Source organism: Protopterus annectens, chromosome 13.part0 (assembly GCF_019279795.1).
Source record: "Protopterus annectens isolate FY-2018-M chromosome 13.part0, PAN1.0, whole genome shotgun sequence".
NCBI classification, from domain to species: Eukaryota; Metazoa; Chordata; order Ceratodontiformes; family Protopteridae; genus Protopterus; species Protopterus annectens.
In genome coordinates this window covers 1,224,570,532-1,224,642,620 of record NC_056747.1, presented here as the reverse complement: position 1 = coordinate 1,224,642,620, position 72,089 = coordinate 1,224,570,532, and positions in this window count along the sequence as shown.

Genomic DNA, 72,089 nt, shown 5'->3' with positions numbered 1-72,089 from the left:
TGGACAAACTTATCTCCTAGGCAGGTAAGGTAAAGGTAGGAGCAACGAAGCTACTTATATGGAAGTAATGATAGCTGACTACAAAAAGGGAGAGAGAGAAAGAGAGAGAGAGAGAGAGGGGGGACCCCCCCCACACTCTCTTCTGCGAAATTATCAGTTTCAAAAGAAGGAACAGGTACTAGGATTAAAGACCTTACCTCACTGAATGACTCAGCAGAGCAGCAGAAAATAGATCAACAGGAAAAGATAGGATATAGATTGAAAAAGAGATTTTGCACCTCTCACTAAGGATATAGGAGGAAGTGGATACTTTCTGCCTGATGGATCCTTATTGTTTAGAGATCTCTCAGATGAAAAAGGCAGCTATGGAAGAGAATGGGGAAGTTGGGACAAATGGAAGTAACACTTCCTCTGTGGGATGAATTGTATTAGATAAGTGTCAAAATTCAATGTTTTTCTTACTACTTTGTTAATATAACAACTACTGCCTCCAGGGAAAAGATGATAGACAAGATTAGAAGGGTCCTAAAGTGTCGGTGAGAGTCACTGTTCCCCGTTTGAACACTTTTTTTCTACAGACTTGAACAGTGATTCATTGTGATTGGCATGGCACTGCTTGCAAAAAAAAAAAAAAAAGGTAAAAACAGTACACTTGTTGGCTTATGCTGGGGCGGGAGGAGTGAGATGGGAGTTCATAGTTTGTTGTACGAGCAGATGTAAGTTTGGAGACTTTTCTGCTAATCAGTCTAGCCTAAGAATGTGGACTATTCATACATTAGTTATTTATCAGTAGTATTTTTTGTATTTGAATCTATCAACTGCTATTTCACAACTCATTAACTTCTAGGAGTAAAAAAAAAAAAAAAAGAAAAAACAATGGGCCGGATTCACGAAGGCTTGCACGGAGTCTAAGAGTAGTGTAAGACTCCATGCAGCCTTCGCGATCCAGGAACAGCCCAAAGTCCGTGTAAGAGTCAAGCTAAAACGGCTCTTACACGGAGTGGGTGTGGATAAGCTAATCAACTCACTTGCAGCCGAATAGCATGCAAATGAGGCTGATTAGCGATCCAGGAAGCCCAAAACAGCTCGTGTAAGAGCCGTTTTAGCTGCAGAAATATACTCAGTTGACAACTGAGTACGTTTCTGCAAACACGGCAATGGAGCCATGTCAGCTCCAAATAAAGGGTGCATATGTGATAGGCGGCATGCCAATGGCCAAATATGTGGCCATTGGCAAGGTGACCCCATGCAAATATATTAAAAATATAAATTTTTTTTTGGTGATTGCCGATGTTTAAACCCAGCGCAGCCCAGAAACGGCTGCGCATAGAACATAAAAACGAAGGTTTGAAACCCACAAATGTAGGTTTTATGCAATACATGGAATGTCAATGGAGGGACCAGCAGAGCAAAACCAACATGGCCACCGTGTAGTGGTTGCTAAGGGGGGAAGCTGAGTCTAAGAGATGTAACTAAGCATTAGTAGGCAATCTGATGCAAATGAGTGTAAGGATACTGAATTCCACTGTCACATAGCAAATGAGCACATTCTGAGTAGTGTAAGAGTTACATACGGGGAGGAACAGAGTAGGAGATAGGTGGCATCACAGGGGGGAATGGTAGAAAGAGATGCAGTTCATTGGAGGTTAGAGTTACATGACAGATGTCAGACAGATATCAAGGAAAGAGGTGTGCCACTAAGTAAACATGAGAAAGTCAAGAAATGGAAGGTGTACACTGTTGCCTACACCAAAGTTTCTTGCTGGACGTGTATGCGCACGTGTGCGCGCCACGAAGCGCGAGTAAGGCAGTGTGCACGCGTGTAAGGCAGTGTGCGAGCGTGTAAGGCAGACTCAGCATGTGGGAGCATGTTGGGAGATGTTTAACACCGTGTGCGCGGGCGTGCACGTGTTTAAAACCAAATAAGCAGATTCTGAACTGTGTAAGTATGTGTGCACGCGTGTAAGCCACTGTGAGCGTGTTTCTGCTGGTTTGCACACGGCTCCACCCTGAGGAAACAGAAAGGAAAAAGGAAGCAACAGATGTAGTAGGAAGTTAGCAGGGAATACTGCTGGAGCTAGCAGGTGAAAACAATTAGATGCAGGCAATTACACAGGCAGAATACTAGGCCAGCCCAGCACTTAAAACTCTGCAAACAGCAGTGCAGAATGTTTCTCTCAAGAGACACTGCAAGACAGGAGTTAAGTTATCAGAAGTGAAAACTGAAAAAGCTGAACTCAGAGCAGAAATGTTAGGGGCTGCCATAGCTGTCATAATGAGACATAGGCGACTTGCTGAGGGTGGTGACAATGCAGATGGTGCCAGACAACCCACAGTGAGGAGACGGAGAAGAGTGTACAGGCCCAGGGTCACCTACCACGGGTTACATGAGCTGGAGATAGTAGAGCGCTATAGAGTGGACAGAGACCTCCTGCAGCAAATAGTGGAGCTGTGCAGGCCACGCCTCACACACAGAACCAACAGAGGGGAACCCATCCCAGTGGAAACCAAGGTATGTGTTGGCCTAAGAATACTAGCAACAGGTACCTTCCAGAGACCAACTGGCGATATGATGGGGATATCACAGGCATCAGCTTCCAGGGTACTGCACCAGTTCCTGGATGCCATGTCAGCACATGTCGGTGATCATGTATACTTCCCCAATGCCTGTGAGGTATTGGCCAGCAACATGCGTCTCTTCCAGCAAATAGCGGAATACCCTGAGGTAGTGGGTGCAATAGACTGCACGCACGTATGCATCAAAGCACCAGCTGGTGAGTGGGGTAGGGCATACATCAACCCCAAGGGCTTCCCCTCCATCAACTGCCAGGTCGTGTGTGATGCCCAGGGCATAATAATGAATGTGTGTGCTGGCTGTCCTGGGAGCTACCACGATTCCCACATCTGGCATTTGACGCAGCTGTACCAGACATTTGCCAATGGGGACATCCCGCACGGACACCTAGTGGGGGATGCAGGGTATGCACTGGAGCCGTGGCTGATGACACCCATCAGAAACACACACACACCTGAACAGGAACGCCATAATGAGGCACATGCACAAACACGTAATGTAATAGAGCATGTGTTTGGGCTGCTCAAGTCACGGTTCCGGTGTCTGGACACATCTGGTGGAGCTTTGCAGTACACACCAACTACATGTACCCAAATTGTCATGGTATGTGCTATGCTACATAATATGATCTTGCGAAAACAGCTGCAGCAGGACCAGCATAGGGCTGGGCCAAACAGCCCCCCACCATTGCCAAGGCCACCACAGGCACAGCGTGACTCGGAGGAGGAACAACCTGAGCCTGCCCCAGTAGGCAGAAGGAGGTGTGCCCAGTATGCCCTGGCCTTGGCAAAGAGGCAACGATAGCACATACATTGGCTCAGTAGGAACCTTGGGAATGATACCCCTCTCTGACTCACTCATATAGTAACAGGGATGCCTAACGTGACACAACCTGCTCTCAAACATGTACAGGGAAGTATAATATGCGCATCCGACAGAGGCAGCCCTGCAGCACCACCTGAGGCATGAATGCTATGTGTTAAGTAATGTAACACCAAGTACCATATGCACACCTGAGGACCCTGACTAACATCCTACCCTCAACAAGCAGCATGCCACAACATGACAACGAGATGATCAAGTGCAACAATTGACTGAAGTATCGCAGTTACTCAAAGGGGACCCAATGTGTGCCAGTCTGGGATGACATGCTGAGCATGACATGATGCACCACCTGCTAGGACTGGCGTGCACCTATCAGTGCAGGCCGTATGGATACTGGCAAAGGCTGTTGTCACGCACAGTGTGCCCTGAATAGGTAAGGCTCAAAACACAAACCTATCTCCATAGGTACCAGAAGGGATAAGAATAAGATAAGGGATAAGTTGAAACAGCAAGATGCATGCAGTCTAAGCTCACCCAGTATGGAGAATGTTGAAAACTGTGCTGTAACAGAAAACTGAGGCAAGGCTCACAACAGCACCCTAACACTACCAGGTTACACCTCATACTGTGCTGTACAGCCTCAAAACTTGGAACAAGCTACAAAAGGAGGGTGACTAGCAAGAATAGTCAAGGATAACCACACCCCCATGTTGGTACCACCACAAAAAGCAGCATGGACTAGCCATGCTCAAGTAACAGTGGCTAAAACTGCCCCCCAGTTTATAGCCTGCTACAGACTACTGGCCCAACACCAGGAACTGCATCCGTCCTATGCTGGAATACATGAATATATCAAGTCCTCCAAACCACATTATATTGGGCGACTGCAAATACCCAGACATATAGACTGGGAGCATTATACCAGCTGCAACAGTGTAGGACAAAAGTTCATCGAATCCACAAACCAAAAGGCCCAGGAACAACGTACCACCCCCACAAGAGGGGTAAGCATACTGGATGTGATAATCAGCAACATGGGTACGGGATGTCAAGATGAGAAGTGTATTGCTCACTGGTAAAACCAGACCATATAGTAATCACACTGGATATACAAATCCTGACCACAGTCCCTGGCCGGAAGACCACAGTGGAAAACATGTGCTAAGCAATATTTGCACACCTCCAAACTGATGTGGAATCCATTAAAGGTCCCGTGCAGGTGCAAAATATGGGCCACACCTCAGAACCTGTAATACAGCCATTCCATGAACACTGCCAGGAATGCTTGGATTATGCAGTCCTAAATTAAAACAAGACACAGTGCCTAAATCTGGCATGGTGGACATCAGCCATAGCCAAAACATGCAAGAGAATGAGGAAGCTACTACATGATAGAGCAAACATGAACAATGAAGTAATTACTGATCAGTAGTATGGCAATAAAATCTGTCCACACATGCAATCCACTAAGGCCAGCCACAACAAGTGGAATCTGTGAATCCTGAGGGAATGTTACATCTGCCCCAAGTACACAGACAACCCCCAACTCCACCCAAGAAATACAAATATATGTGAGAGATGCAACCATCCATCCAAACTGGAGGCTGAGCTCCCTCAACTCAGTACTCCCAAAACAAGTCAGTAGGAGAAGGTAACCACACACACCACAAACACATACCCACATAGACCTATCACAACTGCAAACCAAACACATAAACACAGAAATACATTCCCGGAGGCAGAAATCACAAACACAGCACACCAACAGAGGCCTCTAAAGCAGACACCCAATGAAACAGCCTCCAAACATAGCACATGCAACACATAGCACACAAAGCTGATGTGCCAAACAGTCACAGGCCAGAAGGAGAAACAACATGCCTGATACAGTTGTAATAGGTGACTCCATAGTCAGACACACTGCTGTCCCGCACACCAGACTGAACAAGGGAAAGGGTACAGTAAGCTGCCTGTAGGCTGCCACAATATGCCACATAACAGAAATATGTAGGTCACTCCAAAGCAAGTAGAAATATGATGCAGTCATAGTCCATGCTGGTGTGAATGACCTGAGATGTACTGCCCTAGACTACATGTAAAGAGACACAGATGAGCTATCCGATTATGTAGTCCAGGCCGGTATGACACTCACCGTTCGCAGCATCCTACCCTTACCAAGAATAATGCCACAGTACAAACACGGAATGATCAGTCATAGCAAGTAGCACACTTACTGGTGTCATTCCAAGGGGATCCAATGTCTGTCTGCTCGGGATGTCATGCTTGACAAGCCACGCAGCTGTCCTTGGGATGGCCTGCACCTGTTACCCCTGGGCGTTTGAATATTGGATAAGGCCTTTGCCACCTCCATAGAACCTTTTGTAGGCAAGGCTTAAAAGACTGACCCACCACCCTAGAAAACATAAGTGGGAAGAAACATAAGGGAAATGCTGACCAATGCCAGATGTGTACACCCCAATATGCATGCTCCCGAGGCCATCCCCAGAATAGAGAACATCGATGTCTGTGCAGTGACAGAAACCTGCTGCAAGGCTCCTGACAGCACACCAGCACTACCAGGTTATACCACGTACCATGTGTCATGGCCCCAAAACCTGGAACAAAACATAAAAGGAGGGTGAGTATCCATAGGCAGCACAGACACCCATATGTCCAGGTAACTGACAATGCACAAGGCAGTGGAGTTCACCCATGTGCAACTAACTGTAGGCAAGATTGCTGTGCAGTCTGTAGCATGCTACAGACCGCACTCTCACACACAATAACCCCCCCCAACCGTCCTGAAGACACTGGACAGTATGAATGTCCCACCAAATACCAAACAAGGTACCACGAATTACCACATAGGTGGTAAACCATTATGTATGGAAAGAGTAACCAGGGACCTAGGGACACAAGTGGATAGTAACCTGTTATGTGACACCCACATTGCCAATGTGGCTAGGAAGACTGTCTACATTTGACACCGTATCAGGAAAGGAGTCACATCTACGGCAACAGAGGTCACTGTGCCCCTATACTTTTCTCTAATCACACCCATAATCTAGTACAATGCCTCATATGGGATCTACCTTACCTGACACCTGCAGCAGTTAGAAAGACCTCAAAGGTACCTCACCAAGAGGATAAAGTGTCTCAAATATATGTCATATGCTGCCTGGCTGTAGACACCCCAGCTGAATCCAGTCACATACTGCCCACACAGAGGCATTGCATGCCTGTTGTAGGAGGCCATGCCCAACACAGGAGTAATGGACATGCTCCACCCCAGAAAACACATATCCATTGGAGCTACGAGTGAGAGATGTCAACCTCAACAAATAATGAAATAGGATGTGCCGGTGGGACAGATACATAATCCAGAGGCTCCCCACACCCTGGACCAGAATCCCACTCCATGTTAGGCAGAGCCCCTCACTGACACTGTTCAACAGGAATCTTGTCAAGTGGATGGATGATTGTAGAGTTACAGTGGGGGTCTTCACTGTGTCATGTCCAGACAGAGGCACAGCAAAGCAAATCATAAATGGCCATAATATCCACATAGCAAGGGGTCTCAAAAGCCACACACACTCTGGCTAGGCTAACAAATGCCCAGGGTGGATAGCCTAGTATGAACCTATGAACCTATGTAGATACAAATTGTACAGGACACTAAGGATAATCCCAAGGCTTACACAACTGATGGTAGGAGCCATGTTGGGAATTCACAGATATGCCCTGAATCACACAAATACCACAAACACATACACATATTGCCAACATACATCCTGACAGGTGCAGTGCAAACCCCCCACCCCCACAAATGCAGAATATCTATCCCAGCAGACTGCTGGCCCCCTGACATTGCAGATGCTGAGGTAACAGACAACATCTCCAAAGCAAAACACACAGCAGCAATGGTATGAGATGGTGTCCTGGGCTTAGTGCAACATGGACTCTAAGATGAATGGAATGCCAAACCACACTACTGCTCAATGTCAGCCTTACCAAAGAATATGTACCCAAAGAGCAGTGTACAACAACAGTGGTCCTTCTCAACAAAGGTGTTGCCTGAATGGATACTGAACAGTACTACCCCAGAATCCTGAGAAGCTCAGTTTGCACAGCTATGGAAAGGATCAGCATGTACCACAGACATAAGGATGTTGGGGACCTACTGACACCGGACCCAACCCAGTGTGGCCTTCTCAAGTGCAGATCTTGCCCCTAACCATGTTTGACTCAATTGAAAGAGTCATTAAGGTCATTGATGAGGGCAATGTGCTCCACACAGTGTATCTGGACCTTGCAAAGGCTTCTATACAATACCCTACATGTTCAGTATATATAGGCTCACCAGCTTAAATATAAACCCACATGTCAGTAGAGGGGTTGCAAACCAGACCAAGGACAGAACAGACATGGTCAGACATGCTTCAGCCATGTCAGACTACAAACCAGATATAACTGGCATCCCACAAGGCTTTGTCCTGGTATCTCCCTCGTCTGGTATATATGTCCCATAGGTACAGGCAAACATGGAAGGACTGTGTCCTAACATTTTTGCAGAGGACTACAAACTGCTCACCACATATGATCCACCAGCTGACACATGCATCCCACAAAAGGGCCACATAGAAACAGACAACTGGTGCCATAGCCATGTCAGCAAGCTAAGTGCAGAAACGTGTATAGTCAACCCCGTGGATATACAGTAAGTGCCCACCAATTACCACATAGGTGTTAACCCATTATGTAGTTAACATGTAATGAGAGACCTGGGGACACAGGGCGATAGATATCCTGCATTGGACAAACATGTGCTGTAGTGTTTACAGAAACATACCATATACCCACCTAATCATGAAGGCTGTCAGATCTACGTAAGGGAGGTCATTGTGGCTCTGCAGTCATCCTGCATCAGTGGTACAATCGACTACAATAGCCCCTGTGGGATGTACCTCAGCAGACACCTCCATCAACTGTAAAGTCCCCAACAGTACCTCATCAGGAGTATCAAACAGCCTGCACAGATGCCATGTGTTGCCTGTGTTGCTGGCATCAATAAACATGCTGCACCTTGTACAATCTGAATGGCAGTGAGCTATGCACATGAGAGACCTGAACCCCAGCACTGACTTACATAGGATAAGCTGTACTGTGTGATCCATAACACAGAAGCCACTCCCACCCATGAGTGAACCCTCAGCACAGGCTACCCATAGAGTCACTTATCAATCTTCCTCAATAGGAATCCTGATGGGTGGACGGGAGATGGTAGGTTTATCCTGGGTATCACTGTCATGTCACAGGTAGACAGAGGCACAGTATACTAACCATGACATATGTCATGGCAAACTCCTCTTACAATGTATGTTGAAGGACAAACACACTCTCCAACTTGCATTAGACATGGACTAGGGCACATCGCTAGTGTTTGAATTGTACACCTATGTTGTGGAATACACTAACAATGTTGGACAAGCCTGGTGTAAGTAGTTCATATCTGAACAGAATGCAACATGGTCAGATGTACACAACTGGCCCCAACCAGGCTGATGTGCCCACTATCGAAATGTAAAGCAGTGATAGCAGTAAAGCCCGGGATACTGTCCACCACAGTCAAAGTACTACCAGTACACTATACAGTACTACAGTGTTAGGTCAGTGTGAAAGGATGTTGACAACTGTATGCAAAGTATCCCATGCAAACACTGCAGGCACAGTATAATCCTGTTGTGTTCACACACAAAGCAGTTGTACAGTAACTACACAACATGACACACAACCCACAACCATAAACGGGTGATAGTTGTTGAAGTTCACACACATCCACAAATGTGGTGGGCTGCAGAGTCCAACATATGGAATGCTCACACTGGGCATGCTCACACACTTTGACAACATGCCATGGGAAGGCTGAACTGGGCATGCTCACACACTTAGGCCAAATCTCGGTTTAGCAGTTGGACACACATATCTGGTATTGTTATGTGTTATGCCAGGAACCAACCACATTACAGCAGTCTGCCCAGTGCACACAGTTAAATGACTACAGAGACATACGTGATATAGTGGACCCTCCCATATGCAAACATCTTCCACAGATGCAGAAGTTGTTCATACAAACAGGGAATGCTATGGCAATAAAGATATGCAAACAGTCTATCAGCAACAACTAATGTGCATTTGACAATTAAACATAATGGTGTAGAGGTCAACACTAGGCTGTTTGCCCTAGGGAATGACAGCTTAGCCATAGTGTGCTTGGTGTCTGCCTCCCCACAGGATGCACATTCCCCTTTCTAAACACAGATGATGTCAGCACCCTATAAGTACAGCAGGAGAAAAGAAACTTCCCAGTAATCCGAATAGCGCGCTCTGCTAATGCGTCCGTCTCAAGTGTCATAACAGTTAGGTAGGGGTTTCAAATGCTCAGTGTGTGTGTGTGTGTGTGTGTGTGTGTGTGTGTATGTGTGTGTGTGTGTGTGTGTGTGTGTGTGTGTGTAAGTCTGTGTGAGGGAAATGTCCCTTTTGGCAAATAGGAAAAGACACTACAGGATGCACATTCCCTTTCTAAACACCGCTGATGTCAGCACCCTATAAGTACAGCAGGAGAAAAGAAACCTCCCAGTAATGTGAATAGCGTGCTCCGCTAATGCGTCTGTCTCAGGTGTCATAACATAGTTAGGTAGGGGTTTAAATGCTGCGAATGGCAAGTGTGTGTGTTTGTCTGAGGGGGGTTTGTGTGTGTGAGGGAAATGTCCCTTTTGGCAAATAGGATAAGACACTACAGGATGCACATTCCCTTTCTAAACACCAATGATGTCAGCACCCTATAAGTACAACAGGAGAAAAGAAACATCCCAGTAATGCGAATAGCGCGCTCTGCTAATGCGTCCGTCTCAAGTGTCATAACATAGTTAGGTAGGGGTTTGAATCCTGCGAATGGCAAGTGTGTGTGTTTGTCTGAGGGGTGTTAGTGTGTGTGAGGGAAATGTCCCTTTTGGCAAATAGGATAAGACACTACAGGATGCACATTCCCTTTCTAAACACCGATGATGTCAGCACCCTATAAGTACAGCAGGAGAAAAGAAACCTCCCAGTAATGCGAATAGCGCGGTCCGCTAATGTGTCCATCTCAAGTGCCATAACATAGGTAGGGGTTTGAATCCTGCGAATGGCAAGTGTGTGTGTGTTTGTCTGAGGGGGGTTTGTGTGTGTGAGGAAAATGTCCCTTTTGGCAACTAGGTGAACAGACTACAGGATGCCCATTCCCTTTTCTAAACACTGATGATGTCAGCACTCTATAAGTATAGCAGGGGGGAAGAAACCCTAGTAATGCAAATAGCGTGCTCCGCTACGCGCCTGTCTCAAGTGTCATAACAGTCAGATAGGGTTTGAATCCTGCAATTGGCAAGTGTGTGTTTTGGCTGAGGGGTTAGTGTGTGTGAGGACAATGTCCCCTTTGGCAACTAGGTGAACAGACTACAGGATGCACATTCCCTTCTAAACACTGTTCAGCAGACGGCCATGGCTCTGGCACAAGTTGTCTGTTGCTATGATGCCCTTTGGAAGATGCTTGTGTCAGCTGGAGAGTCGATTATGGTGGCCAGTTTGCAGTCATCTGCATATTTGGACAGCCACAGTCCATCCGTGTTGGCCTGTACCTCCAATAAATATATACCAAACAAGAGGGTCCCAGGATTGAGCCTTGTGGGACACAACCCGTAACTGTTATGGGGTCTGGCATGGCTCCAGCAATGCTAACCATGTGGGTTCTGTTCTTGAGCCACTGTGCAATCCATCTAGTGACATAGGGGCTTATATTTAAGCTGGTGAGCTTCCCTAGAATGCCCAAGTGGGGTATTGTTACGAAGGCGTTTGCAAGGTCCAGGTAGGCTGTGTGAACCACCTTCCCCCCGGCAATGGCCTTGGTGACTGTATCAAAGAAATCAACCGGGTTACACCCGGTAGTGCTGGTGTGCTCTCAGTAGCCCTGAACCAGGCATCTGTTACTGCACAGATATCGATGTTTTCCATGCCAAGGAGTGTTTTGGGTGCATGTATCTGGAGGTTTAGACATCTGGCGTTGGGTAGCATTGCTCTTAGTGTCTTATCCCTTGTGATACCTATGAAGGTGGGTTTGTCATTTGAGCCCTGCCTAACATAGGCACTATGGGGGTAGCAAGAGCCTTTGCCAATATCTGAAAGGCCAGGGGTGACAGGTGCAGGCTGTCCCTAGCAAAGCAGGTAGTTCAACAGAAGATGAATGTGTGAAGGTGTAGTGCCTGTGATTAGTTAGCAGTAGCATATATGACTGCTCACGTGGACACATGCCAGGCAAGTCATATGCACTGTGTCACAGGCAATGTACATGTGAACAGGACAAACAGTGACAACCTGTCAAGTGGGACATTGACATACATATAGTAGGCTATGCAGATGGCACTAGGAGTCCACAGAAGCTCTATAACTATGCATTGCAGGTGTGATCAGTATTCCAGGGTAATTGCAAGCAAACATGCATGCAAACAAAGATACAGTAAACAGGGCTCCATGTAGTCCATTGTACAACAAACAAGCTGTACCAGTTCCAGTAGGTAACACTGCAAATATGCAGGCACTATGCACATGTACATGGAAATACACAGGTCAAATGGCTAGGGTCCAGTCTCAGTGCACACAAGTGTACAGAACATGCATGTACTGTCAGGATGTACAATAACTGGATAGAAACCCATGTGCTCATACCTGCAGTAATACACATGTCAAATAACAGACACTGAGCCTTCACTCAGTGGTTCCATACTTAGTAGGATGTATGCTCCCTGGCCTGCCACCACAGTATCCCTGACATATATGGGGAATCTCCCTCCTGTGACAGTTAGTTATGTGTGTTGGGGCTGTCTAGCATGGTATGAGATGTGAGCATGCAGTGCTAGGGTGCTCCTGTGTGTCCTGTACCAGTCGTGTAGTACTGCACACATATCAACATCCTCAAACATCTGCATTGCAGAGTCTAGTGTGGGCAACATGCCACTTGCAATTTACATGTCCATCATTGTGTATTACTACATTCATTACCCTATCCCCTGTGCTACCTATGTAGGTAGCCTTCTGTTGACATCATTACCACCAGTATGCCAACATGTGCAGATGATACACTATGGTACTTACCATGGGTATAGACAACAGGACATGACAATCACACACTTACTGCATCAGGCATGCTGTGATATACCCACAATTAATTCAGCACACAGTACTGTTAACAACATGATACTATTACTACACATCTATGTGGTCACCCTGTGCATCAGCAACATGTTAACCTGTACCTGCACAGTTGTTACAGATTGCAGGAGGTGGCACAGTTTCATCATATGCACAGGGTGTGAACTTGGTATGCCTGAGTCAGCCACCCATACCACCAATTGACATGTATGTGTATGTGTGTTGGTGAGGGACAGCAGTAGAAGGTGGGGCAATGTTGATGCAGTGTGCGTGTATGCGGTAGCCCTAGGTGTTGTCAATTTGCATGTGTGTATGAATGCACACAGTTCCACCTCATGGCTGCCATATACTGGTGTTTGTGGACAGCCACAGACTGTACCTGCCAGGTCATACAGATCAGTGTCTCTGGCCATGGACACGGTACCTGTGCCTTGCAGGGTGCTACAGACCGTATCCGTACCAACCCAGACTGGGTACTGTCATCAGAAGCAGGTGTTCGTTGACTGGACACAGATCCCTGTCGGGCCTGGCCAGAGCCACGTGCACGTGGTCTCCTGGGGCGGTCTGATGACAGCACAGACCCAGCATTGCTGGGGCTGCTGCTGGCACTACGGGCTGCCGCGGCCCTGTTGTCCGCGCCGACTGCGAGCTGCTGCTGTTGCTGGCATATGGCCACGCCGACGCCTCAACCGCCCACCATCACCCTGGCTCATGGACATGTAGTTGTGGATCCGGTCTAATATGTCCCCACAACGTCTGTCTATGACATCGGTGAAATCACGGATGGCAGCCGCAATGTCACGCATACTGTCAGTCATGGCTGTGTGACATGCTGCCAGCCTCCTCAGACCCTGTCTGGTGTACCGTTCCATACGTGACTGTGCCTGCATGACAGTCCGAAACATAGCTGAGGTTGTAAGACCTCTGTGGGCACGTCTGACAGGGGCAGTACGCCCATGGATGCTCCCACGAGAACCCCTGGACATCTGTCTGTGTGGTACCATCTCGGGGCCATGTCCATGGCTGCTGTGTGGGGAGGCATGTGCCACAGATACCACATTACCCTGGTCAATGCCCACTGTATGCTGTCCATCACCTACGGACAGTGGTGACAAGGGGTGTATTGGCAGGATAACTGTGCGCATTGATGGGGTCGACAGCTGTGTACTGTCAATCGGCTGACCAATGGCGGACCCTGGCATACCTTCCTGTGCCATTACACTGATGTCATCATTATCAGTACCCACGGCACCTGACTCAGGTTCCCTGCTACATGACACCAGAGCAGCAACAGAACCTGTGGGAAGGAAACAGGAAACACAGCTTACAATGTCTACACATTACCAGTGGTGCACACATGCACAGGTGCACACATGCTCACCTGCACACATGCACACATGCACACGTGCACAGGTGCACACGTGCACACATGCACATGTGCACACATGCACACATGCACACATGCACAGGTGCACACCTGCACACGTGCACACCTGCACAGGTGCACACATGCACACGTGCACACACATGCACACATGCACACACGCACACATGCACACATGCACACAGTTTCACACAATTGTACAGTACTCAGTATGCGTGATATCAACACACAGACACAGACACACCTACATGCATACAAAGAACACTACTAAGTGAGCCAAATAGTACTATTACTATCAACACTATTACAGGAATTGTTAATACACACTCACCAGCATGGATAGGCTGCATTGCAGTTATACCAGAGGGTCCTGCAGACATGAAGAAAATAATGTCAGTGGGCACAACTGTGCCATTGTTACCGAGTATGATACAGGTCAGGAGTACAACAGTCGCCTTTCACAGGTCAGCAGCTAATATTGAGGATATCACACTTGCACATTAAATACTATGGTGACAGCTACAAACCAAGGACACACCTCGTACATGCATTAACTACCAGTGTACACAACAGTCAACTATACATATGACATATTACCTGCACGTTCACTGTCTTGCTGCTGTGTGGCTCCAGCCTCCATCATGATGCATGTCTGCTGCTGTTGTTGTTGCTGGTGGACTGGAGCCACTACACTCAGGAGTAGTCCCTCCAGTCTGGTGAGTGGGGGATGTGTAGCCACCCCACCACCTGTGGCGACCTGTTGCCTGTGGATATCTGACGCACGCTGACGGACATGTCTGATTAAATCACTGCCGTGATGTCGTACCTGCTCATATGTCCTATTATGCGTGCCTATATCATTTACCCGACGGACAAGGTCTTGCCACAGTGCAGCCCTCTCCTGCTGATTCTGGCTGGTGCGGGAAAAGAGTATTGCATAGTCCCGCACCAGGCTCTGGTGTATCTCCTCATCCTCAGCTGTGGAGTAGGTGGGGTTCCACGGGTGGGCCATGCACCTGAGAAAGAAAATAACCTGGTATCAGCAATATATGTCAGCAGACTTTGGCACACATACTACACATGCTACTCGACTGTTATGATACAACATATCTCACATATGTAGCATCTGTCTGTCTACTGGTGGATACACATGTAGATGGCCAGGTATCAGTGCTCGGCCAGCAACTGTGCAACAGTACCTGGCAGACTCCATACGACATACGACATACTACCAAACACCAGCAGTCAGAACACCGATTCAGGTCAGAAGCACCTCATCACTCTGGGGGTTTGTATCTAGGTACTGTATGGCCTACATCGGCAACTACTGTGGGCTGACCACACACTGATTGCCCTGGATATACATATCCCACCTCCACCACCAGCACAGATGACTATAGTGCATAACATTACAGATACAAACTTTACACTTTGTAACAGTGATGTGGTATCCTTACAGCCCACTGGGCCAGTGGCAGATACAACCCACAATGCTGACCCCTACACAATTGCTTTCTACAGACATCTCCAAGAATGCATGGATCATGCAATCCCATATATGACCAAGACACTCTCCACAAAGGGACAGCATCCTGTCTGGTGGACCCCAGCCATAGACAGATTGTATTACAGAAGATGGAAGCTACTGCAAGACAGAGCATCATTCACTGAAGGGAGGGCATGTCTGAGCAGCACTGGTAAGGATCTATTTCCCATCATACTGACTACATGGGCAACGTTGAGAGGGAAATCAAGAGTGACACTACAGATGACCAGGAGGCCTTCTTCAGTTATGTTAGCAACCTGGTCAGGAGCCATCCTCTATGCCCATAGGTAGTACACAACACATATTTCACTGACACCACAGATATCGACAACATTGTGGTGGACAGGTTCAGTGCAGGTGTCACCCCGCCTCTCCCCTGTAATAAGGCATAGTTATCCCAGCTGACTGTAACCTCCCGTCATCACAGATGTCCAGGTGAGAGACACCAGGACAGCAGAATACACAACATGGATGGGACCTGATGGTATCCTCAGTTGCATGCTACATAACCTCTGACAGGAGCTAAACACACATATAGAAGTGCTATGTAACACTAGCCTGACTACAGGATATGTACCTGTACACTGGCTACAGCAGCAGTGGTTCCACTCCATGAAGGAGGCACCTCACCATACCAATACAATACAACACAATACATTACATTACAATACAATACTATACAATATGCTATTGCCCTGTGTCTACAGCAGTGTACTGTTCTGCTACCCTGACCATTGTGACACATGTGGTGTGATGGTACCTGCTGCCATCACACAGTTACACAGGGTGACTCATATGGCATATTACCTATCTGACTAACATTCAGCAGGGGTATGTGTGACATGTACTCATGGGGAGTCTCGCTTCTTAACACTGTGTGGTTTATTGCAGGGTGTGTCTTATCTGTGAGTAGGAACTCTTACCTCCACATGTGCACACTATTGCAGTGGCACAGACGACACACAGCAGACATTTAGGTTGTGGATGGTGGGAGGTGTTACTATGGTTGTTGGACATCTGTCATGGGTGTGACCTCCATATGTAAATCTGGGAGTGGTAATCTCTATGTGGGTAGCATATGTATACTCTGTGGTGTTGTCAGTCACTGTGCATTGGTAATGTGTTTGAGTGCATTGTCACAGTGTTGTACATGTCACTGTGTCCTTCTCCATATCTGTTGCTGTCATGTGAGGTCCATACCTTGGCATCCATTATGTGGTGTGGGGGGTACACTGACCTACATGTCCATACCTGACTCACCATGTCTGCGGACACATACCATGTGCAGGTATTCCAGGGATAGTGTGCCACTGTGACTATCATTGGGGCCACTATTGTACACATTTCTGACCCTGCTCACCCCTGACACATGCGGTGGTGGGCAGCCAATCACATATCTGGTGGTTACTGGTGTTGGTGATCTGGAATGTGGTATGATACTCCGGATTTGACAATGGTGTTCACTCCATGCCTTTGTCACCAGGCACCTGTTGCAATACATCTGTACACATGTGCCTCACTCAGACTTTATATACATCTCTCTCTCTCTCTCTATATATATATATATATATATATATATATGTATATAGATATATCTATATGTATATATATATATATATCTATATATATATATATATATATATATATGTCCGTATACATATACACATATATATATATATTGATGTACATATATTGCTATAGATGTGGAGGGGGGGACACAGAGGGGGTGTGAGTGACAGAGGGGGTGGGACATGCTGTGTTGCAGGTCATCATATACAATCATACCTGCAGGTAGTCAGATCAGTCTGTCTATATATATGTATCTACATATATCTATATCTGCATGTGTGCATTACATAGATATGTTGGTACAATATTCTATCGACATCTGTCTATGTATTCCTACATCTCTCTCTCTATGTATGTATACATATATGCATATCATATTCATATATATATATATATATATATATATATATATATATATATATACATATATATATATATATATATATATATATATATACACATACATATGTTGACATACATACATATCCATATGTTGGACAGGTATATCAACATATTTGTCTACCATACTGTATACACACACTAACATACTGCTAAACATACATAGCTGTGTAACCTAATTTGTACATGGCACTACAACCTACAATCAAACAACATTGATATGTGCACATAGATGCTCTCACATACAAATGTATGTACAGCCTTCACTGATAGTTGCTGTATGTCTCCTGCCCTTTACACATCTTCATATACATATGGATACAGACCAATGACACATATGGAGGGTTCACAGTATGTACACCTTTATAGTATTACTTTACATTACCTGTGTTTGTCACAGCTGCTTCTGCTGCTGTCTGGTTCTCTGTCCTGCTGCTCCACTTCCCAGTTGTCAGCTTTCAGGTAGCTGTTGCTGAACAATTCGTTTCTGTCTGCTTAATTGCAGTTTTCTCTGTCTCTCTCTCTCTCTCTGTCTCTGTCTGTCTCTCACGTCCTTCTCAGGGTGCAATGAAAGTATTGCATGCGTGGACATGGAGTACAGCATACATTTGTAGGTATCTGCATATGCCCATGTGGTGGCCTCTGCACCAATTGTTAGCCAGCATTTGCTAATTGCATGCAGCCAGTTGTGTACTGATTGCAGTTCTCACTGTGATTCCAGAACAGTGCTATAAAAAGGTGTGTGAGATAGGCGTAGCCCTTTCAGATGTTAAGGGCAGGGACCATGCTGTTATGCTGTGGACAATGTTCTGTGAGTGTAAAGGTTGGTATCTCTCTCATATTTCCAGGTGTGTTGTAGATTAACATTCCTCCATTCATTTCTCCAGTTTCCTGTACTAACTGTGTATGTACACTGACAACTACAACTACTACTATTGTTAATGTGTGTGTGTGTGTGTGTGTGTGTGTGTGTGTGTGCTTTCCTTTCACTTTTGCTTGCACTCTGTTGCTAAGGCTTCAATAGTTGCCCTTTACAGTCACTACTTGTATGCCTGCTAGGTGTCTTGACTGTAGTGTGCTGCTGTAGCTTTCCTATTTTCCATGTACATTCACACCTTGGAATGCTTGCTATATCTGCTAGGGTGTTACAGCATGCAGTGTGGTCTGGCCATGGTGTGGGCCTTGACATCTATTAGGGTATTTGAGTATGCTGCTGAGCAGGCCCCAGAGACTTTCAGGTTCATCAGTTATGTGCCTCATGGAATGGTACATATCAGTGGGGTACACCCATTAAAATGTCTGGTATGCTGCAGTTGTGACTGTGGGTTAGCATGAGCATATGTATTACTACACTTTTTCTGCCATGCGAGTGGTGAATACTTTCCGGACTCCATAGTTACCATTGCATGTGTTACACCTTTCTGCCTACTGTTTGTACATTTCACATGGGGTCTGTGGGGCATCCCTGTAAGACATTCACTGTTGCTATGTCTAGGTTCTTAACTATTCAAATATGGTGGTGTTGGACCCGTCATGTGTACAGATATTTGCAGGCTGTCCACATTTCTGCCTCATAATGTGGTCAATATCTCATGCACACCTTTATCTGGCAAGTCAGTCTTGGATCAAGTCAGAATATGGTGACAAACATTCAAGTTCCAGACTGCATACCCTTCCAAACATCCCACAAGGTGTAGACCCTGTTACTTTCTGAACTGTCTGTGTTTGTTGTAACTTTATTTGTAATGTGTCCCTGGTTTTGGGCCTTTGCTCCACATATTTTATTACTTGGTCCGGATGTGTTCCTGTAAGAGGTTGTGGGGTATGGGCAGTGCTTATCCTGCTGTGAGTATGTGTGTGTCTTGCAAGGTGCTATGGTGACATTATTACCTACTAGTTTCCAACTAGCATGGCTGTTTCTGTTCACACACTACTATTAAGGAAATCCACCAGTTTTGTTTGTGATTCTAAATGTCATGCTTTGTGTACTACACATCTATATTCCCTTTACATTCATTCCTACTGCTACATGATATATTTACTTTAGCACAATGTTTTTATATAAGAGTCATGGCTTAGTGGTAAGTCATGCAGACTATAGTTGCCAAGGTCCTGGGTTCGGGACTCACAGTGGGATCTTATTTTTCTTTTGAACTGAGTACAGGACCTGTCAATCAAAGTGCCTAAGGCACTTTTAAGCAGTTGTAACCGGGGTTTAGCTGGTTTGCGCTGAGCTCACGCATGCGCACTGGCGGTTAGCGCCAAGACACAAGCGCACACCTGATTACAACCACTTAAACGTGCTTACTCTTGCACACCAGCTATTTTCCTTGAAAGAAAAGAAAAATGGGGAGACAGGAAAGTGGTGAAAAAGGGGTCACAAAGAGGGTAAGACAGTAGGGAAACAAGCTTGGGATGTGCAGGAGGGATGTAGGTAAGGCCCATAGCTGCCCATTTCTTCAGCAGCAACAGCTGTGCATATGTATGTAATTTGGTGTGACATTTGAAACCTTCCACCCCTGAGAGAGGTGTCAGGACAACAATAATACTTGTTGTACAGCCAATTGGAATTGATAGGTTCCATGTCCAGTAGACATGTGTGCGGAATGGGCAGCTATGTATGGGGCGTAATTTTTTTGTGGGTACAGAGTGCCCTTTCTTTTCAGGTGAGAGTGGTATGTCAGGTGAAGGTAGTCGGTACAGCTGGGGAGGTAGGTTGGGTAGGTTAACAGACAAGACAAACAAGACGCATACAGGGGCAGTGTATGACACGTGTGGGGGGGTTACACAATTGACGGGGATGGAGGTTTGGATATCCAGAGCCCATGAGCCCACAGATGGCAACAGTGGAACTGATATCCCCACCCATAGGCAGTTGCCACTGTTCCTTCACTGCCCAGGATGGGGCTGTGCTGGGGCTGTGTAGGCGGGCAACGGGCATGCCCGTTAGTTGCGCCACCCGTGCCTCGAGCTGGCGTAGGGGCTCGAGGACAGAGTCCCGAATCTCCCTACGCACCACAGTCCGGACGCTACGGAGGGTGAGTAGTGGATCTCCTCCAGCCACACTTGCAGAGGGGGGGCGAGCCCCATCCCCTGCAGCGCTTCCACCCGCAGGTGGCACAGGGCCACCGGAGGAGGGTCCGGCTCGGCACTAGTGCCAGGTGCACTCGCCAGCTGAGGTGGGAGAGGTGGGTCCGCTGGAACCCGCCTTCCCTGTCGTTCTATGTTTTGCATTATGTCATGACAGTTTGGGTTAGTGACATATAATACCATTCACAATTAGTTGTAACAGCATGCATTAGTATTCCCATTAACCAAACACCCAGATATTCACACCATTGAACAGCGTGCATAACACATGCATAATTTGAACAGTAATACACAGTCCAACAACATGCAGGGTTGATTGATGGCAACAGGCCATCAGGTGTGGATGTATGAACAGGGCGGATGCATCAACAGACATGCAAATAAATATGACCCAACAGGACAGACGTCCAGGGGTGGTAATTGTGATTGCACATACCATTTTCACGTGGAATGGGTTATAGGTGGTTAGAGGGTGGGGTAAATAAAGTAATATTAACACCTTCAATACAAATACATATGCTGTACATTTCTAATAGCTACAGTTATATACACACTACTGTTCTAACTACAGTGTCCTATATGTTAACTACTTAACCTTGCAGATGGGACTGTTATTGCAACATCAATCTACATTTTATTGCTGTTCATACACATTCATATCGAGCTTTGTTCAGATACATCATCCTGTTACCTTTGCTTTATATACTTGTAGACAAGTGTGGATGTTTGGTATATCAGACAATCATCCTATCTGCGTATTTCAGACTGGGAGCAACATATCCAGATTTTAGTGTACACATTCCACATGCAGCAACACTTTGAACAGATTTTTCTGTTTGGTTCTGAGTCTCACATGCATTTAATTCTGTCCTAACTGCAGTATAGTTTATTCAGGGGTTATTACTACTGTATTGCTGTATTCCTGACACTTTCTCACACTCTCTCACTTGCTTTCATGTTACTATTCAGACTGGTACTTCTAGGCTTTATTGACATGTTTTAACAGTAGTTATTACAGTTCTTTCAAGCAGTCTCACTTCTGTCATGTTTCAGTATTTCCACAGGGATATATTTCACACATGTGATTTCATCCTCTTCTGCAGCTGTACTTTACATGCTGCTGCAGGTTGTCTACTATTTTCTTACAGGCAGGGCAGTTTTATTTCAAAATATATGTTGGACAGTGTCATGTTTAGTTTACACTTACAGGCTGGGAACTGTTGTAATCAGGCAATACTTGCATACACTTTCACACTGTTACTTGTAGATTTAATTCCTTCCTGGCTACACTGCACTCTTTTGCTGACTGTCATACATTTATATATCTTTACAGTTACTAGTAGTGGATTACTGACCTGCCTGGTGGGGCAACCGCACCAGCCTATCGGCATAGGCTCTGCGGTTCGCAGAACGGACACCTGCAGCTGTAATATAAATGAAGTAATATTGGAATACACATCTCCATAATTTCAGGTAGTTTAACTTTCTACATACATAATTAATTGTTACTTACTCAGTGGTGGGGCGTTGGGTGATTGCCGGGCCTCCTGGATCCAAAGGTTCAGTTGGTCCTGCTTGCGTCTCTTCAGGTCCGCATGGTGGTGACGGACCTGCTCACCTGTCCTTGGAATTCCTGTGGCACTGGTGAGTTCATGAGCCAACTGGTCCCACGCCTCAGCCCTGTACGCTCCCCAGAGGACCTGGCCCTGCATGAGTTGGGCCTCATGGTTGTGGACTAGGAGCCAGACGATGTACCTGGACTCCTCAACACCCCACTTCTGCGCTCAAAAGCGACTACCCTCTCCTACACCTGACATTCTGCCTGCAGGTCTGTTCTACAATCATTTATGCTGTGTATTCCCGCCTATGGGGCTTATATAGTCCGTTTTCCCTTACATATCTGTGATTGGCCATTTTGGAATTGTATCAACTTCAGTAAACCTGCATTGTCATGCTGTAGTTTGTATTCATTCCTATATATGAGCTATTATTGCGTTTCTAGGTACTGCTGTCATGGCTTAGTGGTTCTGTACCTTGACTATGGTGTATAGTATCCTGGGTTCGAACCTGGCCACTGCTTTTTATTTTTCATGACTGTCTAGACATGTTGAGGGGTGTGTCTGTGTAAAGGCAGTTTTGATACGGCTTGCTCAACGTTGCCCGTCGGTTAGCTTGTTTGCGCGGTGCGCAGCTCCGCGCAAACGAGGTACGCTGGTTTAAGCCTCATTTGGCTATCGGCACGCATATTCCACTCAGCTCAGTTAGGGGCACATATATTTAGCATGGTAAACCACTGCTCAGCTACGGGCACTCATTTTGCACCAGTTAAACCAATGCTTATCTACGGGCACATACACTCACTCTGTTGTACTGTAGCTCAGCTATGGGCACATCTGGCAGTTTATATTCATTTCTTAGCTCACATTTATTCAATATAAATGGGATATTTCATTGCATTTTACATATATTCTGGTTTTATGTGTACATATGTGTCAGGGACTTGTTTCCTGCTTATTTTGCAAAAAAAAAATTTGTGTTGTGGGGGCTCGAACCATGAATGCCTGCTCTGCAGCCGGCATCTCTACCGCTACGCTATTGCTTCCTGGCTTATTTTGCATATTTAGTTCTTATATGCTTTCCCATTGACTGCTAACTGTAGCTGCGCTACGGGCACGCCCGCGCAAATGAGCGCACTCATGGTTAAACATCTTTACAATTTAAAAAAAATATGACATGTTCATTTAGATTGTTTTATGTTTAATAGTCTGTAGGGACATGTGTTGTGTTGTGTTTATTCACATTTCCGTGGACTCTATTGTGGGTGTCTACTTTGGGCACTTTTACACTTCTGGGGGCGTGCCCGCTTGCAGGGCTCAGCCTACGGACACACCCCCTACTGTCTTACACAGACCGTGTTCGACTTAGGTGTGATTCAGCATGCTCTCATGAATATGCAGAGCATGCTGACATCACTCCGTTTAACTGCAGCCTCCGTGTAAGAGTTATAACTCTTACACGGTGGCTTTGTGAATCCTGGGGAATGTATAAGAAATCAGTAAGTTGTATTTTACATTATAGAGTGTTTGTTCTATTTATTTTTCTTTTCATAAGGTCATATAGCTGTGTGGTATTATTGCTTTTTTACTTTCTATCCCTGCTGCTGCAAAACTGAATAAGGAAATTGCTGACATAAAGAAAAACAAGAAATAACCAGAAGGCATATTTACATTACAGGTTTGGAATGAAAGGGATTAAGGTAAGTCCCTGCAAAATACAGATACGGTTGTCAAACTATTTTCCTGGAATGTAAGGTTTAGGTACTCTCTATAAAAGGATAAATGTTATAGGTTAGAACTGTTGGCTAACATAGTGTTGCTGTAGGAGATGAAAATTAAACAAGAAGAAGAGTCTAGGGTATTAAAACTATGAAAGGGCTGGGGATAGATCAGCATAGGGGTTTCAGCAAAGAGAGGGGTAATAACCTTAATTCAAAGACAATTGGGCTGGGTCCCAATAAAGGAAAGGAAAGATAAGGAGGTTAGGTAGCTAGAGATGAAGATTAATTTGGGAATAGGGGTCATATTGATAGAGGGAACTTTCATGAGCCTAATCAAGACTGAGATGGATGAATGACGGAAATCTTTCAAATGATAAAAGAGGAGTTAGATGAAAGTACTATGGCAGTGGAGGCTGGTGATTTCAAATTAAGGGGGGAGGGCTGCAGAAGACAGCTGAATGGGTGGGGCCAATGGGAAGAGGTGTGACCAACTAGAAAGGGGTGGGGCTATGCTCAAAACCACAACTAGTGGAACCTTAATTAAATACACTGCCCTGGGTGCCAAAACATCAATATGAGAGTCCAATCAAGACAAAATGAAGTGTAGAAGGAAAAAATATTTCAATGCATTGACTACATGACAGCTTACTTAATATCTAGATGGAAACACAAAGGTTGTGAGGCATGAAAAAATAAATTACTTTTTAAATACATTACTGGAATGCCAGTCAAAATCAAGTATAAAAAAAACAAGCAGCACTCAACTCAAACCACTTCGTCTTGCACTTCAGTTCTAATTATAATTTATATTCAGCTTTATAAAATTACCAAGCAATCTCTGTGATACCCCCACTTGTAAAAATGTTTCATATCCAAAAAAGACCTGCTGCCTGACAACAAGTATCTGCTTGTTTCATGGGGAAGACATGATCAAAGTTAAAAATAAAAGTACAGTTGTGTACACTTACCATAAATGTAGATGTTTGAGTGTATTCACTGTTGCAGTCATCACACTTGAGTTATCTGCCTGCAGGTAGCCCTCAGTTGGCCCGATTACCAGAGTCTTGGGATTTCTGCATCGGTTGCTGTCACCTATTCCATGACGTCAGGTCATCAGGGGTATAAAACATGCAGCCGACGCCATTACATCAGTTTTTCTTGCCCCTGATGTCAGGAGCCCCCAAAATAGGAAGCTATTACTTGGTGTGGAACACCTCCAGTAAAAAGTAAATACCCCTGCCATAAAAGATGGCTATAAAGAGGATAGGTAGAAAGGATATAGAAAATCAGGGGGATGGAGGGAGGGAAACCAGGACTGCAACAGTGAATACACTCAAACATCTACATTTATGGTAAGTATACACAACTGTACTATGTTCTTCGTATTTCACTGTTGCAGTCATCACACTGGTTGATTCTCAAGGCTGAGGAAGGATGGAGAGAGTCAAGAGGTGTTAGGGCTGGCTAACAGGCCTTGTAAGACTGCTGTAACAAATACAGCTCTGGATTTAGAAAAAATAGGTAAGTGGTAATGCTTGGTGAAGGTGTGTACAGAACTCCAGGTTGCAGCATCCAGGATGTCCCTAGTAGGGACTCCCCTGAGAAATGCTGTAGAGGTTGAAGTAGCTCTAGTGGAATGAGTTTGATCCCCAAATGGGTAGGTTTTCCATGGTGCTTGTAGCAGAAATGGATGCAGTGTGCTAACCATTTGGAAATGGTTTGCTTTGAATTGGCCTTGCCCTCTCCCTCTGTAGGAAAGCTGACTATCAGCTGGTCAGATTTTCTGAAAGGCTTAGTCCTGTCAAGGCAGAACCTCAGCTGTCTGTGCATGTCCGAGGAGTGCAGGATCCTTTCCCCTTTATTCTGAGGATTAGGGAAAAAGGTTGGCAAATGGATGGATTGGTTTAGAACCACACTGGATACCACCTTGGGCATAAAGGAAACCCTGTCAGCATGGAAATAATGAAGGGTTCCACCACCATTAGTGCCTGTAACTCAGACACTCTTCTTGCTGAAGTAATAACTAGAAGTAAGGCTGTTTTCCAAGAGAGGAATTTTAACTCTGCTGAAGCAGCAGGTTCAAAGGGGGGATGTGAGAGCTTCTCCAGTACAAAGATAAGGTCCAAGGTCAGGGTGGGAGCTCTCCTAGGGGGGGCTTTAAATTGTTAGCTCCTCTCAGGAAGTGTTTGATGAGAGGGTGGGAAAAGAGAGGAGGCTCAGTATTATAATGAGCTGACATGGCAGAGGCATGAATCTTAATGGATGAGAAGGATAGGCCTCTGTGGAGCAGCTCTGCTAGGTAATCAAGGATTTGAGGTAAGCTGGGCACAGCTGTGTCCTTTCCTTGAGACTGACTCCAAGAACAATATCTTTTCCACTTTTCAGCATAGGATTTCCTAGTACTAGGCCTTCTGGCCTCAAGGATGACGTCCAGCACCTATTTGCTGAGGGATGTTGGTGGTGCATTTAGGGAATAAGCCTGGTTGCAAGGTTTAGGGTTTGCAGCTGTGGGCGCAAAATCTGTCCCTCCTGCTGAGACAGCAGGGAAGGTGTGTGATGTAGGTACCAGGGTGGCACTGCTGTCAGACGGCATAGGAGTGGGTACCAGTGCTAGCGTGGCCAGTCTGGTGCAATAAGGATTGCCCTTGGCCTGTCGTGTTTGATCTTGAGTAGTACTCTTAAGAGGAGGGGCAGAGGAGAAAAGGCATAAATTGAGATGTTTTCCCCATGTAAAGGATAGGGCGTCCACCTTCCAGGATTTGCTGTGAGGGTTCCTGGTGCAAAATTTGCTCAACTGGTGGTTTTGAGGGGAGGCAAAACATCCACTTCTTGTGTTCCCCACCTCTGGGTTAGAAGTTTGAATGAGTTGAGGTCCAGTTTCAACTCGTGAGGGTCCACTAGATTTCTGATTAAGTCATCTGCCAGTAAATGTTGCTTGCCTGGCAGGAATTGAGCTTGTAGGTGCACTTGGATGCTCAAGGCTGTGTTCCACAGAGCCATGGCTAACCTGAAGAGTGGGTAAGAGTGAGTTCCGCCCTGCTTGTTTATGTACCACATAACTGTGGTGTTGTCTGTCTTTATCAGGAGCTGTCCTGGTAGGATAAGGTATTTGAAGACTGTCAGAGCATTCTGTACAGCTAGCATCTCTTTTTGATTGATATGCAGGAGAATTTGTTCTGGGCTTCATTTGCCTTGAATGCATTTGCCTGCCATGTGAGCCCCCCATGCATAGTCTGATGCGTCTGTTGTCAGGGTTTGGGCGGCAAGGGGTTGAGTGAAAGGAAGTCCCTTGTTGTGGTTGCATGCTTCTGCCCACCAAAAGAACTCTGCCCTTAGACAAGGTATGATAAAAATCACTGTTTCCAGGTCCTGAGAATGTTGACACCAGAGACTTTTTGAGTTTCCTCATATGCAGTCTTGCATATGGAATTAGCAGAATGCACGAGGCCATGAACCCTAGGGCTTGTAGTATTTTCCTTGCAGATAGCTGGGGTTTGTTGGCCATTAGTTTGAAATAGTTTGTCAAATGGACCTGCTTTTCTGGAGTGAGTGGAAGTAGAATCTCTATCCCTAGGATATAATGTTTAGAACCCATTGGTCCTGAGTAATGGCCATCCAGTTTTTTGCATGAAGGGCGTGTTTTCCTCCCAGGGGCACAAGTAGTTGGGCATGGCTGGGAAGGATAACTGGAAAGTCATTGTGAACTTTTTCCATATAGCGGTGGCTTACCACTCCCTGGTTTTGAGGTGGAAACACTCCATTGTTTAGATCTCTGCATACCTGTTTCCCCTGGGTTTAGCCTGAGAAGGCCTGAGAGGGACTGGAAAGGACCAGTTTTTTGAAGGCCAATGCCTAATGAATCTAGGTGGCTGCACCTGTAAGAAATCTTTGATGGTTTGCATAGATTTAGCGTTTTCTTCCATCTTTTTAAGAACTTCTTCTGCTTTTGTACCAAACAAACGCTTCTGATTTAAGGGAGCATCTAGTCATTTTGCTTTGACATGATCAGGCAATACTTGTTCCTTTAGCCAAGCATGCCTTCTCAGTACAGACCCAGTGACAGCAGCTTGGCAGGATGCTTCTAAGGCATCAAACCCAGGATGCAAAGTATGTTTACTAACTTGGTTTGCAGAATGCATTAACTCTTGTAAATCTTTAATTTCTGCACAATCTGGAAGTCACCATTTTATGTTTAATTAGTTCCATAATATGTTACTGGTACTTCAACATGTGAAACTGACAATTCAAAGCCCTGATGGCAAGAGTTGCAGAGGTATATACCTTCTTACCCCATCTGTCTAAAGCTCTAGAATCCCTGTCTGAAGGGGTAGGGTTTTTGGCTGTAGTAGCCTTAATGCCTTTAGGTCCCTGGGAAATGGTCTCTGGATCCGCAGTAGGCTTCTTAAAAATAAATTTGTGAGAGTCAGGTACTCTGTAGTACCTGTCAGGTTTTCTAGGAGCTGGTGGTAAGGTGTCAGGAGTAAGACTGGACTCCAAGAAGACATCATCTACAATATCCCGGACAGGGGTTATAGCTAGAGACCTCTGCTGAGGCAAATCTAAAAATTGCCTGGGTCTCTTTTTGGACTGAGGACAGTCCTGGCATTCCCAGTGGAAATGCTCTCTTAAGGTACGCAAGGTTTCACCAAAAGTAAAATCCTTTGGATGGGAGGCAGAAGGAATGGATTCCTCTACATCAGAGTCCTCATAGGTAGATAAGGGTATGTCCTGGTAATCAAAAGGGTCAGAGTCATCAGACTCCTGGTCTGTAGAATCATAAGGAAATTCAATTATTTGTCTTTTGACAGGGGAAGGCTGGCTTCCCCTAATTAGAGTAATAAGGTCTTCAGCCATTCTAAGCATTTGTTTTTGTGGCATGGGAGCTTGAGCATGCATGTTGGACGTCAGTTTTCTAGGCGTAGTGTGAACTCTGGGCCTGAGAAACTCGGTAGTTTTAGTTGGAAATGAAGTTGTTAGTTTAATATGAATATCGATAGGTCAGAATACACCCTCAGAAGCCGGTGCCTGTACAGCAGCTCAGGACCCATCCAAGGTAGAGACATCTGCAGGTTCCATATTCGAAGAAGCATCTCGTGGCATACCGGACTCTGAATGGGTCTCAGCAGAGGCCTGCAAATCTGTAGAAGTGGGCATCAGGGGCTGCAAAGGCACCTCACTGAGTACCGGCGGACTGGTGACTAGCTTAGCGGAAGCGTCGTCAGCAGTTTTTGACCTATGCGGTCTGTCTCTGTCTTTGTCTTTGCATTATTGGAAGATCGGTCATTGGATGGCTTACCGAAGCCATTTTGGAATACGGAGAATGAGAGCGAAAGAATTTAGCTACAAAAATAGACCGACAACAAATGGTTCAGGCAATTAAACAAGGCACAAAACCAACAGGGAGGGACATCATGGTCTGGGCCTAAACAGGTGATGCAGTAAGAATGAAAATCTCTGTGAGGTATTTGCTTTCTACAGGCAAGACAATTGTTAATTTTTTCTGACATTGGTTAGAGCAAGAAAAAAGACTCCCCAATGGGGTACTTAGCTTTAGAAGACGTCAGGTCTGAAACTCGAAAAAACTAAAATTTCAGGTAGCGGCTGACCAGCACTTGTGAATTGCTTCTGCTTTGGGCTCCTTCTCCGCAAGAAATACTGATGTAATGGCATCAGCTGCATGTTTTATACCCCTGACAACATGATGTTATGGAAGAGGCGACAGCAACCGATGCAGAAATCCCAAGACTCTGATATTTGGGCCAACTGAGGGCTACTTGCAGGCAGATAACCCAAGTGTGATGACTGCAACAGTGAAACATGAAGAACATATGCAAACAAGAAACAAGCTCAAGATAAATTGCTTAAAGGATTACTGCACAAGTTAAGGACCACACATGATAGATTGGCATTCTGTTTAGTTTATGAGTAAAGCCTGCAAAGAAATCTGCAAGTCTTCAACAAATGTAAAGAGCTTCTGAAAATACTGTAATCCTGTCCTTTATTACAACTACTGTCATATGCATTTCAATACCTAAGGCTTATACATTATCTAGTTATGTAAATATTCTCTGCATGGCAACAACAAAAAAGATTTCAGTGTTGGTAATTCTTAAGCTTACTTGCATATTACAATCTACAACAAGCTTACCTGATGGTCATTAAAGCATTGCTACTTAAACACAGAACAACAGGGCACTGCGACAGCATGCATTTTCTGAATAATAAGAAGCATAAATCAACAGTATAAAAATATGACAGAAAACCAGAACATTTTGCAAAATCAAGGACAGATGAAAAGCCACTGTCATCCTTGTGTCTACCTTGGATGGGGGAATACTTTGCACACTTACACTGCATAACTGCTCCTTGCCTTGCTTGGACACATCCAGAGTCACTACATGGGAGAGTGGGGTGCAACAAGTATGTCACAATCTGAAATGTCTCTGGCTGATGGTGATGGCTCTGACACTCATACCTCTCAACCTCAGAGCAAGAAATATGGACAAAGCCATACATAGAAGTGGGACACAGGCCCAAAAATAAGGACAATTTTTAAATATTGCTCTTATAAACTTAGAAAGATAATAGAATAGTAGTAGGTCTTGCATTAGTATGAATTTTCTGAAGGGTATGAAATCTGAAACTCAAATGTCTGCCATTGTTTTCTAACTTCAGTCTTTAATGATTTGCCACTAATTTGCCAGAAAACCGCAATTTTATGAAAAACTGACCAAAAAATGTGATGCAAAAATATAAAATTGCCACACAATACAGCTGGGAACCTGTCAAAGAAGGGACACCTTTTTAATATTAGTACTGTTAACTTGAGCAGCTGACAAGAGAATCGACATATATTTCTGAAATAAAAGTAATCTATAACTCTGATCATTATAGTTATTTATAATTGTAAACCCTCCATGTTTTCTTCCAAAGCTGCCATTTTGCGGAGGGATTATTAGAGGGAGAGCAACGTTTTGAGCCAAAATTGGGGACAGTTGAGAGGTTTAGATATTCCTAATTCTATAAAGCACGTACCTCTCTACCTCTTAATGCAGGAAATCTGGACAAGTCCAAATATATTGGGAGAACATACAAACAGTATGCTCTTGTATAAACTTAAGACAGTTGATAGAATAACAGGTCTTGTTTAGCATGCATTTTTCTGAAGGTTATGACATCTGAAACTCAATGTCTGTCACTATTTAGTGACTTCATTCCTAAATGATTTTCCAGAAAACCACAAATTTTGTGAGGAACAAACCAAAAATAAGAAGCAAAAATCTATTCAATCTGCAAAAATCTGGACAGCTGTGAGGTATAGTTCAGCCGGGACTGTCTTTGAGTTTGCGGCCCCACCCCCCCTCACAAAATCGTGGTTGAATGAAGTCTCCTCCCTGCAGCCATTCCAATGTCCCATTCCTTGGTTATTTCGCCAGATTTACCATAAACACTGTAATGTGCATACTGCTTTACTTCTGCGAAGATTTGGATTTCATTTGAAAGTTTTATTTTGCATTTTACAGCACAAACTCTAATCGATATCTGCTAAACAAAGCAATGCAGTCTCACAATGAAAATAGACTTAGCAGTAAAGTAAAACTTCTCTGTCCTTGAAACTCACATTCATTGAAACAGCACTGAAAACCACATTCAAAGAAAATACATTTTGCCAGTGGCAGATAAAGATTAACTTTGGGCTTTTTTCAAATCATAGGCCCCTTTCACACGAAACATACACGTGCTCTTTGATACACCTTCCTGATTGTATTAAATTATATTTATTGTACAATACAATACAGTTGTTAAATTTATTGTTTTGAACATTTTTCCAGTAGACAATGAAATAAAATGCATGCACCAATAATGACAAAACTGCCCAATTCAGAACTTTTCCATCATAAAAGTCTATTCAAACTTCTATAGTCCACCAGTATCAGTAAATATGCACAATCTCTGAAGACGTAAAAGTCATCTAAATAATTCCACATTAAAGAAATCTGTAACTAATGAAGAGGTTGCTGCTAACAAACAACTTTATATTTCATTGTTTCATCTACAAATAAAGTGCCTGTTGCCCTTGAGGAATAAATTGCCTATGTTGCATTAAAGAAATGATAAGCTTGTAATATTGCAATAGGGAATAGATGTCAAACTGATAACAGGTTCATAGTTACTAGGCATCTTCGCCAAAAAGGACTGCAGCATCCACCCCCTTTACAACACAGTACAGTATCAGCAGTGCATCTACCTACTGTGGGAGTAGAACCCAACAGGCTTCTGCATCAAACACAAGTACATTACCTGTTGTGCTATTAACAATGCAAGCAGATTCAGCATAAGCAGCACTAAACTTTTGTTCCCCTGCAGCTCTCAGCTCCTTGTATAATCTACTCGACACAGCTGTATCTCTGAACTTTGCAGCACAAGAAATCTGAAAAAGCCAAAATTTATTGGGGGGGGGGGAGTCCAAAAAACAGGGACACATTTTAAACATTGCTTGTATAATGTTGGAGAGTTGCTAGAATAAAATGCTGTGTTACTACCATACACTTCACTGCGAAGACTTGAACCCAGGACCCTGTGCAAAACAGTCAGAACAACATACCACTATGCCAAATCAGCTGTTTTGTGAAGGAGAGGAAGACTGATACTTAAATGGCTACCATTTAGTGAATTCAGTTCTCACCATTGCTGTCAACCTCTTAGCAAAAAACACCTGGACAAAGCCAGTAATGGGGGAATACAGCCCCCAAACATATTCAGTGAATTCATTTCTCACCATAGCTCTCAACCTTAGCACAAAAAACCTGGGCAAAGCCAATAATGGGGGAATACACTCCAAAAAATTGGGACAAATTTCAAATATCCATCTTATAAACTTAGAAAATTGCTAGAATAAAAGGTTTTGTGTTACCATGTACTTTCTGAAGACTATAAAGTCTGAAATTCAAATGCCTGTTATTTTTATTTATTTAACATTTGATAAACAGGAAAGTCTGACTTGGAACAAAAGCCAATTTTACATTTGTTCACCAGGAAAGTGACTTGGAACAAAAGCCAATTTTCAGCAGAGGCCCAGGGAAAAACACTCCAGACACATGTCTTTGTAAGATGGGAGGACATGCAAACTCCATACAGAGGGCACCACAGCCAATAATCAAACCAGAGAACCTGTAGCTGTCAGGCAACAATGCTAAAACTGCACTACTGGCTGTGTAAGGAAACAAAAATACAGAAACCACAGATTTTATTAGGAACAGAACAAAAAAAATATTTTTTTTTACAAATGGTGGTGGGTAGGGAATTCAGGCCCTTGCCACCTGCACCCAAGGTACAGGGTTCAAGCCTGAGGTATTCTCTATCCACCACCATGTGTTCTCTCAAGCCTCCAGTATATAGCAACTGGGACATTTCTCACACACACAATCACACACACACACACACACACACACACACAACCTGAATTCAGTGTGTTCTCAGTCCCATTCAGTGTTCCTGTCCCACACAAGCTTGTTACAGTCTCCTCTACTCAGTCCTGTCCCATGCAAGCTTGTTCTCAGTCTGTTCCAGTCTCCTCAGTCCTGTCCCACGCAAGCTAATGGCTGGTTTCCCTTTTCCCGTGAGAAGGCTCAACTGTTTCCCCGCGAGAGTAGGCTTCAGCCTGCAGACGATGCAGTCCGTAGTTCTTCCATTCACCACACAGACGTCTGGGCATCTGCAGGGCAGAGAAGCCTTTCCCCCTATCTGGATTGCTGACACAGCAGTCTGGAGTTCCAGGAACTCCAAGCATGCATGCGTGGAGTTCTGGGACTTCGCAATTTGTTTTGTTTTCTTTCCTTCTACAGGTGGGGGGGCTGCAGTCCTGCAGTCCTATAGCACGAGCCACCCCTGTATATGGTTATTTTGGGAGGGGACTTTGACATTGAGTTAAATCCATGTGTGGATTGGATACCAGAAGGGAAATGTCACTTATCCAATAGTAGGCAAATGTTATTAGATTTTTTTTTTATCTGAACTTGACTTAATCGATGTATGGAGAATGAGTCACCCTCAGGAGTGAGACTATACTTTTTTTGGGGAGCAGCAAAATAGAATAGCTCATAGGCAAGACTACTGGTTCCTGGATAGGGATTATCTTAGTAGGACTACAGAGCTACAACATTTTATAGGTGTCATTTCAGATCATTGTGTTGTGATACTAGAATTAAGTGGATTGCACAAGTGATGCTTCCCCCTCTCTGGAGTGTAGACCATCTCTTATTTACAGACCATAAAGGAAGGGAGGTACTGCAAAATTGGTACAGGACATTTTGGAGTAAAAATGATAATTTACATCAAGACACAGGACTTGAGATCATTATGCATAGGAAAAAGACCTGAAAATAATCATTACTTGCATAAAGACAGAATGCATCCGAGGCACGTCTGTCATAATATTTTTGAAAATCAAGTCACCCAGATTTCCAGGTTATGTACTGTTGACCAGGATTTTGATAAAGAATTTGAACAGCTTAAAACACATCTGAAGAATAGGGGCTATTCAGATAAAAATCTAGATCTGAAAAGCAAGGAAGAAGAAGGGTCAACCTTATTTCTCTTGTAAACCAATTAGTGGAAATGATGGTACTAAACAAAGTAATGATTTCCAACCATTTAGATGCATTTAAACTTATACTACTGATGCTCAGCAAGTAGGCAATACTATTAAAAATGTTGGCCAGTGTTAAATGAAGATCAGTACCTAAGGAGAATAGTGTGAGATGTACCAAAGTTCACTGTCAAAAATAAGAAGAACATCAAACAACTCTTTTCTTGTAAGAATGGAACTGCTTTGGAACAACAGACCATAGAAGGCAGAAAAGGGCCTGTTAAATGCGGAAGATGTAAGGCATGTCAGTTTATTAATACTTCCAAAAAACAAGTAATCTCCGTGGTATCCCCAAAGTCTCAAAACAACCCACTAAAGTGTAGTGGGTCTAAAAACAAAACAGTGTAAGAAACTTCTGTGTGTGGAAGATTTTCAGTCCATATATTTCTAGTTAATCACTGTATATTAATCAGATCAGACAATAGTAGTAGAAGTAGCGAACATAAACTCGTCAAGTCAAAAAGTAATAATAGAAAATATATAATTCTACAGCATTACTAAGTATTCGAAAGTAATCCAAGCAAGGCAGGCAGTCTGTTTCCAGCCGAAAATCCTTTATTAAAAATCAGGATTAATAAAGGATTTTCGACCAGAAACAGACTGCCTGCCTTGCTTGGATTACTTTCGAATACTTAGTAATGCTGTAGAATTATATATTTTCTATTATTACTTTTTGAGTTGATGAGTTTACGTTCGCTACTTCTACTACTATTGTCTGATCTGATTAATATACAGCGATTAACTAGAAATATATGGACTGAAAATCTTCCACACAGAGAAGTTTCTTACACTGTTTTATTAATACTTCCAATTCCTTTTGTCATCCAACTACTGGGCAGGTATAGTAAGAACTAATTGCAATAGCAAACATCTAATATATGTGGCTAACTGCCAGAATTGTAATGCCTACGATGTAGGCAAAACTGACTGCCAGTTTAAAGAAAGAATTCTTCAGCACATCCTTTGGGCCAACATGTAAAAGTGCACCCTTTGCATTTCTTTGCATTTATGTTGCTGCAACTACTTCCTGAAGATCTAAGAGGAAGGGATGTGAAAAATCGGACTGAAGTTGCCGAAATTAATTGGATAATTAACCTGAGAGCTAATTGTGAACCTGGATTAAATGGTGTAGTACCATTAAAACCCATACTAAAGACGAGACGCTTTAAAGCTTGCCACTGAGTGGATATCAATAGAAGGTGTGTTCCTTCCTTACCATTGCAATAGGATGATTCACTATTGGTCTGGACTGGAGGTGTTGGTTGAATACTGATCCTTTGATTGGCTGTATGTACTTTAATTGAGAAAATCGCACTACCGGAACCAGGATCTGAGGAAGGGCAATCTCAAAAGCGCTTATCCGTTCTGAATTGTGCACCTTTATGTGATTTTCTCGTTTCACTTCTTGGAAGAGTTCACTTGCTTTGAAGTATTTTATTTATGTTCACTCAAGATTTTAATAAAGGATTTTAGCAGTTCACGGTGGTATTCTCATGATTTTATCTTTGTTATTCAGCTATATGGATAGCACATTTGGTCATAAAATGGGTCAACATCACCACCCCCAAGGTACAATCTCCAGCCTTATAATTTTAATATCAATCCTCTGCAGAAACCTGGCAGTTAATCCTGTGGATTAATGTTATGAACTGTTACCAAGCTGCTTTCTGAGGTCCAAGGTTTGAGTCCCTCAGCCTCCATTTGCCTACTGTGTGGCTCTAACAGAAAATGAACCACTCACAAAAAAAACAAACAACAAAAAAAAATGGCCAGTAGCAGAAAAATTATTTGTTAACATATAATTTTTCCACTATTGGCTTTTTTGTGAGTGGTTGCTATTCTATTTTAGTTTTACAGTCTACATTCTAGAGGTATGATATGTGTTGTGTGATTTATACTGTGTGACTCTCACTAAGTCATTTTACCAGACAGTACTTATGGGCTGAGTCTGAAAAAGTCTATATAGATCAGAGCTCTATCCTGGTTAAAAAATTCCTATAAATAAATAAGTAATAAATAAATAAATAAATAAATAAATAGGTGGGAGTAGAACTTGGTTACATAAATGGCATCTGAAGCTGGATGGGGGCTGGTAAAACTAAAATTAAAACAGGATGATGCTCCAGAGTTCAACAATATCCATGTCTCCATAGCTAAGGCTCCTTATCATGACCTGACCAGTTACAGGTCACCCTCTATGACCCACGTAGCACACAACTCTTACCTAGACTTACTAGAGGTGCTAACCATCCAACCAAATACCCTATTTATGGGAAATCTCTCTATAGACTGGGAAATGTACACTGCCTCTAACTCACAGCCACAATGTTTTCTGGACTTTATTAGCACAAGCACCCTGAACCAGACTGTGCACTCTTCAACAGGAGTATCAAACATATTGCACCTAGTAGTCATCTAGGGGGGCTGCAATGGTGATTCTTTTTCATAAGGGTAGACCATCAACTAACACTAGAAATTACAGACCCATCAGTCTGACAAGTCTAATATGCAAAGCCATGGAATTAATTATTATGGAAATGATCAACAAGGATGTTGACAACCTACAGACACTGGCCCTCAGTTTGGCTTTGTTAAGGGAAGGTCTTGCCTACTCAAGATGGCAGACTTCTTTGAGAGGGTCAAATAGTGCATACTGCGTAGCTTGACCTGGCCAAGGTGCTCAATACAATATCCTACTCAGGTATTGTTGGCAAACACTCAGAACTAGGCATAAATCCCTACATTACCCACTGGATTGCTGTCTGGCTCACAGATAGGACCAAAGAAGTAAGGATCAGGGAGAACACCTCCATCAGAAGACTGTTCACCAACAGAGTACACCAAGAATCTGTGTTGGACCCACTTTTGTTTGGCATCTACTTCTTGGAAATTCAGGCTAATGTCAAAGAACTCTGGCTCAGCAAATTTGCAGATGACTTTAAAATAGGCACTATCATATATTCTCCCATGACACTTACATCCTACAAAAGGGTCCAGCAAACAAATGATTGGTGTAAAAGCCAAGGATAAAAACTTAATGTGAAGAAATGCATTACAGTGCCCTTTGGGAAATCATCCACCCAAGTCAACTACTCCATTGATAAAACATCCCTAAGAGTTGACCCAACAATTAGGGATATGGGAACATATGTGCACAGTAATATGGCCTTCAACCAACACATAGACAATGTTGTTGTTGTTGTATCTTTTGGCTTTTCCCGGTTAGGGGTCGCCACAGCAGAACTCCGGTCCACTAATGATTGGCAGTAGATTTTTACGTGTTGAGTTGCCAGCTCTGACGCACAACCTTCAACGAAGGTACGCCTATTCACACATGTCTCCACACAGAAGACGCTTTAGCTAAGAATTGAACAGGACAATGTCTTACTGTGAGGCGACAATGCTACCGCAGTAATAAGAAATCATTCTATGGCAGCCAGCTCATAAGCAAGGATATGGCATCCAGGTCCAGGGAAGTTATAGTACCACTCTACTCAGCCCTTATCAGACCTATCATTGACTGCAAAACCCACTTTGGCATGTACCTAACCGGTTCCCCTTTATAATCTGGAAATACAGAAATCTTGAATTTCAGTATCTCAAAACCACAAAGGTGAATCCATAAAACACCAACAGCCCAAAACTGCGAAATTTAAAATCCCGAACACACAGCATACACCACAACACACACACACCACAATACCCACACTACAAAACAAAAAATACACACAAAAACATAACACCACACATCCACAAGCCTACACTACAAATAAGCAGGGGGCAAGTCCCCCTGCACCCCCCATGTTGGGGGCTGTGCCCCCCACACCCCCCTACTTATATAAACTAACTCTGAGATCGCACAAACAGAAAAAGAAAGCAAAGTCACACCCAGACATTCTACAGTCCCACACACACACACACACACACACACACACACACACACACACACACACACACACACACACACACACACACGCATATATACAAACACTTACACACTCATACTTTCACCTGCCTACCCTAACCCCCACGTACAACTTACAAACACACTGAAACTCCCACCCAAAACCCTTACAAAACACTCACTTAATTGAAATTCCACCTAAATCCACACACAACACCAGACACCATCCACACAAAACACTGCATGCAACGTAACGTAAAGCCATAATCTCGAATTTGAGATATTCAAATTCGCGATTATGCAATTTCGCTATTTTAAAAAGTCACCTTTATGGTCTCGAGATGCTGAAATTTGAGATTTCAATATTTTGAGATTATAAAGGGGAACCGTACATAACCAGGTACTTACAACAGTTAGAATGACCTCAAAGGTTCCACAATAGGATAATCCAGGGTATGAATACCCTGTCCTACACAGATTGCCTTAAGGCCCTATTTCTGTACTCAGTCTCATATGGGTTACTGACAGGCAATCTATGCCTAGATATAAGGCATCCTCAGATCCAGCTCTGATGGATCACTTGCTCATCCACAAAACAAATAGCACCACAAACACTAGAGGCAAGGACCAAACTTTGCCTGCAACATGAATAGAACATGTTGGTGAGAGTGATATGTGTCTTAAAGGATATTCATGGTGTGGAATAAACTCCAAATCTGCATGAAGCAGAGCTTATCCCTCTCCCAAGCAAAACCTTGATTATTGGATGGGAGATTGCAAATTCATCCCCTATCTGGCCCCCATGATGCTGATGGACAGAGTTTGAGAGTAAGTAAATTAATTCCCAGTTAACATACTCACATGACCCTTAGCTATCACCTTACTAACATACTCCCCCACAATATAGTCATCCATGGAACTTGTCCAGATAAAACCACTTAGCTAGCAGGTGTAGGAGACTCTCTGATGTCCTCCCTGTGGGAAGAATAAGGATGTTTTGTTGAAGTTTCAAGTAGTTTATTCAGCTAACTGGGTAGATGGCCGAGTGTTCTTGTTTTAATACATTACATTCAACAGGTCAGTTAGTTAAAACCAGTTGCAGACAATGATAAGAAGGTTCAGGTGAGATGAAGAAAATTTGGGAGATGGAAACACAAGAAGCCAGTCCCAAAGCTTAGAGGTTAGTCCCTTATTTGAATATTCCTGAAAGGGTTTACCAACTCATCAGCTTTAGGAAACTCATTATTAGTTAAATTTTCATTTTTATTTCTAACAAAGAAAAAAATGACAACACACCGTGAGCTACCATAGAACTATATTAACAAAAAAAAGAAACACTTTTGGCCGAGCTTCATCAGGTCCATCTAGAGAAGTGGTTTGTAGAGTGGTTTACAATTTGATCATTGAAAATGCTTGCTTTTATGACTTTATTAGCCTGTTTTGTATCAAATGTAATATAAGAGGATGTCTCTGCATTTGTGGGGCTCATATTCTCTGAATCAAACCTGACTTGTACTTATCAATGCTAGTGTAACATATAATATGAAAGGCTATGCCCACTTTTACTGGGCTCATATTTCCGAAATACATTATGAAAGACCATTCTTCTCTTGTTTGGCAAAACGGATTACAGTGCGTGCTGATAAAAGGCTCATATACATGACTAATGTGCCTGTCCCCAGTCTTCTTCCTGATGAAGACAGATTTTTTTTATATGCAGGGTCACTAAGAACCATACTAGGTGACGCAAAAATGAGAGAGAGAGTGAGAGAGAGAGAGAGAGAGAGAGAGAGAGAGAGAAAGAGAGAGAACAAACCAGAAAGAGGCAAGTGTCCATAAAAACTAAAAGAGAACAGCTGGCTCCAGATGTATACTATGAAAGAACAGTTGTGTAAAATCTTACCGGTAGATGTCCTTGCCTTCACCGCTGCAGTATTCCTTACTAATGGGATTCCCTGCCATGAAGCCCTCCGTCCGGCCAGTTTACAAAAGATTTCCATTACTTTAAGGTACACTGAACTTTACCTGCTTACTCCTTGCGTAAGGCAGGGCATGACGTTCAGGCATACCATCCACAGAACAGATTGCCCCAGTAGGAACAGCAGTCCAAGGAAAAGCAAGGAGAATCTGCACAGCCAGGAATGGAAAAAGACCAGGGGGATGGTGGGAGGGAGTGAATACTGCAGCGTTGAAGGCAAGGACATCTACTGTTATGGTAAGATTTTACACAACTGTACTATGTCCTTACATTCACCGCTGCAATATTCCTTACTAATGGAAGAGTGCAAAAGCTCAAGAAGAAACCTGGGAGGAGGAAACAGCAGAGCCTCCAAGAAGCCACGAAGAATGGCAGCAGCAAAACCAGCTGTAGCTCTGGAGATACCATCCAACTGGTAATGTTTGGCAAAGGTATGCACAGAAGTCCAGGTAGCAGCTTCAAGAATGTAATTAGCATCTAAGCCTTTGAAAAAAGCACCAGAAGAAGCCACAGCTCTAGTGGAATGAGCCGTAACAGAAGAAGGGAGGCTCTCTCTATGAAAAGTGTAACAAAAAGAAATGGCCTTAGAAATCCAAGTGGAAATAGTTTGCTTGGAAACAGCCAAACCTAAAGACGTAGGATGAAAGGAAACAAATAACTGGTCAGACGTCTGGATAGCTTTAGTTTTATCCAAATAACATCTGAGTTGTCAATGCACATCTAAGGTATGCAACACCCTCTCACTATCAGACTGTGGAGAAGGGAAAAAAGGTAGACAAATTAATAGACTGATCAAGTGACAACTCATTAACCACCTTGGGCATAAAAGAAGGATTAGTACGCAAGGACACCTTGTCCTTATGAAACACCAGAAAAGGTAGACAAGCCATAAGGGCTTGCAATTCAGACACCCATCTGGAAGAAGTAAGAGCTAACAGAAGTACAGTCTTCCAAGAACAATGTTACAAGGAAGCTGAAAAAGCAGGCTCAGAAGGAGCCTGAGTCAATTTTTCCAGAACAAAATTAAGATCCCAGGGAGGAGGTACAGGCTTTCTGGGAGGTTTAATATTAAGAACGCCTTTAAGAAACTGCTTAGCCTAAAATCTAGAAGCTATTGGGGGAGTTAAAGGCAGACAAGCAGAAAGAGCTGATAGATGGGCCCAGTAGAAGAATAGGCCAAACCATCATTGAGCAACTCACACAAATAAGAAAGTACCAAAGGAACATCCACAGAAAGTGGGTCCAGGTCACCAAACAGAAAACCTCTTCTATTTAGATAAGTAGGATTTCCTACTAGTAGGTTTCCTGGCCTCCTGCAGGACCTGCAGCACATCCTCAGAAAACAGCTGTCTATGAGGAATCAAAACCCTATCACTGATATTGTCAGTTGAAGTGTGGACAGGTGGGGATGGATGAGAGACCCCTCGTCTTGTGTGAGGAGATCCACCCTGTGAGGTAACTTGTGATAAGTGCCCCTGGTGAGATGCAGAAGTAGAGGGAACCAGTGCTTTTGTGGCCAAAAGGGAGTCACCAACAAGATTTTGGGAGCATCCCACTGAATCTTGAATAGGACTCTCGGAATGAGAGGAAGGGGAGGGAATGCATAAATAAACATCCCCTTCCAAGAAAATGAAAGGGTGTCCACCTTCCAGGCCAGAGGACCTGGGAGTCTGGCACAAAACAGAGGAAGTTGCCTGTTCAAAGGGAAGGCAAAGAGATCTACTTGAGGAGAACCCCACTGGTGAATAATGTCCAGAAACACATCCCTGTGAAACATCCATTCATGGGATTGAGTGGAGGACCTGCTCAGATTGTCTTTCACAATGTTCCAATCTGAAGGAATGCAAACTGCCTGAAGAGTCACACAATATTGGATAGCCAGATCCCATACTAGAAGTGCCAGCTGGCAAAGATGGTAGGATCTTCTACCCCCTGTTTGTTGATATACCACATGACTGTGATATTGTCTGTGAATATCTTGAGAGGCCCTGCAGAGAAGAGAGGATGAAAGGCCTGAAGAGCCAGCAGACGAGGTCTCATCTCTTTGATGTTGATGTGCTCCTCCTGCTGACAAGGCGACCACACTCCCTGAACCTTCAGGGAGCCAAACATTGCTCCCCATCCCACATCTGAAGTGTCTGTGAATAGATCCTGAGAGTGAAGCGGAGGCTGAAACAGGAGCCCTGGATTCAGAGACAACTGCTGAATCCACCACAGAAGTTCAACCTTGAGACACAAAAGAAGAGTGACAGGAAAGTCTAGAGGATGCGCATGCTGAAGCCACACCAACTTCAGAAACCACTGGAACTTCCTCATGTGGAGTCTGGCCAGAGGAAGCATTGGAATAGTGGAAGCCATGAACCCCAGAGCTTTTAGAAACTCCCTGTCTGAAATGGAGGCCAGGGGAAGAAGAGTTTGAAAGAAAGAAATGAGAGTTAATGCCTTTGGAGGAGGCAGGGATGCCAGCATTGGCACTGTTTGAAACCTGCAACCCAGAAAGACATGATCCTGAGAAGGAGTCAGGGAAGACCTGTTGAAGTTTATCGTGAACCCCAGGCTCTGAAGAAGAAAATGATAAAATTAAGATTTTGCAAAAAGACCTCTGGAGAGGATGCCTGAATCAGCGGGTCATCCAAATAAGGAAAGATTTGGATCCCTTGAAGCCTGTAAAAGGCAATCACAGGAGTGAGGCATTTGGTGAACACCCTTGGGGAAGTAGAAAGGCCAAAGGGCAAAGCACAGAACTGAAAATGCCAGGAATCAACAGAGAAACGCAAAAATCTCCTGAAAAGAGAATGGATCGGAATATGGAGATAAGCATCTTTGAGGTCCAGAGACACCAGAAAGGCCTGAGGGAGCAAGAGAGGAAAAAAGGGACTGAAGGGACAGTATCTGAAAGGAGGCCACCTTCAGAAAAGTGGTTAGATGGGAGAAGTCTAGAATAGGTCTCCAAGTACCTTCTTTTCTGGGCACCAGAAACATTCTTGAATGAAACCCTTTCCCCCTTTGGGACACAGGCACTTCCTGAATAGTAATGTAAGACAGTAGCTGCAGCCGAACTTACACGAACCAACAACGTTTATTAAATAAACTAAAAACGTAAGTGCTTTCACGATAATTAATATCGCTTCATCAGACACTGAATACAACTGCATTTCAACTTAAATAGCAAGTCAGCTGATGGAGACAATGAAACTCAATTAAGCATTTAAAGATACATATACAAAAATGAAATAAAAACTATCACTAAATCTGTATAAAAAGGCAAACTACAAAGACAAATAAAATCTAAAACACATAATGCTAAAAAATAATTACTAAAAAGTGGCTTTTCAAGAATATAAAAACACACACATTTTTAATGTTTGAGGTGACATGACTTTAAAAAAGGTTTCAAAGACGTCGTCCCATTTAGACCCAGAGGTTTCTCAGCATTTAATATGAGAATCCATTTCTGCTCTTCACTTTCAGTATAATTCTCAATATCACCTCCCCGTATATTGGGATGTATGACTTGAATAACCAGAAATTTAAATGTATGTGCATGATCAGTCTGTGAAACTGAATTTAGACAGTTGTTTACCCAAGGAACTAAATCCAGTTTCCATAATATGTCCCTTGATGAATTTAGAGCATTGAATGAGTTAAAATCTATGTGCTCTGTGGAAGTTAAACAAACAGACAAGGGAGGGGGCATTGTTTTATTAGACAGAGAGCTGTACCTGAGACAGATGCATGGGGTGTTGCAGGATTCTAAGACGTACCAGTGTGTTTCTAAAACTGTTGTGAATGGAATTATGGAAAGAGTGTCTTTTCAAATATTTGATTTGTTGATGACAGTCCTGATAGATGAAAACTTATTTAGATTTTTTAACACTGAGTCTCCACTAATCCCTAGGATATATGGTTTACCTAAGATTCATAAATCTGATAAGTTACCACCAATGAGACCCACGGTCTCTGGTGCAGGCTGGTGCACTGAACCATTATCTATTGTTGTTGAAAGTGAATTGCACAAATTGCTTGAAGATTGCCACACTATTCTCAAGGACTCTAAAACCTTTCTTGAGAGACTACATAATAGAATGATAACTGTTGATTGTGATTATATGCTTGTAACTATGGATATTGAATTTCTATTTACCTCTATTCCAAATATGTGGGGCACAGAGAGAGTGAGAGATTTTCTAACCCTAAACAGATGTTTTGACAGTAATACAATTCTTATTTGTACTCTATTAGAGATCATATTGGAAAATAATGTATTTGTCTTTGAAGATGTGTTTTACCTTCAAAAGACTGGAGCAGCCATGGGCACGGCTTGTGCCAACAGCTATGCCAATCTGGCACTAGTGTCTTGGGAACAAAGCTGCCTTCTATCTGATAGGAATGTTTTTTTTTTTTTACAAGATTTTGTGGTACGTCAGTTTTGTGGATGATATCTTCCTGCTTTGGAAGGGAGACAGCCATGAATTAGAAAGGCTTGCTAGCTATATGCATACCACCACCAATTTCTTAAAATTCACTTATCAATATTCCACTACTGAATTGAACTACTTAGATGTGTCAGTTAAGAAATCTACTTCGCACCAGCTGCAGAGCAGCATTGTTAGGAAACCCACTAGAAAGAATGCTCTACTACATAAAAACAGCATGCACCCCAGACATATACCCAAAAATGTTTTAAAGAGACAAGTCTATAGGGTCCTCAGGTTACACAGTCATGATACAGAAGCACACAAGGCCCCTGATGAGGTCCAAAAAGAGTTTTTAGCTAGGGGATACTCTAAGAAACAGATTACTGCTACCATTGACAAAGCATGGTCACAGAGAAGTGATAGATGTAAATCTTACTTTGGTAATGGAGCACATATATCTAAGTCCATCCCTGTTATGAATGATTTTAGAGTTGTCCTCCAATACTCTAGTGATGTCAATGAATATGTTTCTGTTATTAAAAAGCATTGGAATATTTTTCAGGTAGTACCAGGACTATTTGACAAGATTGGAGATGTACCTGCTTTCTCTTTTAGAAATAATAAGTGTTTGAAACAACATTTATGCAATAGAATGACCACTAATAGAACATTTCTCTCTTCACGTATTGGTACGTTTCCGCGTAGACGCTACTCTGCATGCTCATACATTTAAACTGGCACTACGTATACACACTCTACATGACACTTCACTATCAGTGGCACCTGCTATGCTGACTGCCATACCACTGACGTGATTTACTTCTCTTTTTGCCAGATCTGTCATGCTTATTATGTGGGCAAAACTAATAGAATGCTGAAGGACAGGATCCTTGAGCATAGAAGGGATATTACTAACCAGAAAGACAGCGATGCATCAGCCCAACATGTGAGATAGACTGATCATACACATGCATTTAAATATCTGGTTATTCAAGTCATACGTCCCAATATACGAGGAGGCGATATTGAGAATTATACTGAAAGTGAAGAGCAGAAATGGATGGTCATATTAAATGCTGAGAAACCTCCGGGTCTAAATGGGACAACATCTTTGAAACCTTTTTTAAAGTCATATTGCCTCAAACATTAAAAATGTGTGCGTTTTTATATTCTTGAAAAGCCACTTTTTAGTAGTCATTTTTTAGCATTATGTGTTTTAGATTTTATTTTTCCTTGTAGTTTGCCTTTTTATACATATTTAGTGATAGTTTTTATTCCATTTTTGTATATGTATCTTTAAATGCTTAATTGAGTTTCATTGTCTCCATCAGCTGATTTGCTATTTAAGTTGAAATGCAGTTGTATTCAGTGTCTGATGAAGCGATATTAATTATCGTGAAAGCGCTTACGTTTTTAGTTTATTTAATAAACGTTGTTGGTTCGTGTAAGTTCGGCTGCAGCTACTGTCTTACATTTATATATATTTTTTCTGCGCCTTACTGTACCCTAAGCTGTTTTTGTTTTTCTCTCCACTTCTTGAATAGTACCCTGAAACAAGAGGTCCTGAAGAACCTCTGGGAAAAATGGAAGCTGTTCCTGAGGAGGATGAGGAATGCCCATAAAAGGAGGATGGGAAATCCATACCATGCATTACCCTTGACAAATGATTGACAAAATCCAAGAATCCTGGGTGATCTGGAGCCAAACAGGAAGAGAAAGAGAAAGGTGAAGAGACAGAGGAATGTGGCTGGGAATGGGCTGATAGTCAGACAATACCTGGTTTATCTGGAAAGGAAGGCTTAAGAATCCCTGCAGTCTGAGTGGCCTTAGCAGGAGGAGTCCATTTACTACCCTTTTTACCTTTAGAAGGCAGGCGAGGCTACCTACAAACAAAGGCTGGCCTAGAAGGGTAGTTCTATTAATATTTAGGCACAGGAGAAGCAAAGACATGCTTAAGCTCCTGTAAAGCCTTCCCCCTTGTCCTGAAGAGACTTAAATAAACCAACAGCTGCTTCACCAAACAAAAGAGTATTATCCAGAGGAGCATCCAGCAACTTAGCCTTAATATCATCAGGCAAAGCCATGAATATCTCCTCAGAACCAAACCAGAAGCAGCAGCCCTAGAAGAGGCATCTGCAGCATCATAACTACATTTGATAGAATGACGAACTACCTGAGAGGAAGTCCCAAGCAAGGAAAGAGCAGAATATTTACTCTCAGAGTCTGGAAGATTAGAAAGAAGCTGACAAGCCTGAGAAAGAAGAGCCAAGACATACCTAGAAATATGGGTCTGATAATTAATAGCCCTAAAAGCCAGGGTAGAGGAAGTATAAACTTTATTACCTATCCATGGTCCTACTGTCCTTGTCAGAAGACAGTAACTTGGATGAAGGAAACAATTGAGATGGCTTATCAGAGGCTACAGGCACCACAGAGGGGTCAGCAGAAGCAGGACATTTAAACAAAAATGAACAATCCTCAGGCACCCTGTAAAACCTATCAGACTTCCTGGGAGCAAGGGACAGAGAATCCGATGCTTTAGAGTCAGTGGAAAAAACATCCAATAAAACAGGCAAGACAGGAGGAATGGCCACAGGTTTAGTAGATTCCATTTGCAGTAACTCATAGTACCTCTTATGGATATCCAAAACCTGGGCACAATCCCACTTAAAAAGTCCATCATCCAAGAGATCATGTCCCCAAAGGAAATTTCCTCAGAGGGATTATCAAGAGTATGAGAATCCTCCTCCTCAGACATGTATTCTAAAGGAGAAGGAATCTGGACAGAATAAGCAAGGGAGTAATCATCAGAATCCACCTCAGAAGAATGAAATACCTGGGCCTTTTAGGGGAAGAGGTGGACCAAGGAGGAGCAGGAACTGAAACCCCTTGAGGAGGCTGCAACAACAGTAAAGCATTAAATAACCCCTGAGTAAAGGCCTGCCACTCACTTTGTGGATCCCTAGGAGCAGAAGAGACATTGTTAGTTTCTGTTTCTTCTTCAAAGGGACAGCTGTCCTGGAAACCTGAGAAGGCCCAGACTCAGGACAGCATTCCACAACTGCAGTAGGAACCACTTCCTGAAAAGAGAAACTGCGGAACCCCATTAGACCTCTCGGAAACAGTAATGGTTCTCTATGAATGCCCAAAACGGATGTCTACAAAGCCTCGTCAGATGTGCTGCCTGCCAGATCCTCACTGGCCTCCAACCCAGATGCGGTAGAAGAATCTGACAAAACAACTGGGTGAGCCTCTGGGTGCATAATAACCTCAGGAGAAACATCCAGCAGAGGCTGGGCAGCAGAAGATTCTGGCCTTACCTTATGCATCTTCTTCTTCCCAGATGGCTGACCCTCAGGACAGGAAGTTCCATCCATAGTACCCACAGCAAGAAGATTAAGTTGCTGGTTCTCAAGGTAGAAGGAAATGGAAGAAAGCCTACTACGAAGAGTTTTGGGGACAAATGCCTGACAAATTGAACAAGACATATGTTTCTGATCAGCACCAAGGCAAAAAAAGACACATCATGACGGTCTTTATGGGGAATCAGTCTCCCACACTGGCATTTACCCTTCCTGGATGACATTAACTCCAAACAGCAGTAAACAAACAGAAAAAGTAACCAAGAACCAAACTGGGTACTTATCTGCAACTGTGAGAATTCTAGCAAATAGGAGTAAGCACAGAAAAGCCAATAAACAGAAACACAGTTAAGAAAATGGATGTATGCAACAGACTGGCAGTTAAACATTCGGAGTGGTGGCAAAATAGTTCTGAGGATGGTATGCCTAAACATTACCTTTATGCCCTACCTTATGCAAAGAGTAAGCAGGTAATGTTCAGCATACCTTAAAGCAATGGAAATCTTTTGTAAAAGGGAAAAAAGCCTACTACGAAGAGTTTTGGGGACAAATGCCTGACAAATTGAACATAATGTATGGTCCTGATCAGCACCAAGGCAAAAAAAGACACATCATGATGGTCTTTATGGGGAATCAGTCTCCCACACTGGCATTTACCCTTCCTGGATGACATTAACTCCAAACAGCAGTAAACAAACAGAAAAAATAACCAAAAACTAAACTGGGTACTTATCTGCAACTGTGAGAATTCTAGCAAATAGGAGTAAGCACAGAAAAGCCAATAAACAGAAACACAGTTAAGAAAATGGATGTATGTAACAGACTGGCAGTTAAAAATACATTCAGAGTGGTGGCAAAATAGTTCTGAGGATGGTATGCCTAAACATTACCTTTATGCCCTAACTTATGCAAGGAGTAAGTAGGTAATGTTCAGCATACCTTAAAGCAATGGAAATCTTTTGTAAACTGGCCGGATGGAGGGCTTCACGGCAGGGAATCCCATTAGTAAGGAATACTGCAGTGGTGAATGTAAGGACATCAGTACTGCTTGAGGTAATCAAATTATCAAAATGTGTCTAGAAAGGGTTCTGAAGAGACATCTCCAGGGAGCTACAGTAACTTTTGTGTAATAGTTTGGAGCTTTCTTCCTCAGGTCTCAGCTGAAAATGGGTTATTGCCCAGTCTGACATTCCCAATAAGCAAATGTCAAAAAATAAAAATGAATGAATAAATGAATAAATAAAATAAAGCCAAACCTTTCTAAATAGACTATGAAGTTCCATAGCAGGTTCATTTGTCTTGTCATTGACTTTTGGGTGTTGAAATCTCCGCTGATAAGCCTCCTTGGGGATTTAGAGTGCAAGGAGGAATGCACCATGTGTGTGATAGAGTACAGTTGTTTATTTTGTGCATCAACGAGTGCTAGAATTGAAATGTTAAAATGTCCTGGAATAAGCTTTTATTTTATTATGTTATAGGTTTTCATAGGTTTTTCCAAGTACACCAAGATGGCTACAGTGTTTATTCAGTATTGAAAAGGTATGCAGTATCTGGGGTGGTGGGGATAAAGCGGGGGTGGTGGGGCAGATTCTGGAGGTTAGTGAGCAATTCCATAAATGTTATCTGTGCCACTCTAGGATATTCATTTACAATGTCAAAGAAAAGATCCAAGAGCTTCTACAGGAAACCTCTCAATTATCCTGGCAGATATTACTAAGGGAGAAATATGTAAGTTTGTCCTGTTGCAAGGATATACTGAAAGGAGATGATAATTCCAACACTCACGTGGGTCATCTGGAGTTTGCATGCAAAACATAGGATAACACTTTATGTAAGCTTGACTGTTATGTTTTCTACCCCATATTGTTGCCTAGTTCATTCTTGAACTTGAACCTATTTTAATCCTGCAAGGAAGATGGTTCCAGATGGTAATAAACCTCTCATCAAACCAATATTATTATTTTTTAATTTTTTCCTGCTACTGGACCTTTTTAATCTCCCACTGGAATATTGCCAAGATACTATCACAAGCTTAGCTGAGTACAATCTTGAAAAGTGCTAAGACTTCAGCTTCAGCCACGCTACCACCATGATGATAGCAGATTCTGTCATGCACTGCAAACCCTCAAGAAACATCAAGTCAGTACCTTATCAACACCTCCACAGCCAGGGCAGGCAAGCTGATTTGTAATGTGAACAGCATCTCTTAAGTGGCAGGAAATAGAATGTATGGAGTAATGATAAAGACTGTGATAAAAAATAAAACAACAAAAGAGTCCTCCTGTAGCATCATGCTGTAATATAGTGCCTCCAAAGATCCACATATAGTACAATAAATAACACTGAAAACAGCATAAGCACAGGATAAGCATTTATTATTGTTTGAATGGCCTCAAGAATTAAAAATGTAATAGGGAGCAGTACCTGCATCCATTTCTATCAGTTACAGGAGCTGAACTAATATTACTCACAATTATAGATAATTTGAGAGATAACAGGCCTGTATGTGCAGAAGCAGAGAAGAACTGTGGCAGTCACTAAAATGCTTAACTAGAAACTATGAGTAAAGGAAAAAATAATTTGCAGAGTGTCAAATTTATTAGCTTAGTTATATAAAGCAGCCCCCACCCCCCAAAAATTAAATATAATGGCATTTACTGAACTATTATATCCAGGTAAGTAATATAGCATTATACCACCCAGTTTGCATAACTGTGTTTCAGAACTAAAAAATCTAAATAAAATGCTAAAGTAAATAATAAAGGTGCAACTACACACAGTAGCAGAACAAAATTATTTTTTTCTGGAATTTTGTGAATTTACTACCATATGAGGCGACAAGTAGTAGCAAATAACTACACTTCCTAGATTTAGACATCATAAAAGTGATTAGCTCAAGGACAGAATTTAGTATTATTACTGCTGTGGTATGTATGAAATACATAAGAGCAGGAATCCATTTTTTTAACAGTTGAAAAACAGGAACACACTACTGTTTACAGAGAAGTAAAGAATGCGTTTAAAGGCACAAAGAACTTGGTTGCAGTGAGCTATTTTCTGGCAATCGAATTTTCCTCTGAAAGTATATTTTATTATATAATTAACTTAACTATGTGGTGCAGAGCAGTCCTGGTGCGCCAGTAATGGGACTGGGGAAAATTCATCATTTGGAGACCTGTATCTGATTTTCCAGTAATGAGCACTTGAGAGTTTTGAAGACTGGTAGGGCATGAATAATCTGGGATCATTCAAGGTACCCTTGGCAGTGTGTTTTACTGAAACCAAGGCTTTGGAAATGTGGTTTTATATCTTCAGTCACAATGCAGCTACCTCATAACCCAAATGTGAGGAAATGGATTAAAACAAAATCAGTTAAAGCATCTCTGGCAATATATTAGAGGTCTAATATATGTTCACCTCTTGGTTCCTTAGAGGCAGATTGTTTCCATCTCTGTTCCTCAGAACTTTTTTTACACAAAAAGTCTCACTGTTCAGTTTGCTAGGATTTGTACAAATGTATTTTGTGCTGGAGCAGTATTCATCACACAAATGGGGGTGTCTCTACACTTATATACAACTAGTATGGTTTATCCACAAAGACAAGGCTTGAGTGGGCACATTTTGCTGGGACCTTGCATGTATTTTTGTACCTTTTTAAACTGTCTGCAGTATAATAGGGCATGACTCTGCTGATATTGTCTTGCTCTGAAAAGATTCAGCACAGACGTCTGGTGGATATATCACACATGAGTATGTTCAGGCACATGTTTATGCACACGTAGTATGACAGCTGAGTTTGGTGTGACACCGAATGAGTCTGTAGCTGCTTAAAACAGATTTTATTTTATTTTTTAATGGATAGGGAATATTTAAAAAAATAGTACATTGCAGCCATATTCAAATCGTGACATTGAGGTATTGTGCAAGTTTGCATAATTGCTGTTTGAACTTGCTGCCAGTCACTTCACCTTGGCAAGTCCATCTGGCTTTTGCTGTCTCCTGAATGGTATTATTATCTCAGCAGTAACAAGTGTAAGTTAGAATAAATTTCACTGTCTGCTGAATGGATCATTTTACTGTGGATACTGTACTCTTCTACTGCTAAAAAGACTCCAAGCAGCCAATCATAGCCTCATCTGAAGGTACTGCTTACCTACCAGAGTGAAACCCTAAGGGGTAAACAGTGATGGTATTGGGTAAGCCAGTCTGACAGACGTGTCTGGTAATGATTATCACTAATATGCATTGGATTATTTTAAGTAATTATTTCAATATGTGATTGATAAATGGATATGCAGAATAGTAGAAAGTAAGATGGGAGATGAGCAATTAGGATTCAGATCAGGATGCAGTACAACTGACTCAATGTTTGCAGTGAGACAGATAGTTGAGAAAAATCTAGAGATAAAGACAGAGTCCAAATGGGCATTCCTAGATTTGGAGAAAATATATGACAAGCTCCCAAGGAAGCTGGTTTGGGCAGTCCTGTGGTGGTTCAAAGTCCCAGAAACATTGGTAGAATTAGTGCAGGCTGTGTACAAGGACCCAATAACTCAAGTCCAAACAGTGTTCAGTCTCACATAAGGGTTACAAGTGGGAGTGGCTGTGCACCAGGGTTCAGTTCTGAGCCCACTGCTGTTCATACTGGTGATGGGCTACATTAGCAAACAGGTCAGAAGGGACAGATCAACAAAGTTACTGTATGCAGATGATGTGGCATTACAGGCAAACTGAGCAAAAACTTCAGCAAAGGATGGGGGCAATGGAATGCAAAACTGAAGGCACATGGGATGATACTAAGTAAAGATAAGACAGTGGTAATGGCATCAAATTGGGGAAATCAGAAGAAACTGAGAACTGAGATAGAAAAGAAGATAGTGGAACAGGTTAGCAGCTTCAAGTATCTGGGAGGGGTAGTTGAGAAGGGAAGTCTGAATGAAGAGGTCAGTTAGAGGGGCTGCAGACAATTGGCACAGTGACAGGTGTGATGTATGACAGAAGAATGTCAAAGAAGCTGAAAAATAAGGTGTACAACACAGTGCTGTGACCAGTACTACTGTATGGTACAGTAACCTGGGCAGTGAAAGCAGAGCACATGAGAAAGCTAGAGATGGTGGAAATGAAGTGTCTGGGAAGGGAGGTAGGATGTACCCTGTGGGACAGACAAAGACATGAGGACATAAGAGCAAAAGCCAAAGTAGCTCCAGTTGCAGAAAAGATAAAAGAGAACAGATTACAGTGGTTTAGGCACATGTGTAGAAAAGCAGAAGACAATTTGGTGAAGAAGGACAGACAGGAAGAAGGTAAGAGGAAACAACGACATCCAGCAAAGAGGTCTATGGACTGTGTAAGAGAAGATCTGTGACAATCTGGTATGAATGTCGAAGAAGGGAGGAGGGTGGCACTGAATTGAGAGAGATGGTGACATGACACCCCGGCCCTATGTAGAAAATGGGAAGAAGAGAGCTGTTGATGATGGTGATGATGATTTCAATAAATAATGAAAATATAAATGTTCTCAATGCCCGACAATATGTACTGCAAAGCAGACTTCACTAATGAATTGCAAATGAGCAAACTGGCTCTGCTGGGGTACTGACTACAGCTGGGCTGCCATGTGGGCCCAGAGAGTAACTTACTGAGAAACATCATTAGCTGATGACCCCATGTAGGATATGGTAGGTACTTCCTGCCTGTCCAGTGACCTGATGCTCAGGGCATGCTGCTCCAGTGAACAGTGAATCTGCTATTCACTGCAGAAGGAACTCATTGCAGCCAAGACACTGTCCAGCCTGATACTGGACCCATTTCTGAACCAGCTGCCTAAGCTGTGACAAGTCTGCAGGTGGTGGAACAAGGATGTTAGTCTGTGACGGATCTTCACCTCTCCCTAGCAAAACCACATCCCTAGCATCAGACCTACCACATGCCACAACAAGAGGAAGTGGTGGTGAAGGTGCCTGTGTCTCTACCTCCTCTTCTTCTTCATCAGATGAACCTGCATGGTTGGTACACAGTGGGAATGTTGCCATAAGTGTGATATGTCATGGAAGTACAGTCAATTCTAAAGACATTAACAATTCTACACACCCTGTCATGGAAGTACAGTCAATTCTAAAGACATTAACAATTCTACACACCCTGTCATGGAAGTACAGTCAATTCTAAAGACATTAACAATTCTACACTCTCTGTCTTGGAAGTACAGTCAGTTCTAAAGACATTAACAATTCTACACACCCTGTCTTGGAAGTACAGTCAGTTCTAAAGACATTAACAATTCTACACACCCTGTCTTGGAAGTACAGCCAGTTCTAAAGACATTAACAATTCTACACACCCTGTCATGGAAGTACAGTCAATTCTAAAGACATTAACAATTCTACACTCCCTGTCTTGGAAGTACAGTCAGTTCTAAAGACATTAACAATTCTACACATCCTGTCTTGAAAGTACAGTCAGTTCTAAAGACATTAACAATTCTACACACCCTGTCATGGAAGTACAGTCAGTTCTAAAGACATTAACAATTCTACACACCCTGTCATGAAAGTACAGTCAATTCTAAAGACATTAACAATTCTACACACCCTGTCTTGGAAGTACAGTCAGTTCTAAAGACATTAACTATTCTACACATCCTGTCTTGAAAGTACAGTCAGTTCTAAAGACATTAACAATTCTACACACCCTGTCATGGAAGTACAGTCAGTTCTAAAGACATTAACAATTCTACACACCCTGTCATGGAAGTACAGTCAATTCTAAAGACATTAACAATTCTACACTCCCTGTCTTGGAAGTGCAGTCAGTTCTAAAACATTAACAATTCTACACATCCTGTCTTGAAAGTACAGTCAGTTCTAAAGACATTAATAATTCTACACACCCTGTCTTGGAAGTACAGTCAGTTCTAAAGACATTAACAATTCTACACAACCTGTCATGGAAGTACAGTCAATTCTAAAGACATTAACAATTCTACACTCCCTGTCTTGAAAGTACAGTCAGTTCTAAAGACATTAACTATTCTATACATCCTGTCTTGAAAGTACAGTCAGTTCTAAAGACATTAACAATTCTACACACCCTGTCATGGAAGTACAGTCAGTTCTAAAGACATTAACAATTATACACACCATGTCTTGGAAGTACAGTCAATTCTAAAGACATTAACATTTCTACACACCCTGTCATGGAAGTGCAGTCAGTTCTAAAGACATTAACAATTCTACACACCTTGTTGTCTTGGAAGTACAGTCAGTTCTAAAGACATTAGCAATTCTACACACCCTGTCTTGGAAGTACAGTCAGTTCTAAAGACATTTACAATTTTACACACCCTGTCTTGGAAGTACAGTCAGTTCTAAAGACATTAACAATTCTACACTCCCTGTCTTGGAAGTAAAGTCAGTTCTAAAGACATTAACAATTCTACACACCCTGTCTTGGAAGTACAGTCAGTTCTAAAGACATTAACAATTCTACACAACCTGTCATGGAAGTACAGTCAATTCTAAAGACATTAACAATTCTACACTCCCTGTCTTGAAAGTACAGTCAGTTCTAAAGACATTAACTATTCTACACATCCTGTCTTGAAAGTACAGTCAGTTCTAAAGACATTAACAATTCTACACACCCTGTCATGGAAGTACAGTCAGTTCTAAAGACATTAACAATTCTACACACCCTGTCTTGGAAGTACAGTCAATTCTAAAGACATTAACAATTCTACACACCCTGTCTTGGAAGTACAGTCAGTTCTAAAGACATTAACAATTCTACACACCCTGTCTTGGAAGTACAGTCAGTTCTAAAGACATTAACAATTCTACACACCCTGTCATGGAAGTGCAGTCAGTTCTAAAGACATTAACAATTCTACACACCCTTTCTTGGAAGTGCAGTCAGTTCTAAAGACATTAGCAATTCTACACACCCTGTCTTGGAAATACAGTCAGTTCTAAAGACATTTACAATTCTACACACCCTGCCTTGGAAGTACAGTCAGTTCTAAAGACATTAACAATTCTACACACCCTGTCTTGGAAGTACAGTCAGTTCTAAAGACATTAACAGTTCTACACACCCTGCCTTGGAAGTACAGTCAGTTCTAAAGACATTAACAATTCTACACATCCTGTCTTGAAAGTACAGTCAGTTCTAAAGACATTAACAATTCTACACACCCTGTCATGGAAGTACAGTCAGTTCTAAAGACATTAACAATTCTACACACCCTGTCATGAAAGTACAGTCAATTCTAAAGACATTAACAATTCTACACACCCTGTCTTGGAAGTACAGTCAGTTCTAAAGACATTAACTATTCTACACATCCTGTCTTGAAAGTACAGTCAGTTCTAAAGACATTAACAATTCTACACACCCTGTCATGGAAGTACAGTCAGTTCTAAAGACATTAACAATTCTACACACCCTGTCATGGAAGTACAGTCAATTCTAAAGACATTAACAATTCTACACTCCCTGTCTTGGAAGTGCAGTCAGTTCTAAAAACATTAACAATTCTACACATCCTGTCTTGAAAGTACAGTCAGTTCTAAAGACATTAATAATTCTACACACCCTGTCTTGGAAGTACAGTCAGTTCTAAAGACATTAACAATTCTACACAACCTGTCATGGAAGTACAGTCAATTCTAAAGACATTAACAATTCTACACTCCCTGTCTTGAAAGTACAGTCAGTTCTAAAGACATTAACTATTCTATACATCCTGTCTTGAAAGTACAGTCAGTTCTAAAGACATTAACAATTCTACACACCCTGTCATGGAAGTACAGTCAGTTCTAAAGACATTAACAATTATACACACCATGTCTTGGAAGTACAGTCAATTCTAAAGACATTAACATTTCTACACACCCTGTCATGGAAGTGCAGTCAGTTCTAAAGACATTAACAATTCTACACACCTTGTTGTCTTGGAAGTACAGTCAGTTCTAAAGACATTAGCAATTCTACACACCCTGTCTTGGAAGTACAGTCAGTTCTAAAGACATTTACAATTTTACACACCCTGTCTTGGAAGTACAGTCAGTTCTAAAGACATTAACAATTCTACACTCCTGTCTTGGAAGTAAAGTCAGTTCTAAAGACATTAACAATTCTACACACCCTGTCTTGGAAGTACAGTCAGTTCTAAAGACATTAACAATTCTACACAACCTGTCATGGAAGTACAGTCAATTCTAAAGACATTAACAATTCTACACTCCCTGTCTTGAAAGTACAGTCAGTTCTAAAGACATTAACTATTCTACACATCCTGTCTTGAAAGTACAGTCAGTTCTAAAGACATTAACAATTCTACACACCCTGTCATGGAAGTACAGTCAGTTCTAAAGACATTAACAATTCTACACACCCTGTCTTGGAAGTACAGTCAATTCTAAAGACATTAACAATTCTACACACCCTGTCTTGGAAGTACAGTCAGTTCTAAAGACATTAACAATTCTACACACCCTGTCTTGGAAGTACAGTCAGTTCTAAAGACATTAACAATTCTACACACCCTGTCATGGAAGTGCAGTCAGTTCTAAAGACATTAACAATTCTACACACCCTTTCTTGGAAGTGCAGTCAGTTCTAAAGACATTAGCAATTCTACACACCCTGTCTTGGAAATACAGTCAGTTCTAAAGACATTTACAATTCTACACACCCTGCCTTGGAAGTACAGTCAGTTCTAAAGACATTAACAATTCTACACACCCTGTCTTGGAAGTACAGTCAGTTCTAAAGACATTAACAGTTCTACACACCCTGCCTTGGAAGTACAGTCAGTTCTAAAGACATTAACAATTCTACACACCCTGCCTTGGAAGTACAGTCAGTTCTAAAGACATTAACAATTCTACACACCCTGTCTTGGAAGTACAGTCAGTTCTAAAGACATTAACAATTCTACACACCCTATCTTTGAAGTACAGTCAGTTCTAAAGACATTAACAATTCTACACACCCTGTCTTGCAGTTATCCTTTCCAGCTTCCTGTGGCAGCCCATACAGTTCATGAGCTGAAAAGAAAAAAATGTGCATAGTAAAATGGCTTAAGTAGCATGCATTTAGTGGGATTCATAGGTACTTACTAGGCTATTAATCTGTGAGATCTTAAGAAGCCTAGTCTAGCATTACATTCCCATTGTAGTTTTTAGCCCTTGTACTTTATTTATGAATAACCTAGAGGCAAGCAATACAAGGATATGTTTGGGACATTTACTTGAAGCCCCTTTCCATTAAGGATATGGGTGCAAAGCCTGGGACAACGTTATATTTTCCCATCCAGTCATCCAAATTTCATATGAATACAGTAAAGGGAAGATGGTTTCATAGGAGCAGTATTTTTGTGATAGATATCTATTACTCCAGCAGGTCTTGTTTATGTTGTAAAAGAGACAGAGTACTCTTTATTGGATGTTTATAAACCTCAGCAGAGATGCGACGAGACAGCTGTCCCCAGCATGAAAATAATGCACTGTCTTTAATTCTTTTTTGAGAAAACTGAAAAATGAAAACTGTAAAAATTAGAATTATAAGCAACAGTAATAAAAAGACCAAAAACATCAGATGTAAATTCCTCTTCTGTAAAAGTACAGAAGAAATAAACTCAAACAGACTCACTTATTAGAATAACACAACTTTTATTTATAATAAGTGCCTTTGTCCACCAACTGGTCCTCATGAGGTCAACTTTTCAATAACAGCTTTAATCCCTTGAAAACTAATATACACTTAATAAAAACAATCCGTGATAAAAAAGACCACATGCTTATGTTCATAGGTTCATAGGTGATTATTAGGTTAATGGCACAGTAGCCATAACAAGTCTAGCCAATAATACTCAGGATATGAAAATATTATATCTTAGTTCCCTAGATATGGGATGGGGTAGTATCAGGGTAGTGGGTCTTTGAATGTTGGAACCCTGAGTCATTTTAAAGACTGCCTCTGTCTATAAGTGACATGGGCAGTACCCTGGGAGTGAATTTACAGCTGCCTATCCATTTATCCAAATTTCTTTTTGAAGTAAGTGAGAGACACCCTTTGTTTTATGAGGATGTGAAGTTTAATTCATAGATGAGTTAGCCTTTAGGATATGAATCTGTCTCTCCAGCAAGTTCTGGTAGACTCATGAATAAGGTTTAAGTCTATGGAACACATAACACTCGTATAATTGTTTTTGCGAATATGTAACATTTTCATCAGGGCTGGATCAGAGAATGTCTTGTAGATCAAGCATAAGTCACTTCTCAATAAATTATATGAGATGGAATAAAGGATAGGGCCTTTAGTCAGTTTGCATAAGACGTGTGTCTTAACGCTTTATATTTTTTTAGTGAGACACCTTTGGAGCTGCTCCAGTTGGTGTAAGTGCCTGGTTAGGTACATTCAGAAGTGTGAAATGTACTTGATTATGGGCCTGATGAGGGCCAAGTACAATGGCACTAAGACTTCCTTTGATCTTGATGCCATGCCTTTACTTATAAATTGAGTCACACAGAAGGGTTTCCTCATTACCGTAGCTACCTGGTCAAAATTTAGGTTACTATCTATCTATGTTCCTAGGTCCCTCATCACTTGGTCTATTTTTATGGGTGTGCTATCAATATTATAATTTGCAGGAATATCTGATTTACCAAAGGGTATGAGTGTGCATTTTTTAGCATTTAGTATAAAACCATGGTTTTAGCTCCAGTTGTTTGTCATTTTTAGGCTTGTTTGTAGGATATCAGCATTGTTTGGGATTCAGTGATTGGTCCAAGATTGCAGTCATCAGCGAACTTGGTAAGCCAGAGGCCCCCAACATTAGCCTTCACTTCAGAGAAGTATATACCAAACAAGCGGGGTCCCAACATTGAGCCCTGTGGAACACCACTAGTAACAGGTTTCTTATCAGAAATAAATTCACCTATTCAAATAACATGTCCTACCAGTGAGACAGTTTTCTTTCCATCTGATGATGTAGGGTTTTATGCCTAACTCAGCAAGCTAATCTATGATTGCATAGTGGGGGACTGTGTCAAAAGCTTTGGCCAGGTCTAGATAAGTGGTGTTTTACCATTTTACCCTCATCCATGGCCCTGGTGACTTTCTCGAAGAAGTCAACCAGCTTGACCAGGCAAGACCTCCCTTTGACAAAGACAAATTGGATCTGGTCCAGAGTTTGCAGATTTTATTGATTAGACTGATGATTGATTAGAGTTTATTGATCAAGTTCATAATAATTCTCTCCATGGCCTTGTAGGTAAGATTGGTCAAGCTTATGGATCTGTAGTTCACTGGGACTGTAGATGGGCCCCTCCCTTGTGCAGAGGGATGACTGTTGCAGTCCTCCATTCCTCTGGACAAAGCCCATCTGCAGACAGTGGTTACAGAGGGTTTCTAGTGACCCTGATAGATTCTGTTTTAAGCTATTTAAGAAGCATCTTGGAAGGTAATCTACCAGTGTAGTACCTCATACTTAGTTCTGCACAGCTTTGGGTGTGCCATTAGTGATTGGCACGCCAAGTGGGTGGGGATATCGAGGAAGACTGACAGGCATGATGATTCATATGTCATGTCATGTAAACTGCTAAATATTCACGTACACAAACTCAATCCTCGTAGAAATGATTACTTTTTCTCCTTTTTCGGGGCAAGCCCCCCTGCACCCCCTTGTGGGGGTGCTGAACCCCCCACATCCCCCGCTTCTTTTCAAATTTGCATGCCTTAAGGCCAGGTGACCAGTTCAGCATCGAACAAGTGCTGTGCAACAGTGCTGCTACGATCTTCGGGAAACATTTTCCGCCATTAAAATGTAAATATATTGTTTATATATCGTTTAGAGAAACAGTTTGGTTTTGTGAACTCTGCCCGATTGACTGACTGAAATGTGATGTACAACACACATTTTAGATTTATTTATTTATAAAACATTTCAACAAAACATTGGGTTGTTTTCGGCACAGATGCTGAATATTAATTACATTGGATTTTGCACACTGTTGAATAATCATGCTGCTGCTGCCTCCACAGGGCTGGAGGCATGTTTGGGGTGGGCTTTGCTACTGCGCATCTTGCAAGGTACTACACTGGTAGATTACCTTCTGGAATGTTATCAGGACCCATGGAAGCTGTGTTTTTGGCTGTAGTGAGCAGAGTACGAACCTGTTCCCTCATAATGACCAGTAGGGGGATGGTTGTAGGTATTTCTTTGTGTGTGGTAGGAGGTGTTGGGGGTGGGAGTTTGATCTGAACTTGTCAGTCTGCACATTTGCTATAGTTTCAGGTTGGGTGTAAATGTTGCCTTTCATGATTAACTCGGCACATTGCTGATCGTTTCCCCTGAGGTTACAAACATAATTAAAAAAATTCTTATGGTTATCTTTCACTTATCTTTGCCTCAGAGTTTGCTTGGGCAGATTTGACCAGCTCCCTAATTTATTTAGACTAAGGAGTGTCTTTTTGCACTGTTTTGTCTGTTCCTTCTTGGCTTTGGAAAGGATATTTTTCCTTTTGTGGAATAGCCTATTTATGCTAGGGGTCCACCAGGCTGGTTTATTTTTGCCAGCAATTATAGTCTTATGCAGCTATAAATGTGTTTGTACAGTACTTTGTATGCAGCTCAGAGAAGGACTCTGTGTCATCCAGGTTCAGAGGAGCTTGAAGTTTAATAAGCTGTCACTCAGTTTAAGATAATTGACCTTAGCTAAGTTCTTAACAGGTTTGGAGTTTGATGGGGATTTGAGGTTAATTTTAATACTAAAGGAGATCATTTTGTGGTCAGATCTTACCAGGGAGGAGTTAATGCATGGGAGGGAGCAGCATGCCCCCATGTTTGTGAGTACTAAGTCTAGGATATTTGCACCTCTAGCTGGGGAGCTAACTAGTTGTTCCAGGGTGTTTGCATTGATGAAGTCCAAAAACCTTTGAGCAAGTGAATTATGGGTCATATAGGTCTCCCAGCTTATGGAGTGGTAGTTGAAGTCACCCATAAGTATGGTGTTAAGCTGTATGTTAAGTGATTCCAGTAGGTTTAGGTAGGAAGTGTAGTTTTCCATACTCATGTTAGGAGATCTGTAGCTATCAAGAATATGATAATGGGGTCGCACCTATGGTTAGTTGGGCATGAAGCAGTTCAAGTGAGTCATGTTGTTAGCCCAGTCTAGTGATGTACTTGTCCTTTATGAACACTGACACACCTCCTCCCTTTGTTTCATCCAGAGCTGAGGGGGATCAAAATGTATGATATGCATTGTAGCCTTTGATAGCCAGGGTACTTTCCATGGTTCTGAACAATGTTTCCATGACTGCACAAAAGTCTGCATTCTCCAGGTTGATTTATGCTTCCAGGGAGTGTAGTTTTTTATTTAAACTCTTAGCATTGAGCAGCAGTACTTTTAGGTAGTTGTGAGTGATTTGTATTATGTTGGAGAGTTTAACAACTTGGCACAGCCTAAAAAAGATGCTACGGGTATAGAAAAAAATGTTGCCAGTATCTGGAAGCCAAGTGGTAACAAGAACAAACCATCTCTGGCAAAGTATCGTGTTTATCGATCATGTCTCCCCAGGTTGACAAATATTGGATTCCCTTATTTTTATACCAGAAACTAAGCGAATTGTTGAAGTCAATAATTTTTTGCTGGTACTGTGGCATCATCATTGGTGAAGGTAGGATGGTACTCAAGGCTAGATTCATACCTACCTGAGACGCATATTCAGAGAGCTCTGTCATGTCTCTCTTCTTACAGTCCAGTGAGGTACATCTTAGGTCGTTTACATCTGCATGGACTATGACCATGTCATACTATTTGTGGTTTAAAGACGTAAGTGCATCCGTGATCTGGCAGGATCCTGGATTCAGACAGACAATGTGATCTTCTCCTTGTTTAGCCTGGTAAGGGGGACATCAGTATGTCTTACAATGAAATCCCCAAAAACAAGAATATTTGGCTGTGTGCTGTGTTGGCTTATGGGCTTAGAAGTGAAGCTACTATAATGTTCAGAGTTATGTGTTGTGTGAGGTGCTATCTTTTTTAAGTGCACACAGGGCCACTGAGAGATGCTTTTAGGAGGTCTTGGAGGTTTGGATACATTACATGTGAGTACCTCTGCATATGCTTGAGCTATGTTTTTGCTCCTTAGTGTTGGTAGTGAGTGTTTTGAGTGTAATGCTGATGACCTGATTTGCATTTTTGTGTGTGTATGTCAGATCTTTTCCTCCAATGACATTTTGTAGCTACATCTCTCACATACTGTGCTTGTTCTAGAATTAACTAGATAACAATGAACATGAGGCAGTTACTACACTGCCTCAATATCCACCAGGCTAGAAACAGAAATGATAGGGAAGCACCTGTTCATTATACCAGATACTTAGTATATGGGAAGGAGTAGCGGAGAGTCACTTAAAGGTCTAAGTGAGAGTGTTTACTAGCATACTATAAGATGACCTGCGGTGGTGTTGCCCTCTGTGCAAACTGGCAGCTCTTCAAGCAGCTATGAACAGTGGGAGACTACGGAATAGAGTTTCTATACAGGATTTTAAAAAAGAGAGGTTTGCTTATGTACAAGGCACAGATACATAAGACTTATACAGTTAAGTCCTCAAGTCAATCAGATAAACAAACAATAAGCCTTCCACCAGCAGTTTCCAACTTAAATTGGTTGAATAAGTGCTCTGCTCCTACCAGAGTGTGGAATAAAACCCTTTTAATGTAAAATAAACTGGTTTTAAGTGCAATAACAAATGCTTTACAACAAAAGGCAGAACTCCTGCAGTACCAGAAATCCTTGAAAGTAAGTTCACAAACCATTAGAAATGTAAGTTTGTGCACAAACATAGGCTAACCTTTACAAACACAGAACATCTTTGCAAAGCATAGACATATTTTGGAAAACTTGGGAAAACGTTGGTAAACTCAGAACAACTTTTGCAGTATCAGAGAATGTTAGGAAATAACAGAATTCTGTTAATTGGCCTAGGAGCAGTACAGTAACAAACAGCATATGTTAACAAAAGACAGTTTTATAAGTGTTTGTATTGCACTATTCACTTCAGGCAGTTTAGGGTATGGTCCAATGATCCATCTGATTCATTTTGGACTGAACTTCTTGCTACCATTGACTACTGCTTCAGCACTGGCCTTTTGTTTATTTTGTTTTTCAGACTAGTTGTTTTGGCTGTTACTGTTTCATTGTTAGTTGTAAGGATCAGTCTTTATTTGTTCTCCTGTATGAGTCCAGATTTTGGACCTGAGCCATATCTTTGATTCATTTCTTGAGCATATTATTTGTCTACTTTATTTTAGTATGCTTCTGTATGTTAAGATTGGTTATATTCATTTTTTGCCAGCTGGTTTGCCTGACCTGTACTATGTTCTCATGTGGTTAGGGTGTGTGGTGACTTTATTTTGTTAAAATAGATGTGTGATTGTTTTGTATCACTGAAATAGAGAATGTTTCTTGATGGATCTGAAGTTCAGGACTAGCCTCAGTTTTTGGCCCTTTTGTTGTGACTCCTCCCTGTGGAGCTGTAAGTTGGTTGTTGTTACATCACTTTGCTTATACTGGTAGGTTAAGCCTGTCACAATTTGGTCTCTGATTTGAATCATTACTATGTATGAGTTTTTCAGTCATTATTTATTTATTTATTTTTTATTTATTTACATTTGTTGAACTGGCTAGTCTAACTGGATACATGTCCATTTTCAGTAGAGGCCCGGGGAGAAAAGCTCCAAGTATTAGGCAAAAATGTCATCAACAATATTAATATGAAATACAAAATATTAAGCTGCATACTATAGTGCAGATAATAACCATAAATTGAGAGAAAGAGAGGATAAAAGTGTACAGAGATTATTTGGTGAGGAGAGAGCTAACATAAAATATGGAATATTGTTTTTTTTTTTTTTTTTACAGAGGAATAGATAGAGGTTAGCTTAATTGTGAGAGCAGGCAGGCAACATAGTTCAGTAGTGTAGGACAGAGAAAGGTTTGTGCGATTCCAGGCCTTTCCCACTGTGTTTGTGAAAAGTGAGTCCCCAGCTTTGTTGTTAGATTTAATAGTGGAGACTAGGAGCCTATTGGCTGAGCGAAGAGTTGTAAGGTTTTTGTATGGGGTAGTCAGATTAGTGAGGATAGTGGTATTATTAGGGTGGTGGAGTATCTTTTGGATTATAGTAAGTTGGTGACAGAGTAGCTGCTGCTGTTCTAGCCATCCCAATTGTTTGAGGTTGAGACAGTGGTGGGTTCTGAAAGGTTTACCAGTGGCAAATCTGGCTATGTTATTATAGCTAGTTGCAAGTTTGTTAAGGTTGTTTTTAGAAAGATTGGTATAAATGGCAGAAGCATAGTACAGGGTAGAGATCAGGTGGGTCTGGGCAATAGTGGTTCTAGCTGTTGGGGTCAGAAATGGTTTAATTCTATACAGGGAACCTAGTTTTTTGTTGACAAATTTTATGGTAGTGTTGATATGATCATCATAGGTGAGGTTGTTATCTATGGTGATCCCCAGGAGACGGGTTGTAGTATCAGGGGATATGGTGGTTCCATTGTTAGAGGTTATTGTGAAGTGAATTTGTGGTGATTTTTGAGTAGGAGCAAAGAGTAATAATTTTGTTTTTTTGGGGTTCAGGAGGAGACAGTGTTGCATGAACCAATTTTCCACAGTCTGAAAAAACGATTGTGTGAGGGTCTGGAGTAAAGTTGAGGTTCTAGCTGAGCATATTAAAGTTGAATCATCAGCATATTGTATACAGGTGGCTTGAGGAATTTTGGTATTTAGTTCATTAATAAGCATAGAAAAGGGAAGAGGGCCTAGGTTTGAGCCTTGAGGTACTCCAATGTTTACAGGGAGGGGAGTTGAGAGCTTATTATTCCAAAGGACTGCTTGCTGTTGGCTGTTTAAATAAGATTTAAACCATAGTAATGCCTGTGTGTCTAGTGAATGGGCTTGTAGTATCTCAAGGAGCAAACAATGGTTGACCATATCAAAGGCTTTTGAAAGGTTGATAAATAGAGCAGAAGAAAGAGAGTTATTGTTAAGATTTTTGTTTATACAGTCAGAAAAGGACAGCAGGGCAGTTGTAGTGCTGTGGAATGGTTTAAAGCCATGTTAGCAGTTAGCAAGTAAGTTATTGTGGAGGAGATGATCAAGAAGTTGTTGGTGAATACATTTTTTCCATTATTTTAGCTATTGGAGAGAGTAGGGCGATTGGTCTAAAGTTGGAAATATCAGTTGAAGTCCCACCTTTATGTAGTGGGATGATATGAGAGACCTTCCATATAAAAGGGATTTTAGTTTCTGAGATAGTTCTATTTATAAGTATGGAAATAGGGTAGGCGATGGCTTTGGCTGCAATTTGCAGGTATTCTGCTGGTAGACTGTCAGCAGCAGGGGTGCATGGCTTGAGTTTATGGAGGAGGTTACAAATGAGGGATGTAGGTACTGGTTGAATGTGAAAGGGAGGAACTGGGTTTGTTAAGGTATTAGGTGGCAGGGTACTATTGGGTGGTAGAGTATTAGCTAGAGATCGGATGGTTTCTGTAAAGTAGCTGTGAAAGGTATCTGCAATTAGCTTAGGATTATTATGGGTGATACCTGATGGGGTAGGAGTCTTGGAGTGTCCTGGCTGAAATAGTTTGTTCATAGCTGACCAGAACATTTGTGGTTTTTGTTTGTGGGTGTGTTGGAGTTGGAGGTAAAAGTTTTTTTTTGTCTAGCAGAATTTCCTTTTTGGTGGCATTTCTTAATTGTTTAAAATAGTGGTGATCAGATGGGCTTTTAGAGGTTCGCCACTTGGCACAGATTTTATTTCTTAGAAGGATTTTTTGCTTAGTTTGTTTTGTGAGCCATGGGGCAGGTTTGGCCTTTATACAGGAAGTGTGAATGGGGGCATGGTAGTCGAGGATTTGAAGGAATTTAGTATTAAAGTAGGTGACTGCTTTGTCAAGTTGAAGATGGAGCAGTGGTGACCAGTCACATGCATTCAGTTCTGATTGGAAGTTATGAGGATGAAAGTTCTTTTTGGAATGGGAGGTTTTGAAAAAAGTAGCATTAGGACTATGAGGTTTTTGTTTAATTATATAGGTGAGAGCATGGCCACTGATGTCATCTGGAAGGGTTCCTGGCTTATAAGTTGTGGGGTGACTGTTTATGAGAATCCAGTCTAGGGTGCTTTCTTTACCATTTAGTTTGTGGGTTCTAGTAGGGGTGGTTATCATCTGAGAGAAACCATAAAGATTTATGTGGTTAATGGGATTGGGGGAGTTACAGGTAGCCCAGTCTACGTTAAAGTCACCTAACACAATTGTTTCTTGTGGTAGTTGAGTAGATAGGTTACTAAGTAAATTTTCAAGGGTGTTGATATTGTTTCCGGGGGGAAGGTATGAACAGATTATACAGATGGATTTATGGTTATTGGTTTAAAGCTTAGCTGTAAAGGTTTCTGCAATGGAATTAGTGGGAAGTGGTACATTGAAGAGAGAAACTTGGAGTTCAGATTTATAGAACATGGCTACTCCCCCACCTTTTTTGGTAGTGCGGTCACATCTCAGGATGTTATAACCTGGGGGTGAAATTTCATGGTCCTTGGTTAAGGGTTTTAGCCAAGTTTCTGTAATACAGAGGATATCAAATTTATGTACAGCTAGGAGTGCATGTAGGTGGGATATTTTATTGTTAATGCTACGGATGTTAAGGTGAGCTATCAGGAGAGAGTTAGATGAACTTGTTGGGGTATAGGTGGTGTGGGGTTTCTGGTTAGGTGGGTCACTGGGGAGTCTAGTATTGGGGCAAGGGTTAGGATGGATATCACCATCTAATAGGGGATGTTGTTGAAGCTTTTGTGGTAGTTTTATGATTTTATGGTAGTTGGTCGGGGGTTCTTGTCATGGAAGTAAGTGATATGGGTAGATCTATGGTACTTTGGAAGTATATAGCTAGCAGTTGAGGTTATGTTAATGTGGGCGAGGGAATGTATTTGTGATAGTGGTTGAGTTTGTTGGTGGGGGTGGTAATGTTCAGGCAAAGAATAATGTTCAAAAAAGGTTAGTGAGAATGCTAGAGTTAGGGAAGCTAGTATAGTGGGTATGAGTAAAAGGTGTGTGGAGATAGTGTAAGGTTTAGAGGCCATTAGGATGAGTATGCAGGTGTGGTGTAAGATGAAGGAAGGTGTACTGGAATGAGTAGAAAAGAGAGGTTATTGGTATGAAAAAAAAATAAAGGTGCCTGTAGGAGGGAGAGATTCTAAGTGGTAAGGTGAATAGAGTAAAAAAATGTATTTTGAGTTATTATAAGGTTATCATGGGAAAGGAAGTAGTGTTAGATTAGAAAGAATGAAGGTTGTAATAAGGCGATGTAAGGGAGATGTAGTGAAGGTGTTAAGTACCTTTAAGGAGTAATTATAGATGGGGAGGGGGTGTTAAATGGAAGTAGTGTGAGATAGGTGGGTGAGGGGAAGAGGGTGTGGCTGTGGATGTGTAAAGCTGACAGCACTGGGGGGGTGTGGGAATTGGGGGTAGGGTATGGGGAGCTTTGTGAGCCCGCAGGGTGAACAGAGCGGGTTAGAGCAGGTAGAAGAAGAGGTAGCAGAGATAATCAGAGATGAAGCAGGTACCAGGTGCAGTGAAGGTGGTCAGTGACAAGTAGAGTTTGGTTGGGCAGGTTGGAGGTAGAAATGGGTAGAGGAGTGAGAGGAGATAGAAGAGTTATAATGGAGCTATAGGGTGTAAAGGGAAAGGGATAAGAGCAGCAACACAAAAGCAGGAGGTTTAGCAGCTAGTCAAGGGGAGCAGTCTGAGACAAGATCCAGAGAAGAGGTTAGGAAAAAGTGGGGGGAGAAGTAATAGCCTGAGGTTACTTAGGAGCACCACCTAGTGGGCAGAAAGCAGAATGCAACAAGGAAACTGCAATAAAGGTAGCTGTGTAGGGGAGCGACAGGTAATGGGTATATGATCCTTTGTTTTCATTATGTATATATCTATTTTATTTTATTTATTTATTTAACATTTGTTTATTTAACATTTGTTTACTTGGAAAGCCTGACTGGGTCAGGAACCCATTCTCATCAGAGGCCCGGAGAGAAAAGCTCCAAATGATACATGAAAGTTAAGACAATTTACATGAACAAGATAAAAACAAGTATTAAAGTACACAATAATAACTGAATACTAAATATGTACAGAGAGGTAGGTGCAATAATAAATACAAAATAAGTACAAAGAGGTAAATAAAATAATAAAACATGTACTAAATTAAAGTGAAGTGGTCACTTGCAAACTTTTTTATATACATCAGGTAGGAGTAAGGTAAAGAATGAGGATCAGGACATTAGATGCAAGCAGATACTTAGAAGGATGAGAAAGTTAATCTGTTAGTCCAATATGCTAGTGGTTAGCAGAGGAAATTCCCATTTTAGGGATAGAAGGGAAAGCCCCTAGAAAGTGAATGGAGTTCACCTGTTAGGGAAAGAGCAGAGGCAGGTCTGATAAGATAGAAAATGATTTTAGGGTGTGTTTGTAGGTTGTTAAAGCTCTCAGTGGTAGTAAATGTGTTGGGAGCAGAGAGAGAGAGCTGTACAGCATGTGATGCATGTGCAGCACTCAGTAGCTCTTTTGCTTGGAATATATACTGTTAGTTATATTTGTCTTCTCAGAGGTATGTAGGTATGTAGGGTTTTAGGCCTGATTTAAGGGCTGGGCAGCCATCAGGTGTACATATTTTATGTGCAGAAGACAGCTGTACTAGGCTTAGGTGTTGTGTGAGTTTGAGCCAATTTAGTCCTTTCATAGCTAGGCAGTGGTGGGAAAAGTAAAGGTAACCTTTGGCAAATTTGGCAATTTTATGGTAGCAGGACTGGAGCTTGCTTTTAAGAGAAGATTGTAAATTGGTGTATAATGGGGCTGCATATGAGTGAGGGAAACAAATAGGTGTTGGCAAGGGGTTTTCTGGTGGAGCTAGCCAAGAAATCTTTTGTCTATAGAGTGTTCCTAGTTTGATGTGTACTTTTTAATGCTATTGCCGATGTGGTGCTTGAAAGTTAGTTTGTTGTCTATGGTTACACCTAGAAGCTTAGCTGTGAGAACTGTTTCAATTTCTGTGTTATCCTGTGAGAATATTTTAAAGTCAGATGAGATTGGTTTTGTCGAGAAGCAGAAGTTTTGTTTTTTTAGTATTTAAAAGTAGCTGGGCTTCTCTCAGCCATGTCTCTACTGAGGTGAAGGTGGCTTGGGTGAGTTGCTGGAGTTGTATGTTACTGGAGGAGGAAATTATGGTAGTGTAATCTGCGTATTGGATAATGGAGCTAAGGTGTGTTGAGGTATGAAGGTTGTTGGTGAAAGCATTGAAGAGTAAGAATCCAAGTATGGACCGTTGTGGTACCCCTGTTATGTTGGTTTGATATTGGGATAATTTATTTTGCCATTTGACGCACTGTTGGTGGTTGGATAGGTAGCTTGCAAACCATTGGAGGGATGGTGGGCTGCAGCCTATAACTGACAGTTGATGAAGAAGTTTGTTGTGGGACACTGTGTCAAATGCCTTTGATAGGTCTAGTAGTAAGACAGACGTGATATTACTATAGTCAATGTATTTGGATACAGCATCCATAAAGGAGGTTAGGGCAGTGGTGGTGCTGTGTAATGGGCGAAAACCATGTTGGGTAGGGGTAATTCATTTGTTTTGGATAAGGTGGTACAACAGTTGCTTAAGTATGCATTTTTCTAGGAGTTTGGACAGAGGCAAGAGGATGGAGATTGGTCGATGACTGGATAGCTCAATGGAATTGCCCCCTTTATGTAAAGGGGTGATGATAGACTTTTTCCACTGGTTGGGGACAATGGACTCTGTTATAGAGTGATTTATAAGGATACTGGCAGGATATGCTATGGCTTCTGCAGCAAGTTTTAAGTATTCAGAGGGGAGGTTGTCAGAGAAGTGAGGGAGCATGGTTTTAGTTTTTGAAGCAGTTTTTGAATGAGAGAGGTAGGGACAGGTTTAAGAGAAAAGAGGATAAAAGCTGTAGTACTGGTTTGCGGGAATGTAAAGGGTTTTTTTTTGTTTGTGCAGGAGTTTTGAGATAAGGGTGGAGGGGGATCAGAGATGGGGCCTGAAGTAGTTGTGGAGGTGGGATTTCTTAACAGTTTGCTGATGCTGTTAATAAAGTGAGAGTTAAACAGGCTGGCTATATCTGAGTGAGTTTTATCAGAGTATGGTGATGGAGTTTATTTAGAACCTGTGGTAAGCAGGTTTGAGATGTGTTTCCAACATTGTTTTGGGTTGTCTTTCTGGTTTGCCAATTGATTGGAAAAGTGTGTTTTTTATCACTAGTTTTTTTTTTTGCTTTGTTGCATAGCTGTTTATATTTGATTAAGCTGGCATCAGATTTGTTATTGTGCCATTCATTCCATGCTTTATCTCTATCTTGTAGAAGTTGTTTGGTATTTTTTGTTAGCCAGGGAGCATGGGTAGTTTTTATTCTCTTGGTGTAGGGGGGGGCTAGGCTGTAGAGCGTTTTTAGAAATATATTGTTGAAGTATTCAAGGGTATTTTCTAGTGGTAGCATTTTAAGAGGGTTCCAGTTAATGTGCTTTAGGATTTTGTTAAAGGTTTGATGGTCCAAATTTCTAATGTTTCTGGTAGTTTTGTATGTGTGAGTTCTTGTAATTTGTGGTGTGGATCTATATAGGAATATGGATAGGTGGTCACTAAGAGTATTGGGTAGGGTGTGGGGAGTAGAGTATTTGTCTGGATTAGAAACAGGTATCCAGTCAAGAGTTACACCTAGGGTATTGCTGTTATGCCTAAGGGTGACACTGGTAACAAGCTGGGTATAACCATAGAGGTTTATGCTATTAGTACAG